Source organism: Corylus avellana, chromosome 3 (assembly GCF_965113065.1).
Source record: "Corylus avellana chromosome 3, dhCorAvel1.hap1.2, whole genome shotgun sequence".
In the NCBI taxonomy this organism is placed as follows: domain Eukaryota; kingdom Viridiplantae; phylum Streptophyta; class Magnoliopsida; order Fagales; family Betulaceae; genus Corylus; species Corylus avellana.
The window spans coordinates 21,374,805-21,446,397 of NC_142492.1; the positions used below are offsets into that span (position 1 = coordinate 21,374,805).

The window sequence follows — 71,593 nt, forward strand, 5'->3', positions numbered from 1 at the left end:
TTGACTAATAAATTTTTGGGGAAACTTCACTAAGGCCCCCTGAACTTCCGGCCGATTTTGCAGACCCCCCTTGAACTTCAAAAACTCTCATTTTGGACCCTTAAACTTCCATTTTCTCTCACTTTGGACCCCTCCGTCAGTTTTCAACGTTAGATTTAACGGTTTGACTTTTTTATACTCATTATATCCCTCGTTAAAACTACACCGTTTTGGATTCCTAAAAATTACAACTCACCCAGCCCAAAATGACGTCGTTTTGAGCATTAGTTTTTTTTCTTTTTTTTTTAAAAAAAATATTTAAAAAAAAAAAGAAAAAAAAAAAAAAAAAGGAGTAATATCGGGGTGGCTCCAGCCACCCCCTAGCCGATCTGGGGGTGGTTCGACCACCCCCATGGCCAAGGGGGTGGTCCGGCCACCCCCTTGGCAAAAACAAAAAAAAAGGGGGGATCGGTGCATTTGGGGTGGCCGGACCACCCCCAAGGGGCTGGGGGTGGTTTCGGCCACCCCATACGGCGGCCATGGGGGTGGTTCGACCACCCTCAGATCGGCCAGGGGGTGGCTTTCCCTCAGATCGGCCAGGGGGTGGCTCCAGCCACCCCCTTGGCTAAAAATGGGGTGGTTCGGCCACCCCATTTTGGCCAAACCCGATCCTTCTCCCCCTTTTCCCCCCCCCCCCCTTTTTTTTTTTTTTCTTTTCTTTGCTTTAAAAAAATTTAATGCCCAAAACGGTGTCGTTTTGGGCTGGGGTGGGTGCTGTAGTTTTGGGCATTTTCGGAATTTCAAGTGGGCTGGGTAGGGGTATAATGGGCATTTAACATTGAAAACTAACAGATGGGTCTAAAGTGAAAGAAAATAGAAGTTTAAGGGTCCAAAATGAGAGTTTTTGATGTTCAAGGGGGGTCTGCAAAATCGGCCGGAAGTTCAGGGGGCCTTAGTGAAGTTTCCCCTAAATTTTTTAATTGAAAAAAAAAATCCAGAAAAAATTTTTAAAAAGAAAAATTATTATTTTTTACTAATTTTAAATTACCGACGTGCCAATTTTGACACGTCAGAAATTTTTCGTTTCTGACACTCATAATTTTAACGCCTGAAACACGTTAAAAAATGATTTTCTGATGTGTCAGGCCACCTGACACGTCAGAAAACTTATGTCAGCAAAAAATTGGTTTTTTGTAGTGGTTGGTCCCAAGCATAAACATACAAATCAATAAACAAACAAGCCGTTAAATAGGATAAAGTTTTTCTCCAAACTAGGTTGAAAGAAATTCTTCCAATCTAACCTCTAAAGTTGACATGTGTCCATAAACATGTGTTTCTCACATATATTTTTTTTTAGTGCCCTAATCTCCACAAACATACGTTAACTCCCTAATCTTCCGTCAAATTTTTTTTCTCCCTTTCTCACGTCTCCCTCTAGCCTCTCTCTCAAACATCTACAGAGACAAACACACATACATCTCCCTCTCGCACGTCCAAATGAGTCCAAGCTTTGTGTCTTTCCAACCCAGAAAATCTCTCTCAAATCTAGTTTCTTGGTTGGCACTTGGTTTACACATAAATTGGCAGATTTGATTAGAAAACCAAAAGACCTAAAACCATACTTCTTGGTCTACTAGCAAAGGGGCTTTACCCTTGCAACAAGCTTGACTTAAAAATCTCGATCAGAACTTGAGAACAAACAGAAACTAACAGAAATGGGTAGTTAATAGAGGTCTCTAATGTATTTTCATTTTCTATATGACTGGATTCTTGTTATTTGCAAATCCTGTAAGGTATTTGGGCATTCAACCACTGGCAGTTGCCATCACAATTGGTAATAATAAGTCTATGATGCATTTCAGCAAGTATTTGATGTGCCAAAAAAAAAGGGGAAAGTACCTTTTGTCCCCATGAACTACAACGCCTTGACACTTTTCCCCCATTAACTACCAACTGTGACACCCAACCCCATCAAACTACCATTTTATAACAAAAAACCTCATTCCGCCAGTCAAAGGGGTTAAAATAGAAGGTCAACACGTCATGTGCCAGTCATGTGCTATTTTAATTTTTTTCCTTCCACTTTTTCCTTCACTTCATTTTAATTAAAATGTAATGGCATTTTCGTAATTTCTCAAATAGAGTACAAAAGAAGATTCAAAAAGTTCATGTCTTGCATTTCTTGTGCGTCCCAAATCATTGGTGCTCACAAATGTCCTTTAAATCTTGTCAACTTTGTGGAGTTTGAGATGAAGATTGTTGATACACAGTTTTTCGAGATGGTGACGTGGCACACCTTGCAGGGGTGTTGACAACTTAGAGGATACTTCAGGTTACACACACAAAGAACAAACAGGATTAGAGCCCTCGGTGGTGTCCCCGCAGGGAAGCTCCGATGCTTAAGTCAGAATGTGAGGAAAAAGTGTATAAGCAACCAAAGTTTTTAGAGCTAGGATTGTGCTTACCTTTGATCGAAATCGAGACTTGTATTTATAGGCATGGAGTAGAATTTGTTTCCCGCACGTCTCAGGATTCTTATCCCTAAATATAAGGGTAGGAATCTTGGGACAAGTGATAAGGTTTTTGAGTTGGATAACCTTTGAATTTGAATAATTGCTTATCCCGCTTGTGTAGGGGTAGTTTGTATGTGGATAGCCATTTATGTTGTAAAGAGCTTTTTTCGAAGGTGAGATAATTATCACTTGTATTAGTTTGAATATTTGCATATCCTTAGTAGTAAAATGATTGATCTACCCTTTGCTCCTGACTATTTTTCTTCGGAGGAGTTGAATCTCGGGTTCGGCATCCGACACCTACCGAGGAGTAGTCTCGGACTCTTGTCCGAGGCCTCCTTGGTTTACGAAACCTCAACGGGGAAAGCTGGCTGAGGCCTTGTTGGGTATGCTGTCTCGTTTGGGTCGGGTTCGGGACCTGTTGGGCTTGAGGAGCTGATCCATGGCCCAACAATTACCCCCCAATTTCCTGGTCTAAAAGATTATGAAAATTTTGTGTTTATAAATGGATCGGCCTTGTGAGATCATACTTTCTTTAAGTGAAAATCCGAGCCTTTTGAGGCGAGAAATTTGAATTTTGGCAGGAAATTTCCCTCCAATTTTTGCTGAGACGGTTGACATAACTGAGGGCACATCGGTTGTTCCATGTGTCAGTACCGGGATGGACGTCTTTTCGGTTGTCGGTTGTCAGTTGTCACACGGGTTTTACAGAGGCGCGTCTTTTTTGCTGTACTTATTGTGCACATTTTCCGAAGCACTCTTGGCAGTTTCATATTCCGATCCTTATCTGTTTGACCTTTCGTTTGGCCTTCTCAAGTTTTATAAAAGCTTTCTCTTTTCTTGTCTCTCTTATTCGCACCAAGTCTTTTGCAAAAATCCTACTTCCTTTTCTACTCTGTTCTCTGCTTTCTTTTCTTTAAACTCGGCTATGTCTCGTGTAGAGGGATTTGAATCAGACGGTGGTTTGGGCAGAACCTACCCAGCCTTATGGAGGCCAGATTTGACCAAAGAAGACGAGCGTAGAGTCATCCTGGACTACTACATCCCTAAAACGGTGAAGCTCCGTTTTGATGATGAGAGGAAGGGCGCCATAGTGGACGCCGGAAGTCATGAGGTCTGCATTTATGAAGAGATGTTCCGCGCAGGCCTTAAGCTGCCTTTTCCAAAGGTTGTTTGTGAGCATCTCGGTCGTCTGAACGTGGCTCCACATCAATTGGTCCCCAACGCCTGGAGGGTGTTTTTTGCATGTGTGGTCGTCTAGCCCATGGCTCTTGGTGAAGGACAAAACCTCACCGTTTTGGAATTTCTTTGGATGTATCGGATCCAAAAGAACCCCAACAACGATGGGCTATATAACTTCTAGACAAGGCAGGGGAAGTTTATTTTCATGGACAAGACTTTCACAAGCAACCAGGGATGGAAGAAGAAGTATTTCTTCGCCCAGGGACAATGGGAATTTGCTCTAGGAGAGAAGGCGAAGGGGCCGAGAGTGCCTCGGGAAACGACCACTCCCCATCTGGGCCTCCACAAGGATCTTTGCCTTTTGGAGGATGAAATGGTTTGAGTAAACAAGGTTCTAGCCTGGGCCTAGAAACACGAATCTGTCATGACCTACAAGAAGTTGGTTAAGACTGCTAGGTTAAATAGCTATTTATATACCAACAGAGACGGTGCCGGTGGATCACGGAAGAGATCGGCTTAGGTGGCTATGGATTTGAGCCCTCCGTCAGCCAACACTCGAGGCGCTACCCCCCGAAAGTCTGTGCTTGACAAAGACAAGAAAAATGTAGAATAGTCTTGGGGGTAAAGAAGGCTCTGCAGTTGGTTAATGAGCTCTAGGAACCTGAAGCCCCTCAACTGATGTGGAGGAGACTAGTGAAGAGCAAGGGTCCTGCTGTCAAGGCAGAGAATGGGAAATCCCTCTTTGCCAACCTCAAGGCTGCTCGAAGGAGGGTTAATCTAGAGCCCAAAGTGGCTCCAATAACAGCCTATGAGAACATCCTTGCAAACAATCCTATTGCTGCAACTCCCTTGGCGGTAACTCCCTTGGAGCCTTCCAGTGCCGCTTCTACCACCGCCATCCCAGTGGAGTCGGTTTCACCCGTGCATTCTGGTCCCAACATCCAGCACCTCTTAATAGACCCCTTTTTAGATAGCTCAGTGGGGATTTAGCTTGAAGAGAATGGACCACATGCCGAGGCGGGGGAAGAAGGCCTCGGGTTTTGTCGCCAATTGCCGAGGAGCGGTTTCGAGCTCTAGCGCTGGCACTCAAGGCTTCGTCTAGAGCTCGACACCGGCTACTGAGACTGAGGCTACTTCCGGGTCCGAGTCCTCCTCGAGTTGTTCCTTGGTGAAGCCCTAAAATGTTGAATGGACCGTGGGGAAGCCCTTGTCTCAGTTTGGTGGACAATTGTTGGGGAACCCATTTCAAGCATTAGTGGAGCTGGTTCCCCTAGATAGCTTGATGGGAGAGCGAGACATCTCTGCTAAGGGTATGGCGGAGTCAATGCTATTCAATCAGCTATGTGTAAGTATCATTCTTCGTGTAACTTTTCTTTTGTGTAAGTTGTTCTCCGTTTCTAACCAACTTTGCTTATTGCAGGGTGCCATGAAGTCAGTAGTTTTGTATTGCTACTTCAACAAGTTTTGCCAAGAGTTGGCCTCGGAATCCGAGAGCCTTCAAAATAGGTTTGCAGCATCTAAGGCCGAGAATGCCAAATTGAGGGACACGCTAGCTCGGCAGGATAAAGAGCTGCTTCTTCTCGGTTAACAGCAGTTGGTGACTCAAGCTGAGGCTGTGCAACCCAAGTCCAGAGTCTTGGATTTGTCTTCTGAGTTGCCGACCCTTCGTGCTGAACACTCGAAGCTTCAAGAGGATCATTCTATTGTTAAAGAGGATCTGCATCAACTCGAAGGGAAGCATGCAGAAGTTTTGGAGCAACTGAAGGTTTCTCATGCCGAGGCTTCCAGTCAAAATGCTAAACTCAAAGAGGCCGTCGAAGGTCAGACAATTGCCGAGGAGTGGCTTAAATTCTTTCGAGGAAAGCTTGATGAAAAGAAGCTATGACTAGAAGAAGCCGAGGCCCGATCTTCCAACTATCTACAGCAGCTGTTGTACGCTTCATGGACTCGGGATAATGCTTGGGCGGATGAGATCATCCTTGGTTTCGAAACCTTTCGGTCTTGGGCCAAGGACCCTGGTCGTACTATAGATCTCAACACAGTGAAGCCTGAGACCATCCCTGTTTCTGACAAAGCCTTAAAATAGCTTATCAGTCTCGGGTCGGATTTGATGCCTAATGCCAAGGTGATTGATAAGTTTGCTCATCAACCATTTTCGGATTCCGAGGAGTCCTCAGGTAATGAAGGGACCGCTTCTGGACACGGTGTCTAGACCCCATCCGCTGCCGAGGCTCAAGCTGTAGACCCGAATGAGGGCTAGTGTTCTTGTTTTGCTTGTAATGAAATAGTTAGCATATCACAGATTTAAAATTCAAGACTTTAATGAAATGCATCCTTTTTCATTTATCTTAAATCTTGTGGTTGTTATTTAATAGGGTAATTTTAGCTCTGTGCTCATTCTCGAAAAAAAACGTGTAACATTTTTCGAACACACCTTTTCCTGAAGGATTTACGTTCTTGACAGGTTACTTTTTCCGACTTTTGTTTAACCTTTTTTGAGCACACCCTTTTTTAAAGGATTTTTGCTCTTGACAAGCTATTTGTTTGACTTTTTTCGAACACACCTTTTTTGAAGGTTTTACGTTCTTTACAAGCCATTGGTTTAACCTTCTTCGAACACACCTTCTTTGAAGGTTTTACGTCATTTATGGGTTGTTGGTTTAACCTTCTTCAAACACACCTTCTTTGAAGGTTTTACGTTCTTTACAGGTTGTTTCTCGAAGAACTATGTTTCATCGAGTTTGGTCTCAGGAAGTTCCTAAGTTTTTCCCCGATGGCTTTTTAGACATTTACCCCGAGGGTGATTTTGTTTACCTTGTCTTTGGTATACTTGAAAGCTTATTGAAACTTCAGGAGATTCTTTTATTTAATGAAATGTAATGAAAATTTCAAAGAAAACAAGAATCAAACAAGAATCACCTTACTATAATAAGTTAGACAAAGTACTTCTTGAGGTGCTCGGCATTCTAAGGTCTGGGGAGCGCTTTTCCCTCCATATTCTCAAGGTAGTAAGCTCCTGCTCTTCTACACTCGATTACTCTGTAGGGTCCTTCCCAATTTGGAGCTAATCTTCCCTCAATAGGATCTTTGGTGACAATGGTGATCTTTCGTAAAACCAAGTCCCCAACCTTGAAGCTTCTATGCTTGACCCTTTTGTTAAAATAACGAGCTACTTTCTCCTGGTATGCTGACATGGTTACTTGGGCCTGGTCCCGTTTCTCCTGCAGCAAGTCCAGATGTAGCTTGAGGCCTTCATCATTAGTCTCAGGATGAAAGGTCTCAACTCGGTAGCTACCCGAGCCTACCTCGGCTGGGATGATCGCGTCGGTCACGAAAGCCAAGGCGTATGGGGTCTCCTCGGTTGGAGTTCTTCTTATTGTTTGGTATACCAACAAGACTTCGGGAAGATCATTTGCCCAATCTCCTTTTCGATCTCCAAGTTTCTTTTTCAGAATTTTGAAAATTGTCGTGTTGGTAGCTTCTACTTGTCTGTTCGCCTGGGGATGACCCAGAGAAGAGTAGTAGTTTCTTATATAAAGCTTCGCACACCATTCTCAGAATGACTCACAGTCAAACTGCCTCCCATTATCAGTTACAAACGCATGTGGGATACCATACCGGCATACAACGTTCTTCCACAAGAACCGCTCTACGCTTTTGGCTGTGATGTTCACTAGGGCTTCTACTTCTGTCCATTTGGTGAAATAATCCACTGCTACAACCGCAAATTGAACACCCCCCTTTCCATGAGGTAGTGGCCCCACTATATCTACCCTCCATTTGAGGAGTGGCAGCATGAAGCCTCGCTTGTACAAAATCCCATTAATAATGGTAAATCTGGCAGCTCTAGTTCTCACTTGAGTTATTGACCTCTTATCTGACGAGAGAATCCCTTGTTCCAAGTACTCCCTTATACTCCTCTTCCACCCAGGTATAGTCTTGGTAACCGAGATCGAGACCGCCACGGCTACGGCAGGTCGTGTTAAAGTCTAGATTGGCCCTTCAGGTTTTTCTGTGACACTGGCGGCTGTCGATGCCATCTGAGCTAGCTAGTCAGCTCTTTCGTTCTCTTCTCTTGGAATCTTCATAATACAGAATTTTTTGAACAAATTATGTAAATATTATACTTTTGATAAGTACTGCTTCATTTTTTCTCCTTTGGCTTCGAATTCTGCTCGGATATGTCCGACAATTACTTGTGAATCGCTTCGTAATTCGACGAACTCATCTCCCATTTCACGAGCTAAACCGAGTCCTACTAAAACTGCCTCGTACTCTGCCTCATGATTAGTTGTCTTAAACTCCAGCCTCAAGGAGCTGCATAACTCTTCCCCCTCCAAGGTGATTAATACTACACCGGCTCCACCATTCTTCCTTGTAGAGGATCCATCGACGTAGACTACCCATGTCTCATCTCTTTGGCATTCCTGGGTGACAGGTAGATTGGTGAATTCTGCTAAGAAATTAGCCAATACCTGTCCTTTGATAGCGTTCCTTGGGAGGAACTCAATATCAAATTCTTCGAGTTTGATTGCCCAGTTAGCTAATTTGCCAGACAGATCTAACTTTTTGAGTACTTCCTTCAATGGATACTTAATCAAGACTCTTATAGTATAAGCTTTGAAATATGGGCGGAGCTTTCTGGAAGTGATAGTTTGCGTGAACGCCAACTTCTCCATTTGAGGGTACCGCTCTTCTACTCCTCTCAGTACTCTGCTAATAAAATAAACTAGCTTCTACATGCCATTTTCTTCTCGGATAAGGGCTGCACTAATGGCTGTTAGGGAGACAGCTAAGTATAAATATAGTACTTCTCTGGGAACAATTCTGCTTAACAGGGGTGGACTCGTCTGATACTTCTTTAACTGCTCAAAAGCCTCTTCACACTCTTCAGACCACTCAAATGCTTTCCTCAATATTTTAAAGAATGGAAGGCACTTATCGGTTGACTGAGAGATGAATCGGTTCAACGCTGCAATCCTACCCGGCAACTGTTGAAGTTGCTTCGTATTCTTAGGGGATTGCATGTCCAAGACTGCTTGGATCTTCTCGGGATTAGCTTCTATTCCTCGGTTTAACACCATGTAACCGAGAAATTTTTCTGACAATACTCTAAATGCACATAGCGTGGGATTCAACTTCATCACGTACTGCTTCAATGTTCTAAACGTCTCATGTAGGTCGTCTACATGGTCTTCTGGTAGTACGCTCTTAACCAACATGTCATCAATGTAAACCTTCATATTACGCCCGATCTGGTCTCGGATCATCTTATTAAACAACCTCTAGTATGTCACTCCTGTGTTCTTCAGACCGAAAGGCATAACCTCATAGCAATACAGGCCTCGATCAGTGATAAACCCAGTCTTCTCATGGTCTTCTAGATGCATGTAGATCTGGTTGTAACCAGAAAAAGTGTCCATAAAGCTTAATAGGCCATATCCAGCTGTTAAATCTATTAACGCGTCAATACGTGGTAGAGAAAAGTTGTCTTTCGGGCATGCTTTGTTGAGGTCTGTAAAGTCTACGCACATTCTCCATTTCTTGTTGGATTTTTTGACCAGCATAACATGGGCCAACCAATCGGGATAGTATACCTCTTCTATAAACCGAGCCTTGAGTAGCTTCTCTACTTCCTCAGCTATGGCCATATTCCGCTCTGGGGCAAACTTCGGCTTGGGTCCACATTGACCTGGTGGAGAATGTCATCGGGACTGATTCCCGACATATCTTCGTGAGTCCATGCAAATACCTCCATGTTTCCTCGGAGAAAGGTTACGAGAGCGTCTCGGACTCCCAAGGTGAGCTGTGTTCCGATCTTCACCACTTTGCCTTCCCCTAGCTTCACGTCTTATAACGGCTCGGCTGGTTCCCCTTTTGGGGGGTCTTTGCTTTTGCTACCCACCGTACCGACTGTCAACGGACCAGAATCTGCATTCTTTTTTAGGGAAATGTTATTACATTTCCTCGCTGAGGTTTAATCCCCCTTCACCTCTCCGACTCCTTCCTCCATAGGAAATTTCATCATCAGATGGTAAGTTGAAGTTATAGCCTTTAGCTTATTGAGGGATGGGCAACCAATAATTGCATTGTTGGCCGACAGTCTATCTACCACCAAGAAATCCACCATAGCTGTAGTTGCTTGGGAGCTGTCCCTACAGTAACCGGGAGAGAGATGAGTCCTATCGGCTGGACTTGCTCTCCTGCAAACCCTACCAAAGGTGAATCAAACGGTTGGATCCTATCTCGGTCAACACCCATCTGTTTGAAGACTGACTAGTACAAAATATCAGCCGAATTACGATTATCCACTAAGATTCGGTGGATTTTATGGTTGGCAACCGTTAGCGTAACTACCAACACATCATCATAGGGGAATATGACCTCCCCTAGCATCTTCTTCAGAGAATGATATAGTCATCAACTCATTCTTTGCAAACTTTGAGGGTCTCTCTACCGACAAAACTTCACTATCAGTCGACGTTCTTCTTGCATAAGCCTTTCTAGACGAACTAGACCTTCCTCCATCGGTTATTCCTCCTGACATGGTGTGGATCTCCCTCACTACATCTTGATGCCGAGGCGGATGGGCATCCCGAGCGTTTCTCGGTTCTGCCTGCTGATTGTGCATCGGTTCGACATACCGATCATCCCTCGGCCTCGCTTCTCAGTTTCTGGGGCCTTCTCAATTTTCTTCGAGTAACGGGAGTTTTTGGTTCCTTCCTCGATTCCACTCATCTGCCAGGAATCTCACCAACTTCCCGTTTCTGATGTGATTTTCAATCTCTTGCCGCAAGGTTATACACTCGGTTAAATCTCTTGTCGTAGGGTTATACACTCCTCGGTTAAGTGACGATGGTCACGATGATACTCGTAGAATTTTTTAGGGTCACGCCTTTTAGGGTCGCCTTTCAACTTGCTTGGCCACTTGAAAGCAGGATCCCTTCTGATCTCCATGAATACCTCAGTGATGCTGGTATTCAGTGGAGTGAACCTTGGGCTTTGCAGCTTCCAAGGATCCATCCTCGGGTACGATGGGGCCACCTTCCCCGATTTCTTCACATTCTTCTCTTCTTTCTTTCCATCGCTAGTCGGTACCGTCTTAATAGTACTACCCTTGGCCTGGATTTCCTCTCTTTGAGACTTCATGAGAGCTTTGACAATTTCTTCTTGATTAATGTACTCCTCAGCCTTTTCATGAATTGATTGAGAGTCACCAATTTGGGACTTTTCGACAGCTCGGCCATCAACGGCCCTTCAGCCCTTACTCCATGCATCAAAGCATCGAGCACTATCTGCTCATTCGGGCTTTCAATCATCAGCTTTTACTGGTTGAACTTGAGCTTAAATTCCTTCAATGACTCCTTCTTCCCCTGAACAAGGGAGAGTAAATAGGCCGGATTCTTCTTCCTCTTCCGGGTAGCCAAGAATTGACTTAAAAAGAGGCACCCTAGAGTTTTGATGTCATCTATTGAATTGGCTAGAAGGCTTCCGAACCAATCTTTAGCTACTCCAGCTAAAGTTAGGGAGAAAGCCCTGCATGAAATCTCGTCTAGGGTGCCATGGAGGATAAAATGCGCTCGAAGACTCTCCATATGGTCCGTAGGATCCCCTGTGCCATCATAGGTATTGACTCGGGGCATCTTGAACTTGTCAGGGAAGGGAAAATTCATGACCCGAGTGGTGAAGGGAAGATTCATGTTCTCCATGAGTTCCCCTCCAATGGACTGCTCTTCGCCATTAGCTATCTAGCAAGCCATCTCTTCATACTTTTTCTTGAGATCCTGCAGGTCAGCATTAACATTGCTCTCGTTATGCCCTTTAGTACAACGGTCCTCCTGGCGAGGAGATTGCTCCCGTCGAGATCTAGTATGACAACACCTCTCGGGGTTTGTTTGTTGGACGATCTTCTTCGTTTTGGACAGTTGTGTGATGGCTGGCTTGAACTAAACTCATATCATCTTCGTGATCATAACCTTGGGCCAGCTTCCCTCTACGGATTTCGGCGCGTCTCTCCTTCTCACGCCTTTCCTCACGTTTTTGGTTCGCCTTTCCTCCTGCTCTTGATCCCTTCGGCTGTTTTGGCCTTCGGCGATCGTGAGCCTGGTGGCGAGATCCTCATTCTGCTTCTGTAAAGCCTTCATGGACTCAGTCATATGTTTTATGAAACCAGCTAAATCAGGAGGAACTCCAGTAGATATGCGAGTTACGCCGGCCTGACGCCCTGATTGAGAATGGGAATGTGTAATCACTATACCGGAAAAATGAATGATGAGAATTGATCAAATAAAGAAATGAGTTCCCACAAATGGCGCCAAACTGTTGATACACAGTTTTTCGAGATAGTGACGTGGCACGCCTTGCAAGGGGTGTTGACAACTTCGAGGATACTTCAGGCTACACACACAAAGAACAAACAGGATTAGAGCCCCCGGTGGTGTCTCGGCGGGAAGCTTCGATGCTTAAGTCAGAATGTGAGGAAAGAGTATATAAGCAACCAAAGTTTTTAGAGCTAGGATTGCGCTTACCTTTGATCGAAATCGAGACTTGTATTTATAGGCATGGAGTCGAATTTGTTTCCTGCACGTCTCGGGATTCCTATTCCTAAATATCTATTTCGCAGTTATTTGATAAGGGTAGGAATCCTGGGACAAGTGATAAGGCTTTTGAGTTGGATAACCTTTTGAATTTGAATAACTACTTATCCTGCTTGTGTAGGGGTAGTTTGTATGTGGATAGCCATTTATGCTGTAGAGAGCTTTTTTCGAAGGCGAGATAATGATCACTTGTATTAGTTTGAATATTTGCATATCCTTAGTAGTAAAATGACTGATCCACCCTTGGCTCTTGACTATTTTGCTTCCGAGGAGTTGAATCTTGGGTTCGGCATCCGACACCTACCGAGGAGTAGTCTCAGACTATTGTTCGAGGCTTTCTCGGTTTACGAAACCTCCTCGGGGAAAGTTGTCCGAGGCCTTGTCGGGTATGCTGTCTCGTTTAGGTTGGGTTTGGGACTCGTTGGGCTTTAGGAGCTGATCCATGGCCCAACAAAGATGACAACGATACTTCTCAGCCGAAATCCCAAAAGAGCAGGAGGCTTAATGGTTTTTCTGTATGAGTCTCATTTACTTGTTTATATTGATCATTTACTTTGCTGTTGCTTCACCTTTACAGTTTACATATATTGTAAATAGATGAGTATCCCAGTTTATATACCCAGCCCCAATTCCTCTGCGATTTTTAGCGAATATCTGGGGTAAGTTCCATTCCTTGGACAAGAAGACATGCCTTCTTCTCTCTTCAATTTGAATGGCAAAGCATAACTGTTTCTTAAACCAAAAGCGAATACCTTCCACAAGAAACCAGACGAAGAAAAAGGTTGGAAAAAAAGAAAAAGAAAGAATAGCTTGTTCCCCTAACATGAACAAAGAATCCCCACATTTCCATGCTTGGATGCATTTATAAAGTACCCTCTACCAGCCATGGCTCTCTCTGCATAGCCTTCGTCGTAGATGGACGACAACATTGGGTTTTCCTTTTAGGGTATTTCCATCCACCAAGGTACGTTATTATGGGCATTTTTGGTTTTAATTAAAATATAATGGCATTTTCGTTGTTTTACACATGAAGATATTTTCATGTATTGGATTACTAGAATGGACGGTATAAGCATCATTTTCACGGTCTGAAATGAGGGCAAAAGTGAAAAGAGAAAAATTAAAATGGCACTTGGCACATGACACGTTGACCGTCTATTTTAATCCCTTTAATTGACAGAATGGGTCTTTTTGTTATAAAATGATAGTTTGATGGGATCGTTTGTCACAGTTGGTAATTCTTGCTTTGTCACTGTGGTGAATCCCCATCTGGTCACAAAATCTCAAAAATTGATCACAGAAACCATATGTGAGTGATGAGATGACGTCGATTCCTCTTTTAGACTGGTCAAATCTGAAAAGTCGGTAGATGAGGGCGTTGAGGATGTGAGGCTTAATGAAGGATTGTCGTGCTCTTCTGCTGCCTTGAAACTCTCCACCAACCCAAAAACCAGATTTGAGAGAGATTTTATGGGTTGGAAAAACATAGATTTTGGACTCCTTTGGACGTGCAGGAGGGAGATGTGCGTGTGTTTATCTTTGTAGATGTTTGAGAGAGGAGTCCTGCTATCCGGCTGCCAAGAGTCAAACAAGTGTTTGCCAAAGTCTAATGTGATTTTATTTTTTTTTTAAAAAAATGTAGAAATCTCTCTCTCTTCCAAGTTCTGCTCAGACATATATTAAAATAATATTTAGCTTTTTTTTTTATTAATTAAATTTCTATGAGTTAATATTTAGTTTCTAATACCTCAAAACTTGTTTTTGGATTCAAAATTAAAATCTAAGGGTGGAAGGTTAACCCTTTAGGGATGATATCACCCAAAAGAGATTTGATCATCCTAAATTTAGTGCTAATACTTCAAATTTAGTGCTAATACCTCAAATTTGGATTTCCCTTTAATATGTCTTTTCTTCAATTAAAAAAAAAATAAAAGCAAAATATCTGACGCTTAGCTGCCTCAATTTTGCAGCCGAAAATCTCTACTTAGATTTTTGATCAAATTTTTTTTTTTTTTAAAAATTTTTTTTTTGGCCACGTCAAACTTTGGCAGACGCTGGGATGACCCCAGGCTGCTGAAAATCTCTACTCTTGAGAGAGAGAGGCTAGAGGGAGACGTGAGAGAGGGAGAAAAAAAAAATTGACGGAAGATTAGGGATCAACGTACGTTTGTGGAAATTAGGGTATTAAACAAAAAAAAAAAAAAAAATGTGAGAAGCACATGGTTAGGGACATATGTCAACTTTAGAGATTAGGTTAGAAAAATTTCCTCCGATCTACTTTGGAAAAAAACTTTGTCCCCAGCCGTTTATCTTATCTAAGAATTTAAAATAAGCCATATTTCAGCATTTAATAAGCCATGTTTTCTCATGCTAAAATATGACTTATTTTAGATGCTTAGATAATATAAATACAATGAATTTAAAAATCTCAAATTTTAAAAAAATTCTTTTAGATGCTTAGATGATATAAACACTATAAATTTAAAAAACTCAAATTTTAAAGAAATTTTACGGAAGCTGATCCTTAAATCAGAGGAGATCCGGTCCACCAACCAAAATCACCGGCTCTCCAGTCTCCGCCACCGAATCTTACGGTCGCAAAACATAACCCTGCCCCAAAATTATAACCCACCAAAACACGAACTGCACTAGTCTCGGAAACCCGCCGCCACCTAAACCCAACACTCGATCAAACCCATTTTTGCTTGTCGTTTTCAAGTCGCAACGCATCCGAAAAATAGTATGAAGGAGATTGAGGCATTGTGGAGGGAAGTGAGGGACCTGAGTCTGGGGAACTCGGGGGGAGTGGAGCGGCTGGACTCACCCCCAACCCCACTCCAATTCCTCAGAGACTTCGTGTCCCCTAACAAGCCCTGCGTCATCTCCAATGCCACTCTTCACTGGACCGCCCTCTCCTCCTGGTCCGACGATGCCTACCTCACTCGAACCCTCTCCTCCGCCCATGTCTCCGTCCACCTCACCCCCAACGGCCGAGCCGACGCCCTAGTCCCCTTAAATTCCGACGACTTAGCATCATCATCATCTTCCCTCTGCTTCGCCTCCGCACACGTAATGCGCATGCCCTTCCCAGAAGCTCTCAATCTCATCGTCAATCCCAATTCCACTAAATACGTGGCTTACGCGCAGCAGCAGGACGACTGCTTCCGCTCCGAGTACTCGGCGCTGGCGCCGGACTGCGAAGCTCACATCCCCTGGGCCACCGAGGCCCTCGGGTGCCTTCCCGAAGCTGTTAATCTCTGGATTGGCAACCATCTCTCGGAGACCTCCTTCCACAAGGACCACTACGAGAATCTCTACGCCGTCGTTTCGGGCGAGAAGCATTTCCTGCTCCTTCCTCCCACCGATGTTCATCGTATGTACATCTGCGACTACCCTGCCGCTCATTATTCTTATTCCCAGGTTTTTAAACCTTTAGACCTGAGAAGAGATTACCATACATCCCGACTGTATAAGGAGTTTTTTTTTTTAATAAAAAAAAAAAAAAACTTTTACGATTGTTCTTGTTTTTTATTTGCAGGACACTGGAGAGTTGACATTGGAGGCAGAGAAGCCAGCGAGATATGTGCCTTGGTGCAGTGTGAGTCCTTATCCTTCACCGGAAGCTAAACACACCCAGATGTCCAAATTCTCTTTGTATTTCGATGGCCCCAAGCCCTTTGAGTGTACGGTCAAGGCCGGGGAGATTCTTTACTTGTAAGCTCTGCCACTTCTTTATCTATTTTTGTTAACCAACCTCATATCTGCTCAAATCAATGTCAAACTTCACCGGAAACTAAACACACCCAGATGTCCAAATTCTCTTTGTATTTTGATGGCCCCAAGCCCTTTGAGTGTACGGTCAAGGCCGGGGAGATTCTTTACTTGTAAGCTCTGCCACTTCTTTATCTATTTTTGTTAACCAACCTTATATCTGCTTAAATCAATGTCAAACTTCATTTGAGGGTTGAAACTATTCCCGGACCAAGTGCATTGACTTCCAAATATTAACAAAATCTGAAATTAACAGTCTTATAAGTAAAGAATTTTATTTTTGAGCATTATAATGGAGAAATAATGCAATTTGCAAGTAATGGGACATTGGTCAAAAATCAAATCTAGATAATTATATTAGAAAATCAGAGTCTGGATTTTATTTTTGAGCATTTTCTTATAATCCTTAGTATTTGGACTCTCTCTCTCTTGCTAGCGCACACCAGCATTTCTCTTTTCTTATGGGGTTGTCAAGGTGGTTTCGAATTGAGTCCAAATTGTTTGAGTTGGTGGTGAAGAGTAGGTCTCCAGTGTGTAGGATTTTTTAGAGGAGCAGGGGTATTGTCCGATCTTTATGCTTGGGGGCAAAGTTAACTTTTCTTGACTATTAGCCACCGTCGAGGAGTTGGTTCTAGAAGAGGGGATGAAGGAGTTCTGGAGATGTTCCAGAGTTGGCTTCCAGCTCTCTTCACCCTACAGTGCTACAATAGGCATGGGCGGTTCTTGGTGGCGGCGGAGTATGGGGGAGGTAGACGAGGGGGCTTCATTCTAGTGTCGAAAGGGAGAGATGGTAGGGCTGGAAGTCCTTCACCGCTGAGCTGCAATTGGTTATGCAGTTCTTCCAATCATGACTTGGTGGTGGGTCAATTGGGCTTCATTCTAGCAGTTGATTAGCATCGTGTGTGGGCAATAGTCAAGCGACATGGCGCTCAGACTTCCAGCGGAGGTGGAGTGGGGGTGGGGAATAAGTCATTTGCGGAGGTACTAGCGGGACTGAGAAATATTTCGGCCATGCCCTCATTGTTGAAGGGTTCATCTGGTAAATTACCTGCATCAACGGGACATGTTATGGTTGGGCTGTCTACCTCTGGTTTAGTGTTTGAGAATGGAGAAGATCCCAAATCATCTGTTGGTAGAGTCAGCTCAAGTAGGGAACTTTTAGGTGTAAATCTTGATTTCCGCACCTCCAGAGAGTCTTTGGTGAGCTTAAAAAAGCACATGGATCATTGTTCATAATGGATTGACTTGATTTTGGGCCTGGGTGATGTAGGAAGTAAAATAGGCCCAATAGATTTTTTTTCCTCGTAAGCTTGTTAGGCCCACCTCTAGCAACCCACTCTAATCAAGACCCTAAGGGTAAGGCCCTAAACTGCATCAGGGAAATGTTCTTCCCGGTCAGGAGAGAATAACAATCTATCAATTCTTCGCCAGCATTGATCATCCTTATTATTGGACCAAGTGAACTTACCACACAATAGGAATGTCCACGAGCCCGGTTCAAATATGAAGTCCGTTAAATCCCTCATAGTTGAAGAATAACAGGTATCTTCTAATCTCTCACTCGAATATCGAATAGCATTAAAATCTCCTCCAATGCAGCAGGGCTTTTCCCACCAACTCATAATTCCAACCAGTCCATCTCAAAGCACTTTCCTGCCATACTCATTATTAGGACCATACATGCCCACGAATGCCCAATCAAAGTTATCACTGACACACTGAAAAGAACCCGTGAAGATAAATCTTCCACACAATCCTCTAACTTTTCTACCACTCTTCTATCCCACATAAGTAAAATTCCTCTGGAGGCCCCTCTCAACCCTAAAAAACACCAATCCGTATGAGCACAACCCTACAAACTACTTACCACCTCCCTAGTAATGAACTGTAGTTTGGTTTCCTGTAAACAAACAATATCCTCCTTCCACTCCCTAATAAGTTTTTTAATCGTCATCTTCATCTCCTTATTCAGCCCTCTCACGTTCCAAGATAAAATCTTAGGCTTCATCAATCATATGAATTCCCCTCCCCTTTCCTTTGTCTCTATGTGAGTGCCCTCCATTTGCAATATTTGAAATATAAAAAAGAAATTCTATAGCCTTTTTTGCATCTTATTTAATGGTGACCCCTCACAAAAGAAAACCACAGTCAAGCCTGGCTGCCCTTTAGACTAAATTCCTGCTTTCATTCCTGACTACAAGTGCATGCATCAATTTCTGATTAAGAAGGCTTTTAGGTAGGGGTTATCTTTTCTCTTTTTCTTTTATTTGTCATTTCCTTACTGCTGGATTTTTATTATATTCTCTGGGTCATTCTTTACTATATAATTCCTTGATCCTGTTTTTCATTTCAGTTTGTTTTTGCTGCTTATTCTTTTCCCTATATCTTCAAAAAAAGTCTTCACAACATTTGACTAGCTTCAGTAATATTTAGTGCATATTTGATCTTTATCTCTCCCTTTTTACTAAAATATTTCTCTGTTTTTATAAGTTTAAATTTACCTAGCATTGACCACTCTAGATTGTTTCTAATTTACATAGAAGGAGCTGATGCTAGATATTTGCTTCTTAGTTTTAGAAAAATCAGATTTGAAAATGAGGCTTGGCACAAATACAATTTGGTTCTTTTTAGATTGTTTTACAAGGTGTTTGTTCAGAATTCTGAAAGACATTGCTTTTTAAGTCAGAGATCCCAACTGATTCCAAGACCTTGGAAATTTTCTAGAATACAATTTATGTTCTTAGACATTTATTTACACAAAAGGGATATGTATGCATTGTAAGTGGTAGTTTTTAAATCTCTGCTGTTCTTTGTCCTTCAAAGTTTGTAAATAAATTAGAAGGTGGGAAATTATTTCCTTCATCTAGTATGATACAGTAAAGAGATTAAATTGGAAAGTTTGTAAATAAATCTTGTAAATCAACCGAAAAACTTTCAACTTATTTGATAAAGGAAAACTTACTGGTTTTTCCAAGCTCCTCTCTCTTCCGATCGGTCATCAACAAAACACAATGTTGGTGTAAGCTGTTCTTTGAGAGGCATCAGGTCAATCAATGTTGTTCTATAGGATTAGAGTGGTTTTAGGAGCAGAAACTACGGTAATTAATTGGTCTAAACAGCAAATCAAATCCCCTTTTCTTTGCAAATGCTAGATGAGGTATTGGCTTGCATGGTGGACATAAAACGGTTTGGTTGACCATTCTAAACAGAACAATGTAGCAAAAGAATTGAGGGCTGGTGAAAAAAGATTAAATGAACAGTGAAGCAATGGTTCCCTGACAGTTTTTGTCACATGTACGCTTCTTTATGGATGAAGTACCTATGTTTGACATGACTCAGCATTGATATTGCATTGTATATTGTTGGACAAGTCTTCAGCATGGATGTTGGTGGTAGGTTTGTGTGGACTGGTTTGTTGCCTTGCAGGTACAAAACAAGTGTGATTGATGAAGAGAAGGCAAAGACAATTTGGCATAAATTATAGCGTATATGGTGAAAAATTTGACGAATAAGTTGTATGTAAAGAAATAGTTTTATGGATTATATATGGGGGAAAATACAAATCTGTTTGAGCACCTCAACAAGTTTAACATGTTGGATACACAATTGTTCAACTTTGGAGTAAAGATTGAGAAAGGAGATAAAACAATACTTTTGTTGGCATCACTTCCCTTTTCATATGATCACTTAGATATGATATTATTGTATGGGAAAGAAACACTGGAGTTGGAAGAGGTTATCAGAGCTCTTTTGTCATATGAGACAAGATAAAAATTTGTCAATGATGAGGTTGATGGGCTTATGGCGAGGTTTGAGCCATAGCATAGAAATGATAAGTCTAAGTGGAATAATGACAGAGGTAGGAAGTCTCGGTCTAAGTAGCGTTCGGCAAAGGATGACAAATTTCAATCAAATGCAAAAGATTTGGAGTGCTATTATTGTTACAAGAAAGGGTACTACAAAAAAAATTTGTAGGGTCTTGAAACACGATTTGGAAGATAAAAAAAAAAAAAAAAAATAAGGAAAGTTTTGCATATTCAATTAGTGTTGCCAATGACGAGTCTAATGATAGTAAGGCTAGCACAAATCTTCTCATAAATCTTCTCACAGTTTCCTCAAGTACAGATTTTCTCATAGATCTTGGGTTTTTTATTCTGCTTGCTCATATCATGTGTCCAAATAGGCAGGAGTTTGAGACATTTAAATCCTATAATGTTAGTACAGTTTTGATGGATAATAATGCTAGGTGTAAGGTTGCTGGAATTGGTCTCATAAAGTGAGGATGGTTGATGGGCTTGTAAGGACATTTACTAAGGATATGTTCAAAAATTTTAAGAAGAATCAGATATCCATAGGCACATTGGATTCCTTGGGTTATAGTTATTCAACAAAAGATGAAGTTATGAAAATAGCTAAAGATGCATTGGTGGTAAGAAATGTGAGAAAATTTACAATTTATATAAGTTACTCGAGAACACAGTTATAGATAGAGTTGCAACATCTTCGACAGAATTAGATATTGATGAGCATATGTGACTTGGCCATTTAGACAAGCGCGGAAAGGTGTGAAGTCCTACAAATTGGGATTCTTACATTTTGTACGTATAGTGTGTATGAGAAACAACAAAGAGTCAGATTTAAGGTGACATCTCAAACAAGCAAAGGTGTTTTCGACTATATTCACTTAGATGTTTAGGGACCAGTAGTAGTATTTTCAAACGGAAGTGCATATTATTTTGTCAGTTTTAATAATAATTTTTCAAGAAAGGCCATAGTTTATTTTTTACCCTCTTCAAGCAGTGGAAAATCATATTGGAAGAAAAGTGAAGAATTTGAGTTCCGATAATGAATTGGAGTATAGGGACACTGAATTTTTGGAGTTTTGCAAAACATATGGCATTACTCGTCACTTCACAATTAAAAGTACTTAACAAAATGGAGTTACTGAAAGGTTGAATGGAACTCTACTGGAAAAGGCGAAATGTATGAGGTTGAATACATGATTGCCAAATAGTTTCTGAGCTGAGGCAATTAATTATACACGCTTCATGACCAACGAATCTCCATCTGCCGCAATTGATTTCAAGGTTCCAAAAGTATGGTCAAGTAAACCAGTTGATTATTTAGTTTTAAAAATATTTGTTTGTCCTGCATATGCTCTCGTGCAAAGTGGAGAGTGGTTGAAATAAGTTCCAAAATCAAAAAGTGTATATTTCTTGGTTTGAAAACTGGTGTTAAAGGCTATAGGCTATAACCTATGAGATTCGGTTTCAAATAAGAAAGTTAGCAAAGATGTGTTTGATGAGGCCTATATGATAAGAAAATGTGGCGCTGAAGCATCAATTGACGGCTAGAAAAGGAAACAAGTCGTGGAGGTGGAATTTGATGATCAAAGTTTACCCACGGATAAATGTGATGATGAATAGTTTTCAAGAGACTTGGTACTAAGATTGAGCCTTATGTTTTTTTGCAAAAGGCAAAGAGAAACGTGATTGAAAAGCATCGGAGTAGTCCAACAGGATTGGTAAAAGTGTGATGTTATGTCTAAATCAGGTCATGTGCTAAAGTTATAGAGATGCTTAAACTTGTGTGACACTTTTGGATTGTGATCGCCCTTGGAGGTTTTGGCGGAAACATCTTGAGTAAATTCGTATCGTTGTAACTTGATGAAATTCAAGTAAAGAGGGAGATTTTTTGATGTTCATATGAATTGAAATCATCACATCAAAACCATTGCCCCATTATCTTTTACTTTTCTATTGGGTTTTGGAGACTCTCTTTAGCCAACTTGTATTTGGAGTGGGGAGGCCGACTTGTAAAAGCCTTTGTTACCGACATAGTGTTTTATAATGCGTTAGAAGTGTCATCCGAGAGATTGTGAGAAGAGTATAGTGACGCATGTTTTTTTCTTGGTTTCTTGAGGCGCTACACAAGGAGACCAAGAGTGTGCAGCAACCAAAATATAAAAAAATAAAAAAGAGAAAAAGAGCTTCACGGTGAGAGAGAAAAAGTGAGAAACAAAGTTGTCGTTTGTCCCAGCAAAAGAAAGGTTTGTATTATTGTCTTTTGTTTTCTCTTTTGGGGAATTAATCTTTTTTTTGTGTGATAGTGAGATTTTGGTGTATTAGGGTTTTGGCTTTTGAGTACTTTTCTCTTCATTTTTTGTTTGTATTTCATCTTTTATAGTAAATTTATCTGTGATGGCCTCCGTCAGTAGATGTACCTCGCATTAAAGAAACCACATAAATTATGTTGATCATGCGTATGATTGTTTTATCTTATTTACCATAAATATGGTCTTTTGTACAACAATAAGCATAAACAAATACAAGAAGAAAAAGAGAAGTGTGGATTGTACATGATCATTAAGTTGAATTCTTAATATTTAATTTTATTGTTTAACATGGCACTTTCTGCTAAATATAATTTAATTGATGAATAGTAATTTTAAGGCTGTGGTGGAGTTGATGCAGGCCAAGTATGTGGTTTCATCACGTTAGACAGAGTCCAGATGCTGGAGGGCGGACTATTGCAATTAACTACTGTAAGGGTCATGTCCTTTCTTCTCCTTTAAGGTTTCAGCGTTTATATGATTGTTAGATGCTAAGGTAAAAAAACACTTTTTGTTGCAGGGTATGATATGCAGTTTGACATCAAGTATGCCTATTTCAACTTCTTGCAATCAGTTCATTACCGATCAACCCATTGTCCAACATTACCTGAAACAGTATCTGAGGACTCGGATTTGGAGTCGGACTGACTCATTTGCATATGGCTTTAAGGATAAATTAGGTGCTGATGAATCTGTGACAAATTTAGCCTAGGGATTTTGAATAGAAGGCTGGAGAAAGCATAATAATCTTGACGAGATCTTGTTTTTGCTTTCCTTTACTCAGAATGCAGTCAATATGAAATTTTTGTTTATTGGTGATTGCTATGCATTTTCATTGTGCGGGCGGAACAAGGACAAGGCTGTCATGGCCAAGGCAGCCTACGGGCCTACAAGCATCAAGGGCCACACAGGCTGCTTCGTGCTAAGTGATCCTTGGACAAGAGGTTGTGTTTGTTAGTGCTTTCCAAGATACGGCGAAGAAGAGCAAATCTGCAATGCATTAGTTAAAATTTTTCTCAAATCCTAATTTGCAATTTACACTTGAATTGTATTCAAGAAAAAATAATTTGTCAGGATAGGATAGGAATGGTCCCGTAGTTTTATGCCTAGTTTCTTTTGTTTTTATTAGAAAATATTTTTCTTAAAAAATTAACAGAAGGATTTTTTTTTTTCTTTTTTTTTTGGGTGATATGGCAATGGTCATCCAGTTGAAAGTCGGAAGCTGATCCTAAGTGAATGATTTTTTCGGGGGTGGCGTAATAGGATGGTCCCTAAGCGTATTCATGATTGCTATTCAAAGTGAATGATTAAAAAAAAAAAAAAAAAAAGTGAATGATTTTTTTGGGGGTGGGGTAATAGGATGGTGGTCCCTAAGCGTATTCATGATTGCTATTCATAAGTGAATGATTTTTTGGGGGGTGGGGTAATAGGATGGTCCCTAAGCGCATTCATGATTCCATAGGAAATATCGTCTTCAGAATTATTTTCCACCACAGAATTCCCTTTTGATATCTGCAGAGTGATGAGACGTGACTGCGTATCTGATGGTTGCTTCTAATTTCAGGAATTGATGCCTTGTACATCATCAGGAATGCACAGTCCCTCCAGCGGAACAGCCACACACCACAAGTCCATTTTACCATGTCCCCATTCCTTTTATGGTGAGTGATAGATAGAGAGAGTGTGAGTGAGTGAGTGGACCACGGTATACACCCCCTGGAATGCAACCAAAATAATGTGAGATGTGACGATCAAACTGTACTGTGTGGCTCAGGCTCTCTCTTCACTTTCCTCTAATGCTCTCAATAATATCCCAACATCCCTACAGCATCCCTTGCACCCACCGCATTCTGGCACTTCTGTGGGAAACAAACAACATGGATGCCTTCTCTTCTTCCTTCGTCTCTACTTTGGGCCTGGCCACCCCAATTCATTCTTTTACCACTGCTACCGCGCCCAAAGCCATCCGAGCACTACCACCACTGTCATCACCTTATTCTCCTATCCTCAACGTATCCACCTCCGTTGGGATTGACGAAAAGGCCCAGATGCCCACGCCCACGCCCACGCCCACGCCCACATCATCATCGTCGTCATCGTCATCGAAAAGATCTCCTACTACATCAACGGGCAAGATGAGATCACCGCCGCCAAAGCAACGACGACAACAGCTACCTTCATTGATCTTCAACGCATTGGACGACATCATCAACAACTTCATAGACCCTCCCCTCCGCCCTTCCGTGGACCCAAGAAGCGTGCTCTCCAACAACTTTGCTCCGGTTGTTGAGGAGCTTCCCCCAACAGAGTGCGAGGTGATACAAGGATCCCTACCACCTTGCCTTGATGGTGCTTACATTCGCAACGGGCCCAACCCACAGTTCCTGCCTCGTGGGCCTTACCACCTCTTTGACGGTGATGGGATGCTTCACTCCATTCGGATCTCCCAAGGCAAACCCACACTCCTCTGCAGCCGCTACGTCAAGACCTACAAGTACACCATCGAAACCCAAGCCGGGTCTCCACTTCTTCCAAATGTCTTCTCGGGCTTCAATGGTCTTACCGCATCCGCAGCGCGGGGTGCTTTAGCTGCTGCCCGAATCTTGGCCGGTCAATACAACCCTGCTAATGGCATAGGTGTCGCAAACACCAGTTTGGCTTTCTTTGGTAATCGTCTCTACGCACTCGGTGAGTCTGACCTCCCTTACTCGGTGCGATTGAGCTCCAACGGAGACATCGAGACTCTGGGTCGCCATGATTTTGATGGTCAGCTCTCCATGAGCATGACTGCACATCCCAAAGTAGACCCTGAGACGGGGGAGGCGTTTGCCTTTCGATACGCCCCAATCCCTCCATTTCTCACCTACTTCCGGTTCGACGCCAAAGGGGCCAAACAGGCAGACGTGCCCATTTTCTCCATGCTCCGTCCCTCTTTCCTCCATGACTTCGCAATCACAAAGAAGTATGCCATATTTGCGGACATACAATTAGGGATGAACCCCATGGAAATGATAGTCGGGGGAGGATCTCCGGTGGGTTCGGACCCGTCCAAAGTGCCTAGACTCGGAGTCATCCCTCGATACGCTAAGGATGAGTCGGAGATGAGATGGTTCGACGTGCCGGGGTTCAACATCATACACGCCATTAATGCGTGGGATGAAGAAGACGGAAACCAAATAGTGATGGTGGCACCAAACATATTGTCAGTGGAGCACACGTTGGAGAGAATGGACCTCGTCCATGCGTTGGTGGAGAAAGTGAGGATCGACCTCCGGACAGGGATTGTAACAAGGCATCCCATTTCAGCAAGAAATCTTGACTTTGCGGTCATAAATCAGGCATACGTGGGGAAGAAGAACAGCTTTGTGTACGCGGCAGTGGGTGATCCATTGCCCAAGATATCTGGGGTGGTCAAGCTCGACGTGTCTAAAGGTGATCAGCGCCAGGACTGCACGGTGGCGTGCAGAATGTACGGACCACGCTGCTACGGGGGAGAGCCTTTCTTCGTGGCGAGGGAGCCCGGTAACCCAGAGGCGGAGGAGGACGATGGGTACGTCGTGTCGTTTGTCCATGACGAGAACGCGGGAGAGTCCAACTTCTTGGTTATGGATGCCAAGTCTCCCAATCTTGAAATTGTTGCGACCGTCAAACTCCCCCGCCGGGTGCCTTATGGCTTTCACGGACTATTTGTGAGGGAAAGCGACCTCAAAAACCTCTGATCCATCCCATACTTCCATCATTCGATCGGTGCCACACAAAAAAAACTTCTAAAATTACTATGTCACAAATCTTATACAGACACATAATTAATTTATTATAAATTCAGTATACATGATGATGTATTATTCTCTGCAAATATCTATATTATATAGATTGTGTTAAAAAGCCAGTGCAATAATACCTTAATTAGTAGTTTGTATCCAAAATGTTACCCTTAAAACTTATCCAAAAAGCAGGTTGAATTTGTTTATAATGAAATTGAACAATGTATATCTCACGCATACGAGGTGATTCGTGTATATCGTTACATGATTGATTGCTCCCCAAGATACATCTCTACAATCAATTCGTATCATCCACATGTTAACCAAAGAAGGGAAGACTAGAATGATATGAAGAAATATGTTATGGAATCATTAATCTCAGTCGTCCAGCAAATGCTTCACCTAATACTTGTCAACGGCTTGCTCTGGTTTGACTGTTAATAATACTTGAAAATTTGGGGGGCTTCAAAAACTTGGTCGATGTATAGGAGTGGCAGAACATGGACTGATAACATAACCACTGGAGGAGAAAACCATGAGCCAGAGTCCCATCCCAAGGCAAGCTTGTTGTTTAAACTGGGTAATTTGTGAAAGAATCCGGTTAACAAGTGGTAAAATCTCTCTGCCGCCCAGAAATTTGCTGAAATCAGTGACCAGACCAGCTCATCATTAGCTCCATAATAATCCTGGACAAAACTACTACACCCTGGTAGCATGCAGAATTTTTTTTTTTTTTTTGAAAAAAAAATACATGTATAATGGAATGCATGAAGACAAAGTAAAGCAACACAAGAAAGAAAATAAGGGCAAGCTTGGCAACACCTTTTGGGACAGATTTTTGTCTTCTAGCAAAGAAAGCAGAAGCACTGATTAACAAACAATTCAACACAAACACTCATAATAGCTTTGACCTTTATCTAACAAGCCTTTACCTTTATTTTTTCTGTAAGTTAAACTTTATGAGATGGGAGGAAGCTCAATCCTCAAATTTAAAAATTAAATTAAAATCTGGACGCAACAGTAGCATCATTGTTGGTATTAGATGAAGATGGTTTTGCCTCCATGGAGAGTGCATCTTATTTATTTATTTATTTTTAATGAATATATGAGTAGAGTGTATCTAAATTTTGAAACCTCTCTTTTGATAACTATAGCTGAGCCAACAGATATTCTCCTTTTACGTAACGCAATTTAGGCTTTACGATGATGAGGGAAGTTGAAGCAGTCATCTTTCATTTCATATTTGGAGGATGTAGGGAAAGACATGGAACTAACGAAAAAAGAAATCATAAAACAAACTATGTGCTGAACTATTTCTCAGCTGAAGTGGGGTTCTATATGGTACAAAAAGAATGGCTAGAATTGAATAGGGTATAGCACAACTTTCAACTGAGATTTTGATATCCCTTTCCCTTTTACTATGAAAAATGTAAATTGGAGAAGAATTAAGTGAGGATACCAGAATATCTGGAAAATCAAAGCCCTAGACCTTCACCATGTGTGCCTCGGCTAAGGAAGAATTAAGGTCTTCTCGAGATTGTGATCTTCGACTTTGAAGATGCATCTGACTTCTGTGAGGGGACCTGAAGGAACCCATTGTACTGCCATCAAATTGCATCTGCCCCAAATTATTTGCGGAGTAACTATGTGAAACACTACTAGTTGACGGGTATAAGGAAGACTCTATGAGCTGGATGCTGCTGCTGCTGCTGTTGCCACCGCTGAGACCACGTCCAAAGCCAAATGGTATTTCTTGGGCTGTTGGACTCAGCGGCATCTTCACCCTTCCATCTGCCGAAATAGGATAACTGACATTACCTTCTAGGTTTATTAAGTAAGAAAAAAATCATCTAAACAAATAGAACGGAACAGTACAAACAAATAATAATATCCGGTCTAAGACAAATAACCAAACCAACTGAAAATAACAGGTTTTGAAGAAAAAATAAAATAAAACCCACAGAAAAGACGAGCATTATTCTAACGGCTCTGACATCAGATATCTTCCTTTTTTTTTTCTTTTTAAATAAAGCTCTGACACCAAATATCTAAAAAGAACAAGTAAAAATATATGCTTAAAAACTCTTTTGCAGAAATTTAATAAAAGGTTCATGGCTAGTGAGAAGAGTTGTGAAAGTGAAAAACAGAATATTGGATGGAAAAAGATAGCAAAGAGTTCAAACCAGTTAACTACACTCAGCCTAACTGTCAATCTCCATTTCATCCTCCTCATAAGTAAGCACTGCCTAACATGCGTAATCACCAAAGAATCTTCTTCTTAGAGAGACCTCAATTTCTCAAGTATCCAAAAGAAAATCTTAAACAGTCACATAAACATGACAAGCAGACTTCTTCCATTAAACATGTCATTGTCTTTTCCAGATACGTGGTGCCAACTTTAGTGTAAAATTAATAACTTCTCCCCTTCAGGTATTGATATACACATAGATATTTGATCAATAGAATGACATAGCAGTTCAGAAGAAACTTTAAATCATTAAAAACTAAATAGAACAAAGATAGGATTTCCACAGTTCTCTCTCGAAATATGAACAATCATGTTAGAACTTATCCTAAAATAAATATATCTATAACTGGCAGAGTGGGAAAGAAAATTAGGAGGTATAATAGTCCACCCAATAAGAAATAAAGAAAAAGAAAATGATTTAAACATAACGATGATATACGGAGTTGACTGATGATTTCCACTGACCAGGAGAACTGGATGAGGGAAGACATCATCTTCTATATGGAGCAAGGAACTAACTTTAAGAATGAAAAACTCTAGTGCACTCAAAAGTGTAGTGGTCCATTTGATGATATATCCAACTAGTTTAAAACTAAGGGAAAATATCAAACTAGCTCCCTGTGTTTTGGGCTATCATCAAACAGATCCATGGACAAATTATCAAATAACTCCTTGCTGTTTGAACCATTATCATACTTTCATCCATATTCCATCCTTTTTTTTTTTTAACAAAATTCTTGTGATATTCTAATTATGCGCCAAAAAAAAAAAAAAAAAAATTGTCAAACGAAAAAAAAAAAACCCTACCAAAAAGCGGGGTTGAGGGAGCAACCCTCCTCCCCCTTCAAAGGGGTTGGAGCTGAGGTCATAGGGGACACACCTCCTCCACATGGTAAACCAATCAATGCCATAGCACGCATGCTTGTCCCCATTGTAGGAATTGCCTTCTTCACAGAGATTTGCATTCTTGCCAACCTCCTCTCACTAGGGTTGTCACCTCACTAAAATGGTAGCAAGGTGACAACACCAGTGAATTTTTTGATAAGCAATAACACCAGTGAATTGTATCAAGCTCATTGTGTTTCTTGAGCCTGTACTTGGATCTTCAATTGGAACTGCTGCTTATTAGGACCGAAGTGATGATTGGATTGGGTACAAAATAACAGAGCCAAATTGGCTCGATTGAACCATGGGAGTTTGGCTTTTCATTCCACGTGAAAGAAATCCAAAACTTTCAGGAGTACCACTGGTTCCATGGCTCCCATCAGCATTGACTGCCATTAACATTTTTCTTCTTGGATCAATGGATAAAGCGTCTCTAATCTCTTGGATTACTATTTGTTATTCGGACATATGCATCCTATGACAAGGGAAAGGCATTTGAAAAAGAAAAAAACAAAGGATGGTGGGATCGCAGAAGGGTTGCCACCACACCCCCCCCCTTTTTCTAGTTTTTTTGGAATATTCCTTCCGGCATAATTGGAATTCACAAGCATTCTTTTAGAAAAATGGACAAAATATAGACAGAAATATCTATTTGATAACCACACAAATGGAAAAAAGTTATTCGATAAAATTGAAAATCCAATGAACTATTTGATAACAGCCCAAAGCACAAGAGCTAGTTTAATATTTTCTCTAAAATTAATATCTTAATCATATGATCGTTTAAATTTCTCTCAGGAGTTGGGAAGATCTACTCATCCTAGACATACATACTTTCAGATAGAAATGGTCTGTCATATAATTCTACACTAGTAAGTTTGAACAAAATGATTTAAAAGACACGAGACAGCATAAGGCAACTTCTATCATGGTTCATATCCATGTCACCCAAAGACTTTCATAACAAATCTTTTGTTTTTTTTCTTTTGGTTAGTATAACAAATCTTGAGACATGCAAAAGAATTTCAATAATTTGGACAACCTCTACTTCATTTAATTGTTATCTTACTTGAAATTAATGTCCAATGACATTGTCCATGATGTCAAGTGTTCAAAGATTCTCTCAAAGGAAGATCAACAAATGCTAGAGAAAGAGAACATAATTTTTCTCTTCCAAGAAAAACATAACAATAACAAAGTGACAGTCATACACTTCAAATATGTGGCATATATATTGATAGTCATAATATTAAAAAATTGAAAAATTATACCCAAATTAGAAATCTTGTAGAGGTGCTTACCGGAGCTGATAGGACTCCAACGCTGGAATGCAAAAGGAGATGGGATATTAAGAACAGATGTGTTTGACGCACTATTATGCCTGAAAAGTGGGAGATATGACCTCCTAAAAAATCTTGGCATCGAATTTCCAAAAAATGATAATGCACAAACTAGGAGCACCAACGAAATAAACAAAATTGCAATAAGGATTGGTGGGTTTATCTTCATTTGGAGTATTTCATAACTGTGAAGCCGCATTTTAGATGAAAATGCCTTCCCAGCTTCCAAAAGGGCAACTCCAAGAGTCCAAGTAATACTTCCAGAACCAATAATGATCTGGCTATCTGTAATATGCAAGCCCTCTCTCAAAAGTAATACAATATACGGTGACCTAAAGCAATACTGTTCAATGAAAGGCTGAGGTGCAACACTTTTTCTTGCAACTTCCCAAGTTTTTTCACAGAATTCACGACCCTTTTCCAAAACATCCTCTAGTGTGGCTTCTGAAGTCAAATTAAAAAACCTATACACCACAAAAAAGCCAGACATCGCATAGAAGTGGCCATAAGGACGAGGAAAACTATCAGTAAGAGCACAAGGCTGCAAATCACAGTCAATGCCTGGGTTTTTACTTGACCATTCAGATAAATTAACAGCAACTTTTGCCAGCGCACTGCAGTCCTCCCAGTTCGGAGCACCAAGCAGCTGCACAGCAATGCCTGATTTTCCTCCTTTACTCAGACTTTTTCCTGCAATCACAGGGCTCCCGCCTTCCTGGTAATTCGAAGCACACTGTGAGCAGATATATTGCTCCTTGTACCCAGAATGCAAGCAAGGATGCTTCAGTTCTGTTTTCCCTTTAACTATATCTCTCTTAGTGATTTCTGGAACACTCTTAAAAAGATGAACCACAGACTTGTCAAACGCATCATTCAAACCGTAGCCCGAGAGAGAATAGGCAGTGAGATGATGTTTAGCAGCTCCTATTCTAAGGCTTACGCTAGTCTCATTATGTATATGTTCCTTGCTCTCAAATGTAACCTGCAACGACGACCCACCTAAGTCAAGTGCACCAAAGGTTGGTTTTCTTGGTTTGGCCCCCAACATACCTGTGCGATGATTAAGTGCTATCCATCCGTAATAAGCTTCCTCTGGACCACTGATAATCTTCACCCACTCTCTCTGGCACAAGAAAGGTGAAGTTTTTTTGAGAATGGACCACGCATTGTCTAGAAGCCATTTCGAGTCAGCAGTCGGCAGCTTGCGAACCCCAGCTGTGGCATACAAGAAGAGAGAGGTGGTCTTATGTGCGTGCTTGGGGATTTGCTTCTCTGCCCACTGAACAAGCGGCTTAATCGCGGTCCCCAAGCCAGACACATTGTGCACTAACTTATGAAACCCAGGCTCAGTCTCCATTCGATCATAAGCACGCCCATTCTGGGAACTAGGCTTCTTGCGAAGACCCTCCGCTAAAGAACTCAAGACAATAGGAAGAGTTCCAGCATTGTTGTGATCGATAGATGCTTGATATACATAAACTCGAGTTCCGGTACTTCCACAATCGAGCACAACATAGAATTTGGATGCTCCTCGAGACCAATAAGAATAAACATAAGGCGAAATCATATAAATTACAAGTCCCAACAGCAAGAGGCACAGAATAAGCATGAGAAGCCGCACCCACTTGGCGCGCTTAGAAGGGGTTCCTCCCGGCAAAGCCTTCTGTTTCGAGAAGCTAGAGCCAGCATTTTCTCTCTGCAACGAATGTGGATACTTTAAGTGGTTGACGAGATCACTTCCTTGTGGATCAAGTGGACGATAAGCAGAGAAGTCCTGGAGAGACGAAGAGTGTCTAAGATTGCTCTTGTTGTTGTTGTTGTTGTAGTTGTTGGCGAAACCAAAAACATTAGCAGAGGGCGGCAGAGGCGACATTCCGACCGCTACATACGGAACCGTAGAAGAAGACGACGACGAAGAAGAAGAAGAAGAAGACTGTGGAGCCAACAAACGACTTGACGCAGCGGAAATAAAATCCACAATTCTGCCCAACACCATTTTCTTCTGTAGTTGTCTTATGTTAACGATTCCTCCAAAGAGGTCGATTGGCGCTAACAGAGAAGAACATCCTTGGCGTTATATTTATGGTTGAGACTGTGATTGCAAGACCAAGCAATAGCATCAGAAGTTTACGGAGGTTTCCACGAATCCTGATAAAAAAAAGAAAATAAAACATAGTTTGACAAAGTCCAGATCAGACTGACACTTTGTACAATAGAAAAGATTAATGCCCTGAGCATTTCCAGGGCTGGATCTGATTCCCTATCCGACAATCACTGAGATTCCTCGCCTGATAAATTCACGGAGGCACAATGAAGGAAGGAGTTAGGTGGGTTAGGGTTACCTGTTGCGTTTCTTCCTCTTCTTGGAATACCTGTGATGATCTCCTCAGTCCTCCCCCTTCTTCTCTCCTTTTCCTCTGTTTTTTTTTTCCCCTCTTTGTTTGTTTGCAGATTCAGATCCAACTAGAACGACCCATACATGTATTACAAAACCACCGCCCCCTACCTTAGTTTCTTTCCTTCTTCCACAGTTTCGTTTTGTCTCTGCTTTCTAGTTTTTGATAGTGTATCTTCCTTTTATCGAATTATAAGTCCCTATAAACTTTTCGTTTTATGATTTGGACCCTAAAGTTTCTTACTTATTTTCCTCCCACCCCATCACGGCACCTATTGTTCATTCTACGACTCGAAGCCTATTACAATTTCAATACATAACTGAAAAAACAAAAACTAACGAGGTTAAACTTCATATCAAAAGTAGTGTTTTTTTTTTTTTTTTTTTAAAAAAAAAAAACAAACAAATAAACAAACTATCAATAATCATAGAATGATAAAAAGCATTTTCTCATAATAATCAAAACCTTAAAAGAATGTTAGTTTGGAAAAAACTTCACTTACGTTATCTGATATTTGATTGTTTTTGTAATTATACCCTTAAATTTTTAAAAAGTATCATTTTCAATTACTATCTTTTAAAAATTTACAATATTAACCCTTCCACCATAATTCAGAGTTAAATTAAACAATTTAATTTGTAAAATCTCCAAAATACTCTTAAGATGTTTATAAAATACCTTAAATTTAGACGGGATAATTTGAGAATTTCACTTCGTCAATTAATATTTAAAGTTGAATTTGAACAAAAGAGTTGACACTAGAAATTTTTGAAAGATAGTTACACTAAATTAACACTTTTTTTAAATTTAAAGATATGATTACAAATATGATGAAAAATTATAGTTGGTAAGCAAAGTTTTCCCTTAAGTTTATAATATGTAACAACTACCCTTTTGATTTTGCAATGCCACGTGGTACACATTTATTATATATGATCTTAGCTTAGTTTATTTGGAACAGGATCCTCTCCAGTCAATTTTGGACTGAAAAATATTCAATTAATGGCCAAAATTTCTATCTTGGGGCCATAAATAAGACATCTGTCCCATTAATATAAATAATAAAAAAATATTATTTATACTTTAAAAATAATAAAAAATTTAAAAATATTTTAAAAAAACTAAAGGGTGATTGGGGTGGCCAAACGACCACAGTTAGCCTAGGGTGGCCGAAGCCACCTATGGCCAAACTAAAAAAAATTCATTGTCCCTTTGGGGTGGCCGGCTACCCTTTTTATATATATTATTAAGAGGACACGTGACACATTTGTGGCACTATGATTTCCTTAAAGAAATTTCAGTCATGAACTAGATATCCTCCCGTCCATAATGTATTGGAGAGAATCCGGAGCCAGTTTATTCTCTCATACTCTTGAAGAAGTTAAAATTAAATTAAATTTAAACAGTTAATGTAGTAAGATATAGACCACAAAGCAATTCTGTTACAGCCTCTTCCAATTTCCAAGGCTGGTTCTGGGTCTCAGGTATGAAAGAACATTATTGATGTGGTTGATGTCAAACAAGTTATATCATGAATCAAGAGGATCATTTTCTTCATGGATATGAAAGAACCACCATCTCCTATTGTGTACATATGCCTCAATACCTCCAATAAAGCCCACAACAAATAAATAGTCAAATTCAACAAATTAGTCTAAGAGAGACAAATAATGCTAGAGACAATCTTTTTATCATTTTTTTTTTATAATATCTTCTCAAAGTTCTTACGGCTTTTAAAATCACCATTGGACCAAAATTCAATAGTAATTCATCCCAAATTCAATTTGATTTTAAAAGCTACATCAAATCTGAGAATATAAAAGATAGTCTCTAGCATTACTCGAGAGAGACATCCTCTGTTACCCTAGAAAAAACCCATTCATGAATCAAGAGATTTGTATAACAAATAAACAAAAGCCAGCAAGTTTTAATCTTGCACCCTAGAAAAAACCCATTCATGAATCAAGAGATTTGTATAACAAATAAACAAAAGCCAGCAAGTTTTAATCTTGCACCCTAGAAAAAACCCATTCATGAATCAAGAGATTTGTATAACAAATAAACAAAAGCCAGCAAGTTTTAATCTTGCACATGCAGCAGAAGCTAACATTGAGGATTCTTCCTTTTCCCAAGCAGCCAAAATTATAAAATATTGCTCAGGTCAGGCGGCATAGACAATGCCATCAATGCTATTAATCTATTACCGGGAACGTCAAACCCCAAAGCTGAGGAAATCAAAGGACAAATAATATGCAAACAAACTGAATTTTTGAAAGACAAAACCCTATTGAAATAGAAAATATAGAACATCATGTTTTCTTTGGACTTTTGAAAGAGACAATGAATGGAAAAGACATGACAGATGATTCTATTTTATGCAAGCATAGTTTACCGTAAAAAAGATAGAATTATGAGGACTTTACATCAAAATTCTATCATGTGTTGCTTAATCTGAGGATTTTGGCAGTGAGGCGGCGGCTCCTGAGAAAATGTGACCTCTCTGGTATGGTATCTTGCTAATCGGTACATCTTTGTGAATGAGCGGTTCAGAACTCCGGATAACATGGGGAATAACCCCCACAGCTGCTTGTCTTTCTCTATAAGATGCCCAAGTGACCAAATAAAGACCGGCAAGAATTAAAAATCCTCCTAAGACACTGCTTGCACATGTAAAAACACCAAGTAAGCATCATTCCAACAAAATTCCAATTTCAAGTGCTATAAAATTTCAGGCAATTTCATTTTTCATAATTTTGAATGCAAAAGGAAATTCTATGGTAGAATATAAAGAGAAATATGTTACTAGGGCCACCCCCGGGGGGGGGGGGGGGGGGTTTAAGAAAACAAAAAGGACAGATTAAAAATCCTTTTGCATTCTATGACCGAAAAAGGAAAATTTCATATGGTTTGATTAAGCAAATCAAGGCTTCAGATCTATTATATTACATCCATTGGTGCTGCATCAACAAATAAATTAAATGCGCAATATTGTACAGGGAGTGATTGGAGCAAAACCTTCCCAGATAGATAGCGCTTCCAAGAAATATTCTTGACAGGAAGGCAGAAGCTGCAGGTTGGAGTGGGTTGTAGAGAGCAACCAAAGCAGGGCCCAAGATCTTGTTGCTCCATGTTAGGAGTCCATAATTAAGGGCAGACGCAATAGTTCCCTGAGAAAATAAGGAGTAATGCACTTAACCATACTTTTTCTCCCCTAATAATAATAATAATAAAAAAAAATAGTGAATTTGCAAGGTGAAATACATATATGGATACATACACATGCCCCGCACAGAAAAACACTTACATATCAGATTATTTACCCAAAAGGAGCTACAACAAAGTCACTGTGTACTAAGAAGCATGTTGTAAAAAAGTGATGGCAAATTTCTATCATTCTATTGTTTGCAAGAAGTTTATATTGACCATCCTACATATACGCACGTATCATCATCCATTATAAATGGCATTTAGTGCCTTATGTTGAGGTCTAAGTAGAGTAGGCTCCTGCTTCACTGAGTCCCAATAGCTTGTGATTTTTTGTTAAATTATCACAACCCCCACAGTTAAAAAAAGTCAATTGTTTTTTGTCCACACATAAACATTTTTTTAAAAAATACAATAATATCAACACTTCTATAGAATTATCCTAACCTTGTCCCCTTAACTAGTCTCAAACTCCTTATCTTCTTGGACCACAGTGTTGATGCGACTATATTTGAACATTAGAATTGAATTCTTACTCAGTTGTTTGCAATCAGTCAAACATAAACATTTGCATTTTCTTTTTTTGATAAGTAAAACAAATTTATTAAAAGCATCAGTACACACGAGGTACTAATCAAAAAAGACGAGAAAAACACCCAACAATATCAAAAACAAGGAAAAAGAGTACAAAAATCTTCAAAGTTAGGGACATCAAGAAAGGCATTAACATAAATCCACTCGAAGAAGGATTTAAGAAAACAAAGTTGTAGATCTGAGTTTGTCTTCTCATAATCATTGAAACTTCGAGCATTCATTTATTTCCAAATGCACCACATTAAACAAGAAGGGATTACATTCCAGACACAATTAAAATCATTCCTACTAAACCTTCTTTTTCAACATGCCAGGAGCTCCACCACTCATCTAGGGTGGAACCTTCATTCCTACTAAACCTTCTTTTTCAACATTCTTCCTAAAAATGTTTTCCACATGAAGAAAGTGACCCTCAAAGGATCCTTAGACCTCCAAATGTTCTTCCAAGGGAAAACTCAGCATTGGAGAGAACTTTGTAAGATGTTTTGACCTCAAAAGATCGTCTTTTGGAAGGAACCCAACAGCACTTATCTTCATCCCCCCAACTCTTAACAGAATATAGCGAACTGAAAAAAGAAAATACAAAATCCACCTCCCAATCATGCAGCAATCTAATAAAATTCATCTCCGAATGCACCTTGTCATAGTAAGCAAATATATGGTCAGCCACCAAAGCATATTTGTCCCTTGCAATGCAAGATAAACTCCGGAAAGGACTACTTAATAGTACAATCCCCACAACAAATGTCATGACAAAACTTGGTCCGAGAGCCATCACCCACCTTGATAGTAACAAAACTAGAGAAGGTATCATAGCCCCTCCTAATAGGCTTCCATAGACTCACTACTTAAGGACCGGTGACAACTTTAGAGCACCCCTTGCCCACTAAACTGCCATATTTTCTATCCACGACTTGTCGCCAAAAAGCCCCTCCTTCTACAACATACCTCCATAGCCACTTTCCAAACAGAGCCTGGTTGAAAGTGAATAAACTCTTACTCCCCAAACTTCCAAGATTAAGGGGAGTACAAATCCTCTTCCAACTAACAAGATGGCACTTAAACTCGTTATCCAAGCCACCCCACAAGAAATACCTTCGCAATTTTTCTATCCGATTAGCAACACCGATTGAGATAGGGAAGAGAAAGGAAGTATATAGGCAGGTTGAAAAGCGTGCTCTTGATCAATGTTAATTGACCACCCTTTCATAGATAGTCTCTTTTCCACCCTACTAATCTTCTCTCCATTTTTTCTCAATAATTGCATCCCAAAGAGATTTAGCCTTGAAAGGAGCATCCAAAGGGAGGGGCCACGTATCTCAAGGGCAAGAAAAAACCCTACAACCTAGAATACGAGCCAAAGCATTCACATTTGATACATTACCAACAAGAACCAACTTATATTTAGCCTTTTCTTAATAAATAAAGAAAATTTATTAAAAGCGCAAGAAGTGCAATTCAAGTACACAGGAAGTATATAAGAGAAAACACATAGCAAGATTAGGATTAAGGAAAAAGAGCACAAAATCTACAAAGTTAAGAGGCATCCAAAAGGGTATTAACAGATATCCACTTGAAAAGGGATTTAAGGAAACAAAGTTATAAATCCAAGCTTGTCGTGTCAAAATCCTCAAAACTTTGAGCATTCATTTCTTTCTAGATGCACCACATTAAACAAGAAGGGATTACATTCCAAACAAAATTAAGATCCTTCCGACTAAACCTTCTTTTCCAAAACACCAAAAGCTCCATCACCCGTCTCGGCATAACCCATTCTACTCCAAACATCCTAAAGGCCAAGTTACAAAAGTCTCTCGCAATATCATAGTGAAGGAGGTGAGCATGAATTTGCCCACTCTTTTCACAAATACAATACTAATTTTTCACTATGATGCTGCTTGTGGAGATTATTCATAGTTAGAATTTTTCCTAAATATGTTGTCGACGTGGAGAAAGCCACCCTCAAAGGTGCCTTGGACCGAAGATGTTTGTGCCAAATTAATCTTCAATCCTGAAACAGCTTCAAAACAATGTATAACACATCTCAAATATCAAAGATTATCCTATGCAACCCCACAAAAAATAAGGTTATCGTCTGCAAAAAGAAGATGAGAGACAAATAGTGTATCATCATTCCTAGCCCCCACCGAAAAATCAAAAATAGAACCTCAGTCATAGCAGCCAACATCATTCTACTTGGTGCTTCCATAACAACCAGAAAAAGGAAGGGGGACAGAGGACCACCCTATATCAAACCCCAAAAGCTATTGAAAAAGCCACTGGGAGTACCATTAATCAGAATAGATCAAACAGTGACCAATGAGCTTTACCTCAAAATGATACTTCCTTTGTAGTAAAGTGGAGGGTGAGGTCAGAGGTTCAAGTCCCATTGGGTGCATGTATAACTGACCACTAAAAAAAATAGAGAACCAAACAGTGGATATGCAGTGCGTAATCCAACTTTGCCATTTCTCCCCAAGGCCACATCTCCTTAACATGTATAACAAAAAATCCCAACATACGTGGTTATAAGCCTTTTCGAAGTCCAAAATACATAACACTTCCGGCTCACCTGATTTAAGGGGGATTTAGGTGTGCACATTTTTGTTTCACCTAATACCACATAAGAAACCCTCAAAACTGCAATTTTCTCTTCGAAATGCCAATGCATGGTTCACTACAATAAAATTTCAATACCCATTTCAATCCAGCTCAACCTACAGACTCGGGCTGTTGGTGCAGGTTAGGCAGGATTTGTGCCCAAATCCAATTACATAGAGTAGGGTCCAGATCAAATTCAAATGAAAATTCAAAAGACCTGAAATTGATTCTAACCTGAAATTTTTTTAATATATACATGATTGTACTTTTTTCTTGATAAATAATAGAAATTATCTTTTTTAGAAATGCTTATCCCTTATAAAGTATAACTATTATATCATATATTGTAATCAATTTTTTAATCAGCTTCAGATCATAATTGAATCAAATCATACAGATCTATCCAATTATTATCAAACCTAATGAACCAGATTTTCAATTCAAGCCACTAGATTCATTCGGTTGGCATTAGACTCATAATTGGCTAGAATTAGCATTAGATTCAAAATCTTTGGTCTGATCCATTGACAGCTTTACATAAGACCAGTTTAGTTCATCGTTGAGCATAATTGTACCACTTGAAAATAGAGGTCCCAAGATCACTCCAGTTAAGGAGGTGTCACTCAGTCAACAAGAAACTCTAATCCTTCAAAGGAAGTTAATAATTGTAGGATCAAATCTAAGCCAACCACTGAAAGTTGAGACCCGTTAAATGGATGAATATGTTGGCACAGAGTGCACAGCTAAATCCCATCAACCTACAAATCAAGGAGATGAATAAGCAAATAGCGCAAGATTAGAGAAACCTAAATTGCGCTCCACCTTACATGGTTAGTGAAGGTGGACCCTCACAACATTGACTATAATAAATGTGAAGTGAGGACAGTCCTTTTCTGGAAAAACAGAATTATCACCATACATTGTCTACTAAAGTTAAAATAGCCAGCACATCACACATGAACCCAGAGGAGCAAAAACCACCAAAAAGTCATTGAAGTCAAATGGAGCTATAGCAAAGACTGGCAACAAAGCGGCATGGAGAATGTCAGATTCAAGACAAACATATCATTACCAAAAAACTTACAGCATAAATGACAGCAAAAAACTCAGACTTCGTCAAACTCCAGTCTGTTGTCTCATTGGTCATAAAGAATGCCGTTGTCACCATCAATAGAGCACCAAAGAAGTACGAATATGCCGTGACTGATAGGCTGGCGGGATACTTAGCCAGAAGTGGAGCCTGAATGTTTTCACAATAATAGATTCAATACACACAAATATCAACTAAGTAACTAAAAACAGAAATTTCAGACTAGGATATTGTGGTTTTAAGAATTCAGCAGCTTTCTTTATCTGGAAATACATGGATTCATCAAGTCTAATCAGTATAAAGCTAGTTACAATTTTTTGATATAGAGTGTTTTCCTTCTGCTATCATGAATCCTTCTTTTCATTATCATCCTACTTACTAGTATCATCCTCCTGTAATTATCATCATCTTTTGGATCAACAGTATCATATAGACCTAATAAATAACCCTTACATCTTCTTCTTGATTTGCATTGATCACCTTTCGAATCAGAAATTTGAAACCACAATCTCAATTACATCAGGCATGTAACCACATGCAAAGCCAAGTCGACATCTAGTTGCCGCTCACATATGTGCCTCACAGCCATCTTTGCAAAAAAGCAAAGACCATTGCCCAGTAGCCAATCACTAGCCCAGAAACCAAGTGATACAGCAGCAATCACATGGCTGGACAAAACATGTTATGTAGAAAGCCAGTCAGCCATTCAAGGACGCACAGAACAACCAGCAGTTGATGTTTGAGGATTCTTGTTAATTTAATTATTCGTTTATTGAATATTAAGTACTGGGATTTTTCTAGATTTGCATGAAGTAGCAGTACGTTACCAACATGCAAAGTAGTATGCAATTGAAGCAACTTAATGGAGAAAAAGTCTGGCTGTCTCTAGCTGTCAGCTGCTGTACTTTGAATGATCATAGTAACTTGTGAGTCGCCTTCTTTGTTTTTCATTGGACTATGTGAATACTCCCTAGAGAGGTAATCTTGGTTATATAAGGATACAGCCTGTACCCTTTTGGAGGGGATGGCTGAATTGAAGTTGTGTTTGTTTAAGTTTACTTGGAATCCCCCCTCCCCCCTCTTCCTCAATAGTCTTTTCTCTATTCTTTCTTTCTTGCTGATATTTTCAGAAGCTTTTTCTCCCTTTCTTGCTAATAATCTCACTAGGTCATTCCTATTCCCTTGCTGAAATTCACAGACTTCCCATCCCATAATCTCTCCTAATAAGATTTCCAAAAAAGTCAGGTTATCTCCCCTATACATAACCACCCCAAGCTTCTCCTCTTTTATAAATTTTCCCACCTGATTCTCACGACCTTCCTAGCAAGATAGCTCCTTAATCACAAGAAGTCCCAGGCTATTCTGCATCAGCAAGGATCCTAATTCAAATTTTAGTGGGAGTCCAATGGAAAGATATTGGACCTTTGATCATGAACTCCCCGGAAATGTGGCACAAAATGGGATTTCCTCCCTCTAGATTGGCTAGTAGTTCAACATCAGCACCTCTCAGAATATATCTAATTTTTTCGCATGCATATATATTTTAAAGTAAATGAGTTAATAATGCATCCCGCAAACAAAAAACTTCAAGAGCTTATCTAAGTGTAAAAAATGCTCTCATTTCATTATTTAAAAACAAAAATGTATAATCCTGTACCTGAATGGCTAGAAAGGCAGCCATGCACATACAGTTCCCTATTAAGCATAAGACTCCAAGGTGAAAATGGTCGAGCCCAAATTCCAGAAAACTTGACATTAACCATCCAGCAGGCTCTGGCTGACCCTTGGCACTTATTTCACTATGTGCTGAGAAGTCTGGTTCTGCAGTTCCAACCAAAGCTGGGCCACGGAATAGAACCATTAGTATGGCACCGGAAACACATATGAGTGTACCTCCAATCTTGGCCTGACCTTCAGTTCTGAGCAAGTTCACTCTTTCTGTGCTGCATGAACAAGTCCAGATATGATATTGAACAAGTAAAATCCATTGAAATGCAAACTGTGTGTGTGCATATGTGCATGCGCAGGCACACAAATGCATTTATGTGTATGCCTCAAAAAAAAAAAAAAAAAAAGGGGCAAGGGCGCAATTAGAGCAAAGTCAGAATTTTTCTAACTGACCCCATCATCGCAGCCAATATAAATGTAAAGACTGGAATAGAAGGCTGTATGGCAGCAGCATAAGTTGGATTTGTATAGCCAAGACCAATAAGAAACAAAAGCTGGTTCCCAAATATCCTGATTGAATTTGCGTCAGTTTTACCAATAAATAACAAAATGATAATAAGTAATGTATGAGTATACCATTAAGATGGGAAATGAAGCATCCTAACTTACCCAGTTAACCCAAGAAAGAAAAATGACATGAGTAGGGATCTAGTCATTGGTAGTCGAACCCGTCTACAAAACAGGAGAGAAGAAATGTTACGAGGAAATGCAACTGGCTGGGGGCCAAACTGCATATCATATATAAAACATTGAATCAACAACTTTTGTTCTGTAATCTGTCGCATGATATCATAAAAGATCCATCATCATTTACGGGGGCGTTATATAAATTGGCAGCATCTCATAAATAACAGTGAAAAATATGAAAATGAATTTGCAAGTGGAAATCTTGGAAACCAAACTGGATGTTCCCATTCAGCATCAACCATATAAATGCATATAGCATAATCGTACTTAATAAATAGAACATTATTTTGGGAAAAAGAAAGAAAGAAAGAAAGGAATGCGTAGTACTTTTCACGGACATAGGCGATGGGGGCAAGGATTGAAAGGGCAAGGAGGTCACGGAAGACACAGAAGACGAGCTGGTTGATCCCAACATTAAGGGCCACTTTGGTTATCACATGGTACCCTCCGTTGAATAACTGAACCATGGCCATGGACGCATGCGCCCTCCATACGTCTCCTGCAAGACCACCACCTGCCGCTGATGCCGCCATCTCTCTCTTGACTCTCGACTATGGACTATGGGATATGGTCTACGGAGAGAGAGAGAGGGAACAGAAAGAAAGAAAGAAAGAAAGAAAGAAAAAAGAAAAGAGAATTTCCAAGAAAGAAATGACGATTTTTTTTATGGGGGGTTTGGGATCGTTGGTTAATATCTGCGATGATGGTTGGGTTGGGCCTCTCTCCTCTGTCCCATTCAATCATTCAATCTCTTATGGCAATTGTCCAGTTGTGCATCCATTCTTGGTTTCTAAGGCAACGAAATCCAAAGCATTTTCCTTTTTTTTTTAATTGTTGGAGATTTGCTTTCTATATCAATCATTTTTGTTTTTGTTTGGCTTTTCATAACTTGTTTTTTGGTCTTTTGTTTCCAGCTTTGCCTTTTTGCTCGCCAACCATACGAATGACAGTCTCCGATAAAAATTTTATTTCATAAACTACCATTTTAAATAACATACATTGACAAAATAACTTTGTCGGAATTTAACCATGAGGGTAAGGTTCTCAAGGACATTTTCAAGTTGTCGGGGCATGTATTAGGGTGTGGATTTGAATCTCTGCAATGAAAAATTTTCACATATACCTTATTAGTATTAATTGCATTGAATTCTCATTAATGCTCTAATGGGGTTAAGCTAAGCTATAGAGCCAAAGTTAGTGTCTAATATCAAATCACTCGTAATTCTTTGTCTCTTACTTCTGCTATAATTCTCGTATTTTAGGTTTTCTTACTAACTTCAACATATCCTATTGCTTACCGGGGTTGATATATAAAGGACTATACTAATTTATTAACTTGAACAATAATTTTCAGTCTTCACGTCTCTCCAAAATCTTTTGTACAACGCTTGCCCATATCGTTTTTTTTTTTGGTCGCAATATACAGGAAAAGGGGAAGGGGACTTACCCATCGCACTTGCTTAAGAAAACAGAGCTATATTTAGCTTTTGGGCTGCGGTTTGGTTTTTGCTTTGACCAAGAATTCTACAGAAATTCCCTTCGTTCTAGGAGATGCCGAAGAAGCCTGAAAATGACCTTAAAATAGATGGATACCCATGATTAACTGATTGAACGGGGTTCTTCCCTCTTCCTAAGCAACCAATAAGTTTGGTGTACCAAGTCTCGGTTGGATGGAAGGAGACCTTTGCACAACGCCAAAGATGGGCTCATTTGAAAATAAATAAATAAATGAAATAAAACAAATTAAAAAGGAAAATAACAGGAAAAAGAAAACCCAGAGGTCAAAGCAAAAGGAACTCTATAAGCGAAACAAAGCAAAGGGCTATCAATTATCATATAATGGTAAAAAGCATTTTTCTCATACTAATCAAAACCTTAAGTGAATGTTACAATTCTTTTAATTTAGGGAAAACTTTATTTGCTATCCTTAATATTTTATTACTTTTACAATAATACCCTTAAACTTTGAAAAGTGTCAATATGAAATTACCAATTTTCAAAAGAAAGGATATGTAGAGCAAATGCCAGAGGGATTAAAATGCTAATATGGAGAGCAACTATGGGATGAAGAGACATAATGAGAATGAGTCATTCCACTTTGACCAGTAGAGGCGGCCCATTTAGCAAAATTGTCCACATACATACTAGTTACTAGTTAGCATTGCAATCAAGTTTATGAGAAGAACATACTATATTAAGATTTAAAAGCCAACGAACTTCCAAGATAAAGGGATTTAAAAGAAGAAAAGAGGAAATCAAATTTGAAATGTTAACTTAGTGGTGGTTGTGTTTTGGAGTAAATGTTGTTTTGTGTATGTGTAAAGTTTGCAACTTTTGATTATGTTGTGTTTTGTGTATGTGTCTGAACTTATTTTGCTAAGTTGACTAGTGAACTGTAAAGTTAAGTTGGTGTTTGTTATGGATGTGATTTAGAGGTGTTGTTTTGTGCAAGTGTTTGGACATATTTTTATCATTGTAAAGTGTTGACCATGTAAGGGTCCCTTTGTGTCTAGACATATTTTGTCATTGTCAAGTGTATCTGTAATATTCCGATAAAAACAGTAGTTTTTATTCATTATTAAAGGATTTTCTGCAAAGAATGGTTAAAGGATTTATGAAAAGCCCGGTTTTATAACAAAGAACCTAAGCCTATACTTATAACCTAAAACTCCTTAGGCATTTTGAAGCACAAACCCGAGCTTAACTCTTTCTGATCGAATGTATGCTAGGGTTACCGGACATACACTACTATTTTTAGTAGAGGACGTATGTTAGGGGACCACTGTAAATACGCCAGCAAAAAGTACAAGGACGTACGCCTGGAGACAACTCGGATGTATGCTACTTTTTGGAAAACCATTACATAATACCTGGACATACGAAGCACCCTTTAAACCGTTGAGTAAATAGTACCGGATATACACCCCAATAGTACCGGACGTCCCCTACTTTTCAGAATAGTTGGTGAGTGCCTCAGCCTTTCTTCACCTATAAATACCCCTCAAACCCACGCCCATTTCACCGTTCAAATCACCCCCAGGCTTCCATTGTGAGTGTGTTCTTGTGAGGTTGTGTGTTTTGTGAAAAGGAAGAAGTATTTTCTTGGAAGTTGCTCTATGAGGTAACCCCTTGCCTGTTATCAGGGGTGGAACTAGAATTTTTGGATTGGGGGGACAGACTTATATAATACATAAATATATAGATGTATATAGTCTTTCTTTATAGGTGTGTATTTATGCTAAATAAAAACTTAGAACTTTTAAATTTAATTTCATATTAAATTGTACGCCATTACAAAAGTTGCATGTTTATAGAATCATCGTAGAAAAGATCAAGAGAACTTTCTTTTCAAATACACGAGTTTCATATTTTGCTATAGACATGTACAAAAAAAATCCAAAAAAAAAAGAACATATTTTCTCCTTTAAATTATGCTCGACGACGATTGCTAATGGAATAAAATTCATCCATTATCATCTCTGAAGTGAAATTCTTAGCAATTCCTTTCTCAATATAAACTACTAAATGGTCTGCAAAAAACTCATCCTCCATTCTAGTACGCAATCTAGTCTTTATAAGTTTCATGGCAGAAAAAGCTCGTTCTGTAGTCGCAATAGAAACAGGGAGAGTCAACACTAGGCGAATCAATCTGTCAATCAAAGGATAGATCTTTGACTTTTCTGAAACTACCAATCCTCTGTATAACTCAAATAATGTAGACATAGTTTGAAAATCTTGATGCTTTGGCACATCAAGCTTATAATGCTGCAACTGAAATTTCAAACAAATTTTTTCTTGCTCGGTGAAATCTCGAGGATAAAACTTCTCAGCCAACTTGCATATATCATCAATCTTAAATGATTTGTATGTATCTTTAGGGCTTAAAGCAACACAAAGAATGAGGAGTTCCACAGCTTGCTCACTAAATCTATTTTTCAATTCTTGTAACTCAAAGTCTATTGCAACAGTAAATATATCAACTCTAAAATGATGCTCCACTGTTGTCGGAGACCCTTCATCTTGACGACGAGATCTACCTCAAGTTCTAGTGTAATGAGCATTCATATCAGGAATATCAATATCATTTTCTTTCACAAAATGATTTAACAATAGCAAGCAAAGGCTCCCACCCATCATCTCTCATCTTTTGAATGAGTGATTGTGTAGTTGAAACTTGACTCATGGCATTTAAAATGTCTAGTAACTTTTGTTGCAAAGTTTGGCAAAGCATATTCGTGAGTCCCATAATTTCTTTCATCAAATGCAATATCAAAATAAATTTAAATGATGTTAATATCATGTAAGCCGCTTCAGCATCACCACGTTGAGAATAATTAGCTCCCTCATTTGAGATCTTGTTGATAACTGAACAAGTTGCACCAAACATTCTTATCATGCTACAAAAAGATTGATTATGAGATGACCATCGAGTATCTTCAGGTCGTTGTAAAGTGTCAATTTGGTTTACCCCCCTTCTAGTCTCAATTACATTATAAGCAACCAAATTTTTAATTTCAACAGCATGAATAGATTGCAAGTCATCATGATGTTTAGAAGAACCCCCAACAATATTAATAATTAAAGCCAACTGGATAAAGAATTGATGAATGTGATTGGCTTCTCTAGATGCTGCAACTAAAGCTAATTGTAGTTTATGAGCAATGCAATGCACATAATATGCATAGGGACAATCCCTAGCAAATAAAGCTTGTAACCCATTCCATTCACCACGCATATTACTAGCTCCATCATATCCTTGGCCTCGAATATTTTCGATTTGGAGGTTGTAACGAAAAAGAATAGCACATATCTCTTTTTTCAAAGTTGATGCAGAAGTATCTTTAACATACATGTTATGCCAAATACTAACTAAATTAATAGATAATAATTGGTACGTTTTAACTCACAAGTGTACAATATCAAAACAATAGTATAGTGTAGCAAGTACGAGATCGATCCCACGGAGATTGTTGATTTTATTTAGAATTAATTAAAATATCAAAGTTGTCACGAATTTGATATTGATATATTGAAAAGAAATAAAGATAAATAAAAAGTAGGGTTTTGATATCCACCACTAATCATGCTCAAAGGATATAACAATATGCCAATGCTCTAATCATATTATGAATACCTAATGTTTGCCAACCTAAAGGCATGGGTGTATACTTCTTAAGCTATAGATTTTCCTAAGCAACGAGTTAGGCATGAGTGTATACTCTAACTCTTTTCTTTTTTAAAGGATTTAGCATGGGTGTATACTAAGTTGTTCTTTAAGAAAGCATAAATCTATGGAAATCGACAAACACACGGAACCTAGAGCATGGGTGTATACTCCCGGTTTTCCATGTTGATTAACCCAAGAACCTGATGTGGAATTCTTTTGTTACTCTTATTAAACCCAGAACTTGGTCATCCAAATTGATTTAATTAACTAATCCATACCGCATGCATATAATGGCCAATCATACACATATAAGGAATTAAAAAAAAAAAAAAGGCATTAATCAAGTTAAGCATCACAATATGATTATCACAAAAGCGCCAATATTGAAATATTAAATAAACATAATTAGGACTTCAATCTAACCCTCCTAAAGAGTTTAGTTACATATAATTAAAATAAAGGGAAAAGAAAGAACCGAAAACCGCTCATAGAAGTAGCCTCCAAATTTCCCCCTCCAAAGTTGTGTTTAAAGATCGATCTTGAATTATGAGGTTTAGAGGTCTATTTATAGACTTAGGAATACTCTAAAAATCCTAGAAACCCTAGTAAACTCGTAGGGTTTAGTCCTAGTGCAACTAGGACTAGAAAAACCCTAATATGGAAAGCAATATAAGTCTGGCCGCAGCTTCTGGAATTTTCCAGCGCACGGGTGTGCTCGATCGCAGCCCGTGTGCGCTCGATCGCACGGCTGCGATCAATCGTGTATCTTCTGCGCTTGATCGCAGATGCGATCGAGTCTTCTCTTGTGCGCACGAACGCACGTCTTGCTCTTCACAACTGGACCTCTCTGGAAGTGCACTCGATCGCACTACTAAAATGCTTTTTCTTTCTTCAAATCTTCTAGCTTTTTCCCAATTTTGTCCTTTAAGCCCGATACTTCCAAGAATGCTTTCTTTTCTTCCGAAAACCTATAAATCAATGAAAATACAAAAAGGAAATAAAATAGCATAAACTAACAAAACTAAGGAATTAACAAATATAAGTTAATAGCTAAAATATGAATATTTTGACACTTATCACACCCCCAAACTTACATATTGCTAGTCCTTTAACAATACAAAACTAAAAACAAAATGAAAAACAAAAAAATAAATTGATCTTCGTGGGATGTACAATTGCATTTAGCATATGCAACAAGCCTTTTAAACCTCTAGGCATTCCCTAGAGGATGAGTGAAGTCTTGTGAGGGTTTTCTAGGAATGTTACCCACAAACATTATGCAAAAGTCATGTTATTCAAAAATTCAAGTGTCACTCAAAACCATGGTTCTCATTCATTTGCAAGCTTAAAAAGATAAACTCCATCTTCATAATGAATTGGAATTTTAAAGTCTAATTACTTACAAAAGACAGGCTAAGGCATCACAAATTCGAAACAGTGTAAAGTGAACTAGCACAAAAAATATGAAGCTTCCAATTATTTCCAATATGTAATGTCTCAATATCTTAAAGTTCACTAAAATCCCCATCAGAATGAATAACTAGGGCATACTTCCTTTTTCTTTCTCTTCTTGGTCAGGTTGTACAATGTTTGGTTCTCTTAAGCTTTCTAATTGACCCATGTAACAAGTGTTGAGTAAATGAGTCCCAAACCAGGTGGTTTTAGGGCATTAGGTGTAAGATACCTAATTTGAACTTACTAATTCAAGTCAAAAAGGTTACAAAACCAGACTAAGCATGACATTAACCAAATCAAAATTCTTCACCTTTTGACGTGAACATTCAATGCTTAGTGAAGCAAGAGGTCCAGTTACTTAGTGAAAAGCTTATCAATAATCTCTTTTTTTTCCCTTTTTATATATATATATATATATATATATATATATGCCAAAGTATCCATTTAATAAATCATCTAGTTTCACCCAAGACATAGAAACACACACATCAGACTTTCATGTCATACCCCACAAATTATGTGCTAATGTGCTTGTATAAGATCAGATCAAACATGTGAATTCTCAACTGCCAAAACCAAGTAACCAAATTGAAAAAAACTTTATTATTAGATCATGTGTTCAAAATTTTAAGCTCACCAATGAAATCAAATCACAATTTTTAAGATCAACCAAAATTTAAGACAAACATGAACATGCATATATATATTTTTTTCTTTTTCAAAAATGGCACAAAGCGTGTGTAAAGTGTCTCCCATACCCCCAAACTTAAATTACACATTGTCCTCAATGTGTGTACAACATGGATCTTACCCGGGAGATGGACGAACTGTTTAGAATAGCATGGCTCATGGCACACCCCTAAACTTAAACCGAAGCACACTTGTCCCTACAAAACAAAACACTATAGTAACAAAGGAAAACAAAACAAACTAAAAATAAAATAAAGATAAAATAAAAACAAAGAAACAAAGAAATAAAAATGATATGCTATGGGGTGCCTCCCATTAGTGCTAAGTTTAATGTCTTCAGCCAGACTGTGGCACTCTAAACTTGAAGCACCAGTCTTTCCTTCTCTTGCACCAAACGGAATGAATCTATTTTATTGCAAGTTAATTCCAAATGTCTATAGATCGGGGAGGACCACTTTGAGTTTTCTCAAACAGTTTCTCATCCGGTGGGGAATCATGAACTGGAATAAAGTAAGAAGAAAACTCAGGGAGCTTTTCTATCTTGATGTCCTCAATTTGCTCATATGGTAGCTCTAACAGACTTCTCTCTTGGCCTCTTGGTGTTTCAGGAATAAGAGCTAATGTTGAAGAAGTCTTAGTGCTCTCTTCTTTTCCTGATATGGTTCCTGTGGAATTTTGGTTTGTTCCTCCTTCCCCTCTTCCACTTGATTTTCAACCACCTCTTCACACCTCAATGTGACAGCTTGCTCATGATAGTAAGTGCACTCTTCCTCCATGTAGTGCTCATTAGGATTGGCCACCAACTGACTTTAGCGTACTTCTTCTTCTTTTTTAAGTATGTTTGATATTTGCTTGAGGTGAGCAGCCATCCTTTCAAATGATTGAGTGCGAGAGTTCTCCATCCTTTCAAATGATCGCTTGCTTCCCTCCTTTGGCTAAGATAAGCTGACATTGTTTCTTCTAAGCTAGCATGCGCTTCTTCTATTACAGAACTCTTCGGATGAGGTATCTCGTCTTGGTATTGTTGAGGTGGAGAGGAATATGAATAATCATATATGGGAGATGGTTCCTCTTCATGAACTTCTATCTTGAAAATGGATTGCCACAGACTGGGGCTAAGACAAGAATAGGAATGATCATAGAACTATAGAGATGACTCCTCTTCATGATAGCAATTTCTCTCTTCCTCTATATAATGTCCATGTACAATGGTAACTGACTGACTTTGGGGCTCTTCCTTTTTGAGAAAATATGTTCTTTGTGTATAGTGGGCCTCCGTCCTTTTAACTGATTTCAAATGAGAGTTCTTCATCTCCTCAATTGCTGAACTGATCATAGCTAATGTATTTTCAAAAAAATCAAGAGGAGGTGGTTCAGCCTGATATTACTGTTGTGGAACTGATTGAAAGGAATATGTATGATCATAGAATTGCAGATATGATTGATGTTGTAGTCCATGAGATTGTGAAGCATGAATTCCGAAAGCTTGAGCTTGCCACGAGAGATTGGACTGTTGGCTCCATGACGGGTTACAGGAATCAAAATAGCAGTCATTCCCCGGTCTAGAGAATGATATGTTCTTATGCCTAAAAATTTTGTTAGAAATTTGTCTTATTGAAGGACATTCTATAACATGGTGATAAGGGTCATGGTATGATGAACATGGTCCATGGGGCGTCAGAATGCCTCCCCACATGTGTTAAAAAAATAAAATAAAAAAATTTAAAAATAAAACAAAATTAAAAATAAAACTTACAAAGATGCAGACACAACTGACCCTGGATGAAAAGAAAAGGAAAAAGATCAGATCTATAATTAGTATAATAACTGTGCTGCTGTTGGGATGTCCAGTTGAATGCACCGTGAGATGCGCTCGATCGCACTGGTGCGCTCAATCACCTTGGATGCGAGCTCGAGCGCACCTCCGAAGGCAGGACAATAATTGCGGGAAAAACTTAGAAAAACAACAAAAAAAAATTCCAAACGAAATCAAACAATCCTCGGCAACGACGCCAAAAACTTGTTGTGCCAAATACTACCTAAATTAATAGATAATAATTGGTACGTTTTAACTCGCAAGTACACAAGATCAAAACAATAGGATAGTGCAGTAAGTACGAGATCGATCCAACGGAGATTGTTGATTTTATTTAGAATTAATTAAAATATCAAAGTTGTCATGAAATTGATATTGATATGTTGAAAAGAAATAAAGATAAATAAAAGGTAGGGCTTTGATATCCACCACTAATCATGCTCAAATAATATAACAATATGCCAATGCTCTAATCATATTATGAATACCTAATGTTTGCCAACCTAAGGGCATGGGTGTATACTCTTTATGCTATAGATTTTCCTAAGCAACGAGTTAGGCATGAGTGTATACTCTAACTATTTTCTTTCTTAAAGGATTTAGCATTGGTGTATAGTATACTAAGTTGTTCTTTAAGAAAGTATAAATCTATGAAAATCGACAAACACACAAAACCTAGGACATGGGTATATACTCCCGGTTTTCCATGTTGATTAACCCAAGAACCTAGTGTGGAATTCTTTTGTTACTTTTATTAAACCCAGGACTCGGTCATCCAAATTGATTTAATTAACTAAATCATACTGCATGCATCTAATGCCAATCGCACACATATGAGAAATTAAAAAAAAAACAGGCATTAATCAAGTTAAGCATCACAAAAGCGCCAATATTGAAATATTAAATAAACATAATTAGGGCTTCAATCTAACCCTCCTAAAGAGTTTAGTTACTCATAATTAAAATAAAGGGAAAAGAAAAAACTGAAAACCTCTCCTAGAAGTAGCCTCCAAATTCTCCTTTCCAAAGTTGTGTCTAAAGATGGGATCCTAAATTGTGAGGCTTAGAGGTCTATTTATAGACTTAGGAATACTTTAGAAATCTTAGAAACCCTAGTAAACTCGTAGGGTTTAGTCTTAGTGCAACTAGGACAAGAAAAACCCTAATATGGAAAGCAATATAAGTGTGGCCCCAGCTTCTGGAATTCTCCTTGCAGCCCGTGTGTGCTCAATCGCACGGCTGTGATCGATCGTATATCATCTACACTTGGTCGCAGATGCGATCGAGTCTTCTCTTGCATGCACAAACACACGCCTTGTTCTTCACAGCTGGCCTTCTTTAGAAGTGCGCTTGATCACAGATCCCCTGCGATCGATCGCACTACGAGAATGCTTTTTCTTGCTTCAAATCTTCTAGCTTTTTTTCAATTTTGTCCTTTAAGCCCGATACTTCCAGGAATGCTTTCTTTTCTTCCACAAACCTATAAAACGAAGAAAATACAAAAAGGAAATAAAATAGCATAAACTAACAAAACTAAAGAATTAACAAATATAAGTTAAGGGTTAAAATATGAATATTTTGGCACTTATCAATGCACAATATTAAAGATTCGCTCCCTAATAAAACTGTCTTTATCAACAAACCTCAAAATAATAGCCATTTGCTCCCTTTTTGATTCATCCTGAGCTTCATCAATGAGAATGCAAAATTTGGCATACCCAATTTCTTTTCTAATCGCATCCCGCACTTTATTTGCAATGATATGTAGGATTTCCTTTTGAAATTTGGATGATGTATATTTGGCATTTTTTTGAAGCATTTTCCAAGACAAGTCCAGCAACATTGTCATTATAGCTTGCTAGGAGCTTTACCAATTCAATGAAGTTACCTTTATTTTTCAAGCGAGAGCTTTCATCGTGACTTCTAAAGGCACATGCTTGGAATGCAAGCCATTGAACACTATCTATAGAGGTTTTGAGCCGGAACCAATTATTCTTTGTTTCTTGTAATGTTTGCTTTTCAACTATCTTGTCAATATGTCCTGACTGATTTATTAGATCCTCACAACATTTCACGGCAATATTATGTGGTGAATTTGGATCTTTCCCCACATGTCTCGTTAAAGAACTATTCATCCCATCGCTTGCATTTTTCCAATTGTTAAAACATTTCCTTGTAAATGCATCTGATCCTAGACGACCTGTTGGTTTCTTAGCAAAAACATAGCATTGAAGAAAAAATGTAGCATCCTTTGATTTTGAGTACTCCAACCAAGTTGAGTATGTCTCAAACCAAGAGACTTGAAATCAGCGACAATTATTACCCGTTCCAAAAAATGGCTCTTCCGAAAGCTTGGGTTGACATGGGTGGGCTTTAATATAAGCACGTCGAATGTCATCTTGTAAGTTAAGAGGGAATTCCCATATTTGCGGACGTAATCCTGGATCACGTTGCAAAAAGGTTGCATTCAGTTCTTCAGGTTGAATTCTTGGACATTTGGAGGGATGCTCATCAGTCACTAAAGCCTTGAGATTCGTTGCTAAAGGTCTCTCTAAATGTGTATAAACATTAACTTCTGATTAACTCGCATCTTTTTTCTTAAGGAATGAATCAAGTGTTTTTGGCTTTCCCATATTTCTCTTAACTTTAAGAAAAATTATGGATCAAGAATTAACCTGAAAAATATCTAGAAGTATAAGAATTTTATTTAGAATTTCATTATATTTCTTATTATCACTAACAAGTGAAAGGATGCCAAATAAATTAATAAATTCAAACCTATCAAATTAACCCACAAAATCTAACAATGAAAACTAAAATAAATAAATAAAACTGTATAATTTTTCTATATCAAAATACTGAATCGATTCGAAATCTCATGGCATCATAAATATTCAATAGTACAAACTACTAGCAAAATAAACTAATCATGATCTCTAGGGTTCAAAAAAAATATACCTTTCAGCATGATACCTCGTTCTTGCTTGTGAAATCCTGGAACTAGTTGTGCCTTACCACAATGCGAGATAAATTTCTTAAAACCTATTTATCAAAAAAAAAATTGTTGAAACATGATCACTTACTTTTGGCATCTCATTCTAATTCATGGACCGTAGTCATGTGACTCAACTCCACTCTTAGCTACCAATTGAATATTATAATATCATTACAATTTACAATTTATTATAAAACATGTAAGCTAAAAATACTAGATTGCTCACTACTTAAGCTTTCTTCCAAATTCCAATTGAAGGCTAAGCTCAGACAATGGAAACCTTTTAAGCTCACATCCTCATACAATAAGTCTATTTCTTTTTTCTTTTATTTTTAAGATCACATTCTTTACTGGATGTAGTAATGATTTGCATTCTCCAAGTTGACTATCTTTTGAGTTGCTACCAAAATTCACAAAAATCTAAGGGAAATAAAGGTACTGACTCACCAATACCAAAATTAAATAAAAACAACATAGACTCACCAAAAAACAAAGTCACAAACAACAAAATTAAATAAAAACAACACAGACTCACCAAAAAACAAAGTCACAAACAACAAAATTAAAAAAAAAAAAAAAAAAAAAACAAACTTTCTAAGATTATGACAGACTCACGTCACTCAGACATTCACCAAACAACAAAGTGGCATGTACTCATGTCAGTCACCATGCACCAACAATTAACAAAGCGACAAACTTGAAACTTCCTATTAAAAAAAAAAAAATTGCACCCACTTGGCACTGGCGAGGCCAGACTTTGAGTGTTTTGCTTATGCCTTTTCAAATGTTTGAGAGAGAAAATGAGAGTTTTTTGCAAAGGCCAGGCTCACCAGTCACCACACACCGACACACGGCTTTAGGCTTCACCGCTTCAGTTCACCAAAAAATCAGATTCAGAGTAGAGATAAAGAGTTGTAGTCTTGCAGAAATACACTGGCAGAAAAAATAAACAAGCTTCTTCAATCTTCCAACTACCAAGCTTTAATTTTTCGTCAAATGGATGATGGATCTAGGATTGTAAGAGAGATCCGCAGCTCAGTCATAGTGCACACTTCCATTCTAGAGACAATGTAGAGTAGTTTTGAAAGTGAAAATAGATGAGAGAAGCTGAATCACATGGAAAGGCTGATTTTGTTTTCAAGATGTGATTTTTGTTCTGATGCCAGGCTACCAGCAGAGGTTAGTTTGATGCTTGACTCTTGATGCAATGCTACTCAAGGGCTCAAAGCTCCAAATCAAATTGTAGTTTTGCTAGTTAGAAACGAACTAGAGTAAGACTGTCTAGCCATTTAGGGGCAAACAGAATGATCTAATTTTAGTTGGGATGAAATTAAAAAAAAAAAAAAATTAAAGAGGATAAAAATATTATTTTGGGGGGACGAATTTTTTAATTTATGAGACAAATTTATAAAATATATATATATTTAAAGAAGAATTTCAAAAAATTTGGTGGGACATTCGTCTCCCCACTGTAGCACGTCCGTTTGCCCCTACCCGTTATATGCTTCTACTACTATTTTTTGGTTTCTTAAATGTTGTGAGTTTTCAAAAGATGTTATGTTAAGCTCTTTACTCTTTTCCTTACAAAACAAGAAATGTTTTCAAAATAGTTTCGAAAGCTTCTTTGATTCCTTGTATTGCATGTTTTCTTGCGTTGCATGTGTTATCTCTTAGCTTAGAAGAGGATATAGTAGCGTATAGATTTTATAGAAGCCTTAAAACATAGTTTGGAGCTTTAGACGGATGACCTAACTCACTGACCGGACATACACCCTCGAGCCCCAACGTACGGTCAGAAAGCCAAGCACTGGCCCTTAAGCCTCACTCGTGTGTATTTTAGAGTCTAGCAATCCTTTTGTTAGATAAGGCTTAGTATTTTACTCGTAAGGGTCCTCTAGAACTCAGCATAACGGCATGTCGTATTGCGTTATAGCAGGATTTAGCGATGTCGGAAGATTCAAGCGAGCGTACGAGGTAAGTAAACACTTACGAACTCTTTCCTTAAAAACGTGGGATATGTCAGTTGACTGACCACGAGTATGATATAAACATGTCTACTTTTCATAATAACTTGGTAACTGCCTTATCAACTGATTAATAAGATGCATCATATGACATGGTACACTGGTATGTACAGTATAATGACCATGTGCTTACTGTATAGACTAAATGCTATGAGCAAATGTGTGTGTGTTATGTGGGCTTCGGATTCAATGGTTTCGTGACCAGGAGTAGTTCGAAGCCCAAAGGGCCAATGAGGGAGATCAGCAGCGGCACTAATAGCGACGACACCGACTGCACCTACGATTGCACCCACTTTAGAGTGGATAAGACCCAGCACTGGTACTAGGTTCTTTACAAGGGGCAGAAGATTATAGTCGAGAGAGGAATCGATGTGGCTAACGTAGCCAACAAAGCTCCAAGGGTATGGACGATACTAGACACCCAGGGATGGACAAACATGGTGGCAGATCACTGTCCCACAGTCGAAGAGCTGGTCCACGAGTTCTACACCAATATCCACATGAGGTGCGGCGACTCTTTTCATACTTGGCTCAGGGGCAAGCCAATCATAGTGACCCCTACTCTCATCAGCTGCATCACAGGGGCACCATGAGTACACGACCCAGGGTATCCTTACCCAGTTGATGGACTTCCCACACATGCTCAATTGGTAGAGCGTTTCACCAACATGCGTCCCCACCAGATGGAAATGGAGGGAGAAGAAGGTTTCCAAATGAGTGACCTCAAGGGCAACGACGACCGGTGCATCTACCGCATCATGGTTAGTCGGATATTTCCGGTAGTGAGCCTCACATCCATCACTATTGAGCGAGCTCGCTGCTTGTATGCACTTTTGACTGAGGACCCCATGGATTTCAGTTCCTTGGTTACGACGACGATGATGGGAGTACGGTTAGCGGACCAAATCACTGCCCTATCATATGGAGCCTTAGTCACCCCGATCACCAAGCATGTCAGAGTCTCTACTAGAGGCTTGAAGGAACTACCACCATCAAAAGAGTTATAACCTCGTGATTCCTTAATGCGAATAGTGCTTACCTTCGAGAAGCTGAGCAAGAGCAGAGAACACCATGACCACCGAGGACGGCCTGAGTTGATGGAGCATCCTCATTTACCAGTCAGAGTGAGCGTCTAGACCATACGGAGAGTATGCTCCAAAAGGTGTACCTGTCCCTTCAAAAGATGAGCACAACACTAGCAGAGGACCACGCTATTCTCATGCAGCTTCGAGAACACTTGATGGGATCCCTTGACGTCAAGGATTATGGCATCCACACTCCAACATCAACCGGGGGAGAGGAAGCCCGAGTGTGAGGGGCACACATGGTCGAGAATCTGCGGAGCCCAACTCTAGGAGACGATCCCGCTCGTAGAGCGCCTTTTGTTCGTGATGGTCGCCTTCTTTTCAGCTATTTTTGTAAGCCCACCTTCGTGGTGGCAATTTTGTATGTCTTGGTTATGCTAGATGTCCACCTTGGTGGTGGCAATTTTGATGCACTATGTATGACTGTTTTACTATGCTTGTTTATGTATGTGATTGTTTCTCTTACTTCTGTAGATTATATTATGCATGCCGATCCTTCCAAAAACCATGTGTTTCATTTTAAACTTTTAATTGTTGTTTTTGGAAACCCTCTCTACCAGGAGAATCTTGTTTATAAGCAAAACCAAATTTCGAGGACGAAATTCTTATAAGGAGGGGAGAGTGTAATACCCTGATAAAAACAATAGTTTTTATTCATTATTAAAGGATTTTCTGCAAAGAATGGTTAAAGGATTTATGAAAAGCCAGGTTTTATAACAAAGAACCTAAGTGATAAACGCCGAATGTTGCACATTCAAGCCCCTTAATTTGCATATGTTAATTCCTTAGCGTTGTTATTTATTTGATTTTGTTTTGTTTTTGTGTTTTAAGGTGTTTAATAAAGATACAAGAAAATCATTGATTTTGGGCTCAAAATGCATTTCAAGTACTGTAGCAAAAATATTGTAGCAAAGTTACTGTAACGGGTACTATAGTAAAGCACTATAGCAATATACTATAGCACACGGGCGGCAGAGACAAAAACGAATCCGAAATTGATAAGGAAAGTTTTTCTAGGTCTCTCAATCCGATTGGGAGACTGAATTACGATTTTTCTGGGATTCTTAGGGCTTCTAGGGTTCTTTTAATCCCTATAAATAGGCCTCTAAGCGTTGAGGAAAAAGACACACCGCTTCCTAGAGCTATAAATCAGAAAATTGTCTTTGGAGCTTAGAAGATCATGAGCAGCTAAACCAGTTATGGGGTATTGATGTAACCTTTTCCAAGCACAATGGTTTGATTGTATTTAATTTCTAGTTTTTCAATTTATGCATGTTGATTGTATAACTCTGAGGATTGCTACAATTGATTTCTATTCTTCATATTAAATGCAATTATTCTTAATTTCCAACTCAATATTAGTAAAATTCTTATCTTGGCTTAGAAAGTATTTTACTATTATTGAACTCAAATCTTTCTTATTTTCTGTGATTATAAAAATGATGGTTATACAATAGTTCTTAATTGACATGCAATCAATAGGGTTAGATAGACCATACCTAGGAAAGACGGATCATACTACACCCTAGTTTAGTATCATTTAGGTAGACGATCCGTGCCAACCGAAGATGGGCTATACTATTCCATTGATTGAATGAAACTTATTAAAGAATCAAATAATTCATACTTAGGGAAGACAGGTCATACCGCATCTTAGTGGTTAGGTGGACAATCCGTACTAACCAAAGATGAATTATTTTTATTCTTCAATAATGTGTTTTCTTGTTTAATTATAACATGCACGGAATGAATTGCTAGACTTAAATATGATTAACCATTGATGTGCAGATAGTGGTGAAGTCAATACCCTACTTTCTCTCTCCCATATATTTACTCTCTTTATTTCCGTTTATTTCATGCACTTTGAACTGACACAAACAAATCATTCTCTTTTGAATTAAGTTAATTTTAATCTTTCAAATTTTGATAAACAAACCCCTATAGTCCTTGAGGTTCGACACCCTCAATATAGCCCTACCCTACAGGATTCGTCCTATTGAGAGTGGTAATTTTATAATTGATATTTTTTGTCACAAAATACCACATCAATTTTTGGCGCCGTTGCTGGGGATTGATTAACAGTTTCATTATCAAATTTTAACGATTTATTTTAGGTTAATTTTTATCTTTCTGTTTTTCTTTATTTTACGGTTTTAATTTAATTTTGTTTGTTTGTTTGTTTGTTTGTTTGTTTGTTTTTGTTTTTGTTTTTGTTTTTGTGTTTGTGTTTTATTTTGGTTTTGTTGAGTTTTCCACTCAGGTCCGTACCTGCCCATCCCTGTGACTGGGATCGAGCACAGATCACGTGCGATCGAGCGCAAGTAAGCACTCAAGTAGGAATTTAGCAAGCTGGGCTCGAGCCCTCCACTCCTGCTCTCGCACCCATCTGCGGCAGTACGCTCGAGCGCACCAGCAGCAGTCTGCATCCAAATTCCAGCGCATCTAAGGGCTGTTTGTGAGCTTTAATTTTTTTTTTGTCTTAGTTTGACTTTATTTTATTTTATTTTTGTTTCTGTTTTTATTTTCTTTTTAGTTTATGTTAGGTCGCCGTTCTTCGTCTTTGCCATTAATTACTTGCGACCTCGATATTGAACACACTCTTAGACAACTTAGAGCCGAAAGGAACTCTAAATTGCTAAGAGCACACACCACTGAGACCATGGGTGACCATGTGGCTTTAAGAGATCATTATCTCTATGCTACATACACTTCTCCCACATGTCTCAGGCTACCTAAGCCAAGCACCATACAAAGTTTACCATCTTTCCTAGGGTTTAGCAACGAAAACCATTATGACTTCCTCAATGAGTTCTTAGCAATCTGTTCAACCATTAAATTGACTGGATTCACTGATGATGCTCTAAGGATGCGTCTCTTCCCTTTCTCCCTAAAGGAAAGAGCCAAACATTGGTTTAATTCCTTGGCACCAAACTCCATTACTTCTTGGGCTGAATTGCAACAAGAATTTTTGAAGAAATACTTCCCTATAGGAAAAACCAATGGCATTAGGAGAGCTATCACTAGTATCTCCCAATATGAGGGCGAGCAATTCCATGAGACCTGGGAGAGACTGTGGGACCTTTTTAGATCATGCCCACACCACGCTGTCCCAAAATGGCAGCTAGTGCAAAGTTTTTATGATGGCTTGACCGAGCCTCATAGACAAATGGTAGATACATCCTATGGGGGGACATTTATGTTGAAGAGTGAGGATGAAGCATGTTTGTTTGAAAATTTAAGCCGCAATTCTATTCATCATGCTTCCACTAGACGTAGGGCAACTGCACCTAAAGCACCAAAGGCTGATGGTCTTTTGAGGTAGGAAATTCTGATGTAGCCACCCAAGTAGTTGAGGCTATCACCAAGAAGCTAGATCAAATGATGACTACTGGTTTTGCTCCTAATACTGCTCACATGCACACACCGCATGACCCATGCTCATTTTGTTCTAGTCCTATGCATCATGTAAATGACTGCCCTATTGCTGGAAATTATACTGATGTTAATGAGCAGGTTAATGCAGCTTTCTCCAGACCGGGTAATGATCTCTATTCCAATACCTACAACCCGGGGTGGAGAAATCATCCCAACTTCTCATGGAAGAATCCAAATTTAGGCAACTCTGCCCCAGGGCCACACCATCAAGCTCAATCCAACAGGCAGCCTTACCAACCTCATTCCACTTACTGGCCTCCATAGTAGCAATACCAAGCCGCACCATCTCCTTGATCGGATTCCGACTTCCAAGATCATATGTTGAAAAGTCAAGATCACCTGTTGAAAATTGTGAGCGAGATAAGTCAGTCTGTGAAATCTCAACAAGAGACAATGAACTCACACTCCCAATCCATTGTCAAGCTAGAAGCTCAAGTTGGACAACTTGCCAATGCCCTCAACAGGAGGGATGAAGGAAAGCTTCCAAGTCAGCCAGTGACCAACCCTAAGGGACTATACATGGTAGAAGGAAGCACATCTGATCTGGAATACGTTCAAGCCATCACCACATTGCGAAGCGGAAGACTGGTTGACAATCATGTGGAAGAAAAGAAGGATGAGCAAATTGAGGCCCCACAGAATTTGCATCAGGACAAGGGTAAACAAGTAAGCATCGAGGCATATTCATCATCTGCCCCCACTCCTGAGGTACCATATGAGCCAAAGGTCCCATTCCCAGATTGGTTTAAGGCACCCTCCCACTTCGTGAAACAAGGAGAGAAGTGATGCTGGAGAATAATAATAATAAAGTAGATTTATTATTTATGCTTCAGGTAACCCTTTTCAATAAGGATAGGGTTTTTCTTTTCCTATTAGGATTTGTTTTCCTTTTCCAATTGGGTTTGCATTTCCTTTTCCTTATTAATTTAGGAGGTGCCTAGCCTATATAAAGGCATCTAGCCTTTGTTATTTTTCAATCCCGTTTATACTATCAATTAAATTTAAGTCTTTTAGAGTTATTTCTTTGTTTGCTTATTTATGGCACTTAGGAATTTTCTCTTCCCTATTTGTTATTTTCTCTCTTCCTGAATTCCCTTTTCTATCTTCAAATCTTAATTTCTGTTGCTTTTATACGTTGTCAGAATAATCCTAGTCCTGCCCGGCGTCAGTTGGTATCAAAGCCAGATTTTCATACCAACTCACACCGGGCAGAACTAGAATTGTTCTGATAGCGTAAAAAAGTAGCAGAAACTAAGATTTGAAGATAGAAAAGGGAATTCAGGAAGGGAGAAAATAACAAATAGGGAAAAGAAAATTCCTAAGCTCCCCAAATAAGCAAACAGAGAAATAACTCTGAAAGACTTAAATTTAATTGATAGTATAAACTGGATTAAAAAATAACAAAGGCTAGATGCCTTTATATAGGCTAGGCACCTCCTAAATTAACAAGGAAAAGGAAAAGCAAACCTAATTGGGAAAGGAAAATAAATCCTAATAGGAAAACAATCTTAATAGGGAAGGAAAAACCCAATCCTTATTGAAAAAGGAAAACTAAAGCATAAATAGTAAGTCTTCTTTATTATTATTATTCTCCTGCATCAGTCTCCCCGGGTTGAAAAGAACTCGCCCTCAAGTTCAAGTTGTCTTTGTCTTCATCAACAAAATATGGAGTCAAATGCTTCACGTTGAACACATCAGAGGTCTTTAAATGACTTGGAGGACGTAGTCAGTATGCATTGTCATTTATCTTCTGCAGAATCTCACAAGGCCCAATCTTCCTCTCCTGTAGCTTGTTATACTCACCAACAGGGAAACGATCACGTGTGAGTACAGCCCAAACTAAATCACTAACCTCAAAAGTTACCTTGCGTCTTTGGCTGTCGGATTGTGCTTTGTACTTGACATTGCTCTCTTCTATCGCTTTCTTGACCTAGTCATGAACCCCTCGGATATAATTCGTCATCTCATCAGCCTTAATACTCAATCGACCAATATGGGGAATAGGTGCTAGGTCAAGCACTCCCGATGGGTTTTGCCCACACACGATCTCAAAAGGCCTCAACTGAGTCATTCTATTCTTGGACCGGTTGTAAGCAAACTCTGCTTGTGCCAAAGCCAGGTCCCACTACTTTGGCTTATTTCCAGCTAAACTCCTTAAAGGATTTCCCGAGCTGCAATTTACCACCTCAGTTTGACCATCTGTTTGGGGGTGGTAGGCATTGCTAAAATTAAGCTTGGTCCCCATCTTTTCCCATAGGCACTTCCAAAAATGGCTCATGAATTTTGTATCTCAGTAAGATGTAATAGATCTTGGAATCCCGTGCAAGTGAACAATCTCCCAAAAATATAGGTGAGCAATTCGAGCGGCATCCAGCGTCTGCCGGCAAGCAACAAAATGGGCCATCTTGAAAAATCGATCAACCACCACAAGAATAGAATCCTTGCTCCTTTGAGTGCGAGGTAACCCCAAAACAAAATCCATACTGACGTCAAGCCATGGGCCATCGGGCACTAGTAATGGGGTGTATAGACCCGCATTTGTGAGGGTCCCCTTAGACCTTTGACAAATAAAACACCGTTCCACTTAACGGGTCACATCACTAGTTAGCTTGGGCCAATAATAGTCTGATGAGACCAAGGCGAAGGTTTTGTCTCGCCCAAAGTGACCTTCTCCATGCAACTCTCGTATTATTTGCTCCCTTAATGAACTATTTGGAATGCATAACTGTAAACCTCGAAATAGATAACCATTAAGAGTAACATAATCACTACGCTTACCTACAGATACCTCAGCAAATATCTTCCCAAATGAAGGATCTTCCATATACAACTCTCGAAAAGTGTCAAACCCCACAACTTTGGTATGCATAGTAGTAAGGAGTGTAACCCTCCTACTCAGAGCATCAGCAACTCGATTCAAATTTCCTGATTGGTGCCGTAAAGAAAAAGTGAATTCCTGAAGGTAAGCAACCCATTTGGCATGTCTACGACTAAGCTTCTGTTGGCCATTGATATACTTGAGGGCCTCATGGTTAGTGATAAGGATGAACTCCTTCCGCACCAGGTAATGACGCCAATGTTTCAAAGATTGTACAATGGCATAAAACTCCAAGTCATAGGTGGAATAGTTCTTCTTGGACCCTGACAACTTTTCACTGAAAAATGCAATTGGACGTCCCTCTTGGCTTAGGACACCTCCAATGCCAACGCTAGGTGCATCACAATTAACTTCGAAAATCTTTTCGATGTCTGTAAGAGCAAGAACAGGTACTTCCGTCATTTTTTGCTTCACCAATTGAAAGCATGCATCGGCTTCTTCAGTCCATTGGAAAGTCCGACCCTTTAAGCACTCCGTGATTGGTGCAATCAATGTACCGAAATTTTGGATGAATCGTCGATAGAATGATGTCAATCCGTGAAAACTTCGGACATCATGTAGACTCTTGGGTGTTGGCCATTCTAGAATTGCTGTCACCTTAGACTGATCTGCATGAACACCATCAATAGACACAACATATCCAAGGAAAGTGACAGTAGTAGTAAGAAAGGAGCACTTCTTCCTATTGACATATAGAGACTCTTTTCGTAGCGTGTCAAGAACCTCCCTGAGGTGTTTTAGGTGTGTCTTCAATGAGGAGCTATAGATGAGAATATCGTCAAAGTACACAACAACGAACTTCCTCATGTAAGGCCACAACACCTAATGCATGAACCTCATGAATGTACTGGGAGCGTTGGATAGCCCAAAAGGCATGACCATCCACTTGTACAACCCATCATGCATTTTGAACGCTGTTTTCCACTCATCTCCAAGCCTGATTCTGATTTGGTGATACTCACTTTTAAGGTCAATTTTGGAAAAAAACCTTAGAACCTGCTAACTGATCTAGCATGTCATCTAAGCAAGGAATCGGGAATCTATAGTTCACCGTGATTCAATTGATGGCTCGGCTATCGACACACATACGCCACGATCCATCCTTCTTTGGAACTAAGAGAGCAGGAACTGCACATGGACTCATGCTCTCTCGGATGTAACCTTTTTCTAGCAACTTTGTCACTTGGCGTTGCAATTCTTCAGATTTCTTCGGGCTAAGGCGATACGCTGGTCGATTGGGCAAGCTTGACCCCAGCACGAGGTCAATGTGGTGTCGTATATCTCTCATGGGTGGAAAACCAGGGGGTGGATTCTCTGGCATCAAATTAGCAAACTCTGTAAGCACCTCTTGTAACTCTATGGACACTTCAACACATACGTTGGCACCTTCTTCACATGGCATCAAGGCGTATACAACTCCCTCTTCTTTCGCTTCCTCTAGGAATCGAGACATTGATAGAAGCTTAGTGCCCTTTTCAATCATTGGTCCATGAATGACTCTTTCTCATTGAGGTGCTAATACCACCTTTTTTCCCTTAATGCTCAAGGTATAGGTATTTCGTCACCCATCATAAATAACACTTCGATCATACTACCAAGGCTTGCCTAATAATAAATGACATGCATCCATAGACACTACATCGCACCATGCATTATCAAAATATTTTCTACCAATTGAAAAAGAGACTAAACACCTCTTATCTACTGTTACCTCACTCCCTTTTTTTAACCATGACAACTTGTATGGTTTTGGATGGCGATCAATCTTCAGTTGAAGCTTCTTAATTGCCTCCTCTAACACCACATTCTCACAACTACCATTGTCAATAATAAGCTTGCAAACCAGCTCTGCGATTGTGCATGTGGTGTGAAAGATATTGGTTCTTAACCAATCTTCTTCAGAATCATCTTTTTGAGTAAGCAAGCTTTTTCTGATAACAAGAGTTTCCTTCCCATCACCATACAAAATATCCGCGTCATTACCTTCATCAAAAATAGGATCTCCGATGTCGACTTGCTCTTCTACTATCTCATCCTCAATCATGAGATTCTTACCCGTTCAGCTAGAAGATTTTCGGCAATCTGTCGATCGATGACCGGGCTGCCCACATCTGAAACAACGAATGTTGGAATTGGAATTCTGACCTTGCGTAAATTGAGGATTAGGACGAGGCTCTTGAGGACGAGTTCCTCGTGTATTTTGATCTCCTCTTGCTGTAGATCTGGTATTATTCCTAGCCTGCTGCTTTCCTACAGTCAAGGCACGTTGGTAGGCTTCAGAAACCGTCCAGATTGAGTGGAGACTAAGAACGTCTTGTAGGGACTGTCACAAACCGCCCAGGTACCGCGCCACCAACTGCTCCTCAGTCTCTGACAAGTTGTTCCGAGCAACCAACTGGTAGAACTCTTCAGTGTAATCATCAACAGATCTCGCACCTTGTCTCAGCATATGAAGTCGCTGAAATAATGTCTGTATGTATCCGAAGGGTAAAAAGTGTCCCTTCATCTTCTTCATCATCTTCTCCCAATCACAAATCTTTGGCTCGCCTTGTCTATCTCGCAATCACTTTAGCTGCTCCCACCAAGTAGATGCACGACCTTTTAGTTTGATGGTGACAAGCTTCACCTTTATACGATCTGGAACCTCCTTATAATCAAAGACCCTCTCTACCTCATGCAGCCAATCAATGAAGCCTTGGGCTTGTAAAGTGCCTGAAAATTCTGGAAGCTCAACTTTGAAGCCTAAGTCTCCATGTCGCCAATCCCGAACATGCTGTTCCCAACCCAGAACAGGATTGTGATACGGGTTCTCAAAATTGGATTTTGAATCGCGATAATCCATCTCGCGATCCCTCTCCAAGTTTTACGCCACTGTCGCTGGGTTAACTTTGCAACTTGCCTCTCCAAATCTTCAACCGTTACGTCTTGTACATTGTGTTCATGGTAGGGGACTTCCTCATTTGGAACCTGCCAACGCCGACCACAACCATGATCACTAGCCATAAAAACTGAAGAAAAATTCACCCCATGAAGACGCTAAGCTCTGACTAGGGGTTGGCAAAAACCCGCCCAACCCGCCCAACCTGCCCCGATCCGCCCCGCCCCGCCGGATTTAAGTTTTTTTTTGGCATTCACGGGTTGGGAAACATCAGACCCGTGCGGGTCGGGTCGGCTCGCGGGTATAAGATTTTTTAAGAGGCGGGTACCCGACCCGCCCCGACCCGCCCCGCCCCTAATGTTTAAAACCCTAAATTCCTAATATGATATCCTCTATTCCTCTTCCTGTCTTCCAGTTCCAGACTTCCTCTAATCCTCCAAGCTCCAGCCGTCCAGTGACAAAGCGCCTCTCACAGTTTCTCAGACTCCTCTCTAGGCCAAGCGCAGCTCTTCTCTCAGAGACTCAGAGTCACTCTCGCCGGTGCCACTCCTCTCTCAGACTATCTCTCGCCGCTCCTCTCTCTCTCGCTCGCCGCTCCGCTCTCTCTCGCTCGCCGCTCCGCTCTCTCTCGCTCGCCGCTCCTCTCTCTCTCGCTCGCCGCTCCATCTAGTACCGCCGTACCGGAGCACTAACCTCACCGATCCTAGGTTTCTCTCTCATCTCTCTCTCTCTCTCTCTCTCTCTCTCTATCTCTCTCTATGGGAAGTGAACTAAATTAACTGATGCTCTCTCTCTCTCTCTCTATCCCTCTCGGCTCTCACAGGCTCATAGTCACATTGACCTTCGTTAACGAATCAAGCTGCCTTAGCTGCGTCTCAGTCTCACGACTCTCACGGTTTCACCCCTCGGCAGTAGGTAAAGAAATCTCAATTCTCATATTTGGTAAATTGGTATGAATAGATTTTTGGTCTGTGAGTAGGGACTACTGATTAGTGCTTAGGTTTTTGGTCTATTTTGATTATGCAGTATTGATTATGTTTTTGGTTTTTGGTATTTTTTTTTTTGTCTAATTTTGCTCATTAGTTAATTTTGCTGATTTGTAAAAAACTTTTAATGATTTTGCTGATTAGTTAATTTTGTTGATTTTGCTAATTAGTAAAAGGGCCAACTGTTAATGATTTTGCTGGTTTGCTGATTATGCAGTACTGATTAGGTTTCTGGTTTGTGGTCTGATTTTGGGTTTGATTTTGCTGATTATTTAACTTGGGTTGATTTTGCTAATTAGGGCAGTAAAAGGGCCCAACTTTTAATTGATGTAAATGTCAATTAATTATTTGTTTCCTATTTTATAAATTGTTGATTTTTTTTTTCTTCCATTTATTGTAGACTCATGGCTGGTCATTCATCTAGTGGTATGGGTTCTAGTTCTGCTTCATCTACTCCTACTCGTAGTGATAGTACTATGCCTTACATTGATAATGATACTATTGGATGTGTTGGTGTTGGCACTCAAAACCCTAGTTTAGCTCTCCCACCAAAACCTAAAAAATCTGAGCAAACATCAATGGTTTGGGAACATTTTACCAAGGTAGAGGGGGGTGATCCCGAGGATCCTAAATCACAATGCAATTATTGCAAGAAATTGTTTAGTTGTCACAGTAAAAGGTTAGGTACTTCATCAATGCTAACACATTTGAAGAATACTTGCAAAAAATATTCCAGTAAGTTTGATAAGTCACAATCAAAGTTAAGTTTTGAGGTTAAGAGGGAAGGCCAAATGGCAGTGGGAGAAGGAACTGTTGGTAATTTGGTGATTACTAAATACAATGCTGGGAAAATAAGGGAAGCAATTGCGAAGATGATAATTAAGGATGAGTTGCCATTTAGGTTTGTAGAAGGTGAAGGGTTTCGGGATTTCATGAATATAGTTGAGCCTAGGTTTTCAATTCCTTCTCGTTATACTATGATGAAGGATTGTATTAAGCTCTTCTTGTCTGAGAAGGAAAAGTTGAGGGCAATGTTTATGACAACTGGAGTTCGGGTTTGTCTTACCACTGATACATGGACTTCGGTTCAAAACCTTAATTACATGGTAATCACCTCCCATTTTATTGATAGTGATTGGAACTTACACAAAAGAATTATAAACTTTTGTTTAATTCCTAATCACAAAGCTGATACCATTGGGGAGAAGATTTTGTCGTGTATGCTTGAGTGGGGTATTCGTAACATTTTCACTATCACAGTTGACAATGCTTCTACCAATGATGCTGCTTTGGAGTTTGTGAAGAGGAGAACTGGTAATAAGGAGGGTGCCATATTAGAGAGTCGGTTTATGCATATCAGGTGTTGTGCACACATATTAAATCTTATTGTGACTGATGGTTTGAAAGAGGTAGATGACTCCATTGTGAGGGTTAGAAGTGCGGTGAAGTATGTGAAGTCTTCACCTGCAAGATTTGAGAAGTTTAAGGGTTGTATTGAAAGAGAACAAATTTCTTTCAAGGGTTTGTTGTGTCTTGATGTTTCAACTAGATGGAACTCTACATTTTTGATGTTGGAAGGTGCTGAAAAATGTCAATCTGCTTTTCAACTTATGGAAGAGTTTGATAAAAACTTTAAGAGTGCATTGAATGAGGAAAAGAATGAGAAAGAGGGTTTGGGACCTCCTACATGTGTTGATTGGAATCGTATTAGGATTTTTCTTAAGTTTCTCAAACTTTTTTATGATGCCACAATGCGACTTTCGGGGTCTTTATATTGTACATCTAATATGTACTTTCAAGAAGTTTGTGGCATTCAAATGCATTTACAAGAGTATATTAATAGTGATGATTTTGTATTGAGTTCTATGGCAGAGAGGATGATGATGAAGTACAATAAATATTGGGGGGATCTTGAAAACAATGATAAGGTTAACTTGATGATGTTTGTTGCGGTTGTACTTGATCCACGAACCAAATTGGAGTCATTGGAATATTGGTTCAAAGATGTGCTTGGTGACAAGAAATGTGAGGAGATGGTGAAAAAATTGAAGTCATGCCTTAACAAATTATATGATCACTACAATGTTGGACAGAGTTCATCTCAAGTTCAACATGGTAGTGAATTGCTTCAAGGTTCCTCAATGAAAATAGAAGAAACTGAGAGTGCCAACTTTTACTTCATGAATAGGTTTCATAAATACCTAACTTCTAAAGGTGATATGGAAAGCAAATCGGAGATCGATCGATATTTGATGGAGGATGTTGAAAAAGCGAATGTGAATTTCGATATTTTAAATTGGTGGAAGGTGAACTCAACCAAATTCCCAATTCTTGCCAAAATAGCACGAGATGTGTTGGCCATTCCCATTACAACAGTTGCTTCAGAGTCGGCCTTTAGCACAGGAGGACGTGTGTTGGATCCTTTTCGAAGTTCACTGGCCCCAAAAACGGTTGAAGCATTGATATGTGCACAAAATTGGTTAAGATCAAAACCTTTAAGTTCTGACTCAGATGTGGTTGATGATCCTGAAAGTTATAAGCTTGAATCAGGTAAGCTTTTTGATCATTTTAGTTTACTTCTTAATTTGTTTTCCTATTTACAAATTTCATTTAACTATTTCAATTGAGATTGTAATTTTTTTTTGATTCATTCTTTGTAGAAATAACTTTGAAGAATATCAGCATTCTACTTGAGGATGATTAGTGACTTAAAGCTGCATTCTGCTCGGTGGCTATTGGATTTTGTTGCTAGGAGCCTAGGCCTGGTGGTCTAGTGATTTGTTGGCCAATAGCTTGGATTTTGTAACTTTTATTTTTGATGTAACAGAGTTTTATGTGTGCTTGCCCTTTAAATTTTATTTATGTAATGTGTGCAACACTGCAACTGTTAAACATACATTTTATTTGCTTTTTTTTTTCTTTTTTGGTAGTTGTTTAGTGCCCTACTGTGACACTGTCCAGGTAGAATTATTTTGTAGTTTGATTTTTTGTTTAGTGCTCTATTGTCTACGTAGGGTTATTTTGTAGTTAGATTTTTTGTTTAGTGCCCTACTGTCCAGGACTCCAGGTAGAGTTAGTTAGAGTTATTTGATTCACACACAAAAAAAAAATCCAACCATATATTTTATGAAAATTGTAAACAATACAAGACAATGAATTCTTGATGGGTTTTAGTCCAAATCTAGTTTTTAAAAAAAGCTACAAAAAACCAGTTTTAAAAAAAAAATTACAAAAAACCAGTTTTTTTCTAAAAAAATTACAAAAAAACCAGGACTTAAATTGAAATTGATCCCATTAAAAATACCCGACCCGCCCCGAGCAACCCGAGCAACCCGCCCCGAGCAACCCGCCCCGTTCTACCCGAAAACCCGGCGGTTTTAGTGCATACAACCCGGGTAACGGGTAAGGGTTTATCAAACCCGATGGGCACGGGTCGGGTGGTAAAAAACTCCAAACCCGCCCCGAACCGACCCGTGCCCAGCCCTAGCTCTGA

General features: G+C 39.4%; 4 protein-coding genes across 13 annotated transcripts; 2 read left to right on the forward strand and 2 right to left on the reverse strand.

Moving 5' to 3' along the window:
* The first annotated feature begins 14,895 nt into the window (after positions 1-14,895).
* LOC132173643 (2-oxoglutarate (2OG) and Fe(II)-dependent oxygenase superfamily protein) lies at positions 14,896-22,966 on the forward strand. Of its 2 annotated transcripts, XM_059585200.2 has the most exons (5): positions 14,896-15,691; positions 15,810-15,985; positions 22,516-22,586; positions 22,675-22,834; positions 22,939-22,966. In XM_059585200.2, the coding sequence occupies exons 1-4, from the start codon at positions 15,014-15,016 to the stop codon at positions 22,800-22,802; spliced, it is 1,053 nt and encodes a 350-aa protein (XP_059441183.1). In that variant the 5' UTR covers positions 14,896-15,013; the 3' UTR covers positions 22,803-22,834; positions 22,939-22,966. The 2 variants fall into 2 exon arrangements, with proteins under 2 accessions (XP_059441183.1, XP_059441182.1); XM_059585199.2 differs by having other exon boundaries at positions 22,675-22,966.
* A 594-nt stretch (positions 22,967-23,560) lies between these two features.
* Positions 23,561-26,010, forward strand: NCED4 (nine-cis-epoxycarotenoid dioxygenase 4). Its single transcript, XM_059585198.2, has one exon. The coding sequence runs from the start codon at positions 23,951-23,953 to the stop codon at positions 25,871-25,873; it is 1,923 nt and encodes a 640-aa protein (XP_059441181.1). The 5' UTR covers positions 23,561-23,950; the 3' UTR covers positions 25,874-26,010.
* A 257-nt stretch (positions 26,011-26,267) lies between these two features.
* On the reverse strand, positions 26,268-33,062 carry LOC132173640 (GDA1/CD39 nucleoside phosphatase family protein). 8 transcript variants are annotated; one of them, XM_059585191.2, is made up of 4 exons: positions 32,734-33,053; positions 30,353-32,539; positions 27,378-27,709; positions 26,471-26,558 (listed from the first exon to the last, which is right to left on the reverse strand). In XM_059585191.2, exons 2-3 carry the CDS (start codon positions 32,385-32,387, stop codon positions 27,402-27,404), a joined length of 2,343 nt encoding a protein of 780 aa, XP_059441174.2. In that variant the 5' UTR covers positions 32,388-32,539; positions 32,734-33,053; the 3' UTR covers positions 26,471-26,558; positions 27,378-27,401. The 8 variants fall into 8 exon arrangements, with proteins under 8 accessions (XP_059441177.2, XP_059441178.2, XP_059441174.2 ...); XM_059585193.2 differs by having other exon boundaries at positions 26,542-26,604; positions 32,734-33,054; XM_059585192.2 differs by having other exon boundaries at positions 26,547-26,624; positions 32,734-33,054.
* A 1,759-nt stretch (positions 33,063-34,821) lies between these two features.
* UMAMIT2 (nodulin MtN21 /EamA-like transporter family protein) lies at positions 34,822-43,502 on the reverse strand. 2 transcript variants are annotated; one of them, XM_059588847.2, is made up of 7 exons: positions 43,019-43,501; positions 42,614-42,676; positions 42,398-42,514; positions 41,934-42,219; positions 40,271-40,426; positions 35,803-35,954; positions 34,822-35,444 (listed from the first exon to the last, which is right to left on the reverse strand). In XM_059588847.2, the coding sequence occupies exons 1-7, from the start codon at positions 43,222-43,224 to the stop codon at positions 35,234-35,236; spliced, it is 1,191 nt and encodes a 396-aa protein (XP_059444830.2). In that variant the 5' UTR covers positions 43,225-43,501; the 3' UTR covers positions 34,822-35,233. The 2 variants fall into 2 exon arrangements, with proteins under 2 accessions (XP_059444830.2, XP_059444831.2); XM_059588848.2 differs by lacking the exon at positions 42,398-42,514 and having other exon boundaries at positions 43,019-43,502.
* Positions 43,503-71,593: the final 28,091 nt, after the last annotated feature.

Bases quoted from the DNA above. Each gene is read 5' to 3' on its own strand.
- LOC132173640 (XM_059585191.2), bottom strand. From the start codon at position 32,387: ATGGTGTTGGGCAGAATTGTGGATTTTATTTCCGCTGCGTCAAGTCGT. The intron at 27,710-30,352 runs GTAAGCACCTCT...CTATTTCGGCAG, and splicing joins TTGGAGTCCTATCAGCTCCG to ATGGAAGGGTGAAGATGCCG.
- NCED4 (XM_059585198.2), top strand. From the start codon at position 23,951: ATGCTCTCAATAATATCCCAACATCCCTACAGCATCCCTTGCACCCAC.
- LOC132173643 (XM_059585199.2), top strand. From the start codon at position 15,014: ATGAAGGAGATTGAGGCATTGTGGAGGGAAGTGAGGGACCTGAGTCTG. The intron at 15,692-15,809 runs GTTTTTAAACCT...TTTTATTTGCAG, and splicing joins CTCATTATTCTTATTCCCAG to GACACTGGAGAGTTGACATT. The intron at 15,986-22,515 runs GTAAGCTCTGCC...GAGTTGATGCAG, and splicing joins GCCGGGGAGATTCTTTACTT to GCCAAGTATGTGGTTTCATC.
- UMAMIT2 (XM_059588847.2), bottom strand. From the start codon at position 43,224: ATGGCGGCATCAGCGGCAGGTGGTGGTCTTGCAGGAGACGTATGGAGG. The intron at 42,677-43,018 runs GTACTACGCATT...CCTGTTTTGTAG, and splicing joins ATCGCCTATGTCCGTGAAAA to ACGGGTTCGACTACCAATGA. The intron at 35,445-35,802 runs GTTTTGCTCCAA...ATGTGCAAGCAG, and splicing joins AGCGCTATCTATCTGGGAAG to TGTCTTAGGAGGATTTTTAA.